Below are 72,089 nucleotides of genomic sequence, written 5' to 3' on the forward strand. Positions count from 1 at the left end.
AGTCTTCAATATTATAGGAATATTAAAGATATTTTCTATTATTTCATATAATCACTCTGTATGATGTAAAAAAGAAATTTCTACACCACAATTGAGGGTGAGATCCACCCCCTGGATTTTCTCTCTCCTCTCAATTATGTATGTACGAATGACATTCGATTTATCTTATATTATATATATGTGTGTGAAAAATATCATGAGAATTCAATTCTTATGTTGTGACCTTTTGATTTGCATACAATTTTCTTTTTCTTTTTTTTAATAAATATGGGGCCTACCACTAACTGAGTCTCAACATGAGAATTCAATTCTCATGCAACATGAGAAAATCAAGGATTTGTGACCAAAATGCCACGTTTTATCAAATTTTTTATCCAAATATCACGTGAACAATATTTTTTACCAGACTGCCACGTGTCATAATTCGCTACCAGTGGTAGCGAATTTCGTGGCCAATGATTTCATGACACATGGTCATATTGTAGACCAAATTCGCTACTAGTGGTAACGAATTATGACATGTCAGCTTTTTCCTGCGAAAGTGTGTCACATGTCATAAAATTATTGGCGAACATAATATGCTACCAGTCATAGCGAATTATGCTTATGTGGCAGTCTGGTGAAAAGTATTGTTTGCGTGACATTTGAGTAAATTTTTTGCCAAAAGATAGCATTTTGATCACTGTTCCGAAAATCAAACCCCATATATATATGGACACAATTAATTTATGTCAGTGTATGAATTATAATTTATGTCAGTGTATGAATTATAAATCTTATATTTAAAATTGTAATTAATTAGATTATTCTCATTAACTAATTATTAATTTTTAATAAATTATAACTGTTAGATATTCAAAAATCAACGGTTAGAGCATCTTACCCATATGAATTGATTTAATAGAATGGCATTAATAACATATAATGTACCAATTCTATTATATTTCAAAGGACAAATATTTATGAAGGCACATGCTTTTATTCTTCTAATAAAATAAAGTTAAAAATGAGGTTGGGTTGGGGCAACTGCCACCGTTTGCCCTAAAAAAAAGGTCCGCTTATGCTTTGTTTAATAAAGAAATAAAGAAATAATATTCATCCATCATGTAATATTGAAGATCAACATAAAACCTTAATTCTAAATCTGACTCTAACAAAACTTGAATGTGTGAATATACGGGATTCGATTCGTCTCACAGAGATAATCAGAATTAATTATCAATTTTTTTTACTAAATAATTATTAAAAAAAAAAAAAACAGCTCTGGATCCCGACTAAATTTAATAATGGACCCGCCCCAACTGAATTACTTGGCAGTTCGGAGGATACGCGATTTATATATATAAAAAAAAAAACTAAATAACACCGGAACTTTCTAATAATCACGACGCGTAAGCCACAAGGCATAAAACGTGTTTTATAAATATTTTTAAAATAAAAATTAATATAATCGGAGAGAAAAGGGCTAACCTCATATATAGCTTCTCTCCCAATTCGCTTGGAAAACTCTACAGTTTGACGCCACACAGAAAGCAGCCGCCACCTCTCTTTCTCTCTCAGGTTATCAACCCTTCTATGGTTCCACAAAACTACTGAACGATGCAGGTACCTTTCTTGATTCATATTCATGTTCCAGCTACATTGGTTTCATGGGTCAATCATGAATTTACTGTGCAGTCAAAGTATCAGTCTCAATAGTTCGTACCATTACGGTATTCCCTCTCTTGTTTGGTGGCCTAGAGAAGATAATTATGTCCATCAAAGTTATTAATAGATTAAAGGGTTTTGGAAATTTATTTACTTTTGACGTATATTCCTATTCCCAGTTTCTTTGTTATTTGGAGAATTGCTGATTGTTTTTGCTAGCAATGCAATAATATTCGGTTTGCTGAGTGTTTTTTTTTTTTTCAATTTTGAATCATTTGAGTTGGTCTTATTGCCTTCTTTTTTTTTTTTCAATTATTTTGGTTGTCCTGTTCCTAATATTGCGGCTCTTTTTGGAGTTGTATAGGACAGGAAGAGAAGTGCTACCGGTTATGGTCTTTTCGGGATGAAATGGGATTGCAGCAACATTTTCTTCTTTTTTGTTGAAATTTTCTATATCCAAAGGTAGCTAGCTCATTTGATATAAGGCTTTGTTGATGAGTATAATGTACGCGTTCTTAGAATTTTGTCTTTGCTCTTCTGCCAGGTCAGTAGTGTTGGTGCTTTGGTTCTTGGCACTGCTCTTTTATCCAAATTCGACTTTGTAGCATATGATATAATGTCATAAAAATATTAGCTTCGAGATTTTTAGTTGGGCTGGTTCTTGCAATTTCATATAGCTGTGGTTGGTATGTTGTTTTGTTTGCAGACATGATGATCTTGTCATGCACAGAAAGTTCATGGAAAATTTGCCTCTTTCATTTTTCGGGTTAGAGTTTCTTGATTATGAGCTATTCAACTTTATTTGCAGAATATGTTACGAGCAAAGCAGATCGGTACCCTTTCAAGCAGTGCTAGGAGTTTTTTTCTTAGTGGTTCAAGATGTAATGCGGCAGATGGCAACTCATGCACTTGCACTGAGGATGAAACGTGTCTGTCAAAAAGACAGCAGAAAAGAAATGAAGTTTTACTTGTGCAGAAGCCATCCTCCTTAGTATCCAAAACTACATCTCGAGTAGAAGGAACCTTGGTTGCAGGAAACTCAGCAAATGGGCCGGTTTCCCACAAGGCTGAGGGTGCTAATCAATCTGGTCATGTACAAGAAGTTAGGTCTACTTCATTTCCATCAAGTAAACCAGACTCTGTAACATATGCCTGTGTTGTTGATGGTGCTCAGAACCATGTTTCACACTCATCTCCTATTAATGCTGACCAGTTTTATAGGGCCGGTTTTGCAGCTGTCAATTTTCTTTCTGATTTAGTTAATTATAAGCTTCCTGTATCAGATGGGATGGGAATACTGAGCTACTCTAATAATTGCATGGTTGATCCCGCCAGAACCCTACCCAATATCAGATCTTCCAATGTGAAACAAATTAAAAAGGAGGACTTTACCAGTATTCATCCCAAACCAGCTGTTTCTACTCATCCAGGGCCGTCGAACCATTCAAGTAATTATCATGGTGCAAAGGGAAAAGGTGATAAATCAAATATAGGTAAAGGCTTTAAGCATGTTGCTTCTTCAGGGACAGAGAAGTCAGGGGTGGCTCCTAATATTCCTTTAAATAATCATGACCGCAAAGCCTTGCCACCAAGAACAAAAACTCATTCAAACGGCTATGTGACAAATTTTGGTTCCAACACACAAACTTCAAATCCACAGATGTTGGGGTCATTCAAGGAAAGTTTCAATAAACAGCCCAGGGATCTGAAATTGCCAGCTGGAATTGCTCCAACAAACAGGCACTATGCAAACAATGGGCGTGTTGTGGAAGTGGTTAAAGATATTCTGCAACAGTTAAAGTGGGGTCCTGCCACGGAGAAGGCTCTTTATAACCTGAACTTTTCAATAGATGCATATCAAGCAAACCAAATCATAAAGCAACTTCAAGACCATTCAGTTGCACTAAGTTTCTTTTACTGGTTAAAGCAACAACGGGGTTTCCGGCATGATGAACATACTTACACAACCATGGTTGGTATACTGGGCCGGGCGAGAAAGTTTAGTGCAATAAATGAATTGTTAGAGCAGATGGTTAAGGATGGATGTCAGCCTAATGTTGTAACTTACAATCGTCTAATTCACAGCTATGGCCGTGCAAACTACCTAAAGGAAGCGCTGAATGTGTTCAATCAAATGCAGAAGGTGGGATGCGAACCTGATCGTGTCACTTACTGCACGCTGATTGATATCCATGCAAAATCTGGATTTCTTGATGTGGCAATGTCTATGTATGAAAGAATGCAAAAAGTTGGCCTTTCTCCTGACACCTTTACTTACAGTGTTATAATCAACTGCCTTGGAAAATCTGGTAATTTAGCTGCTGCCCATAGGCTATTTTGTGAGATGGTTGATCAGGGTTGTGTTCCTAATATTGTCACCTACAATATCATGATTGCTTTGCAAGCTAAAGCAAGAAACTATCAGACAGCATTGAATCTATATCGTGACATGCAGAATGCAGGATTTAAACCTGACAAAGTTACTTATAGCATTGTAATGGAGGTGCTTGGCCACTGTGGGTATCTTGAGGAAGCAGAAGCAGTTTTTGTTGAGATGAAACGGAAAAATTGGGTTCCGGATGAACCTGTTTATGGTCTTCTGGTAGACCTGTGGGGAAAGGCTGGTAATGTTGAGAAGGCTTGGGGATGGTATCAGGCGATGCTTAGTGCAGGTTTGCTTCCAAATGTACCAACATGCAATTCCCTTCTCAGCGCATTCCTCAGGATGTATAGGTTACCAGATGCATATAATCTTCTCCATAGCATGGTGGCTCTTGGCCTAAGTCCTTCTTTGCAGACCTATACTTTGCTTCTCAGTTGTTGTACAGAGGCACAATCACCATATGATATGGGTTTTTGTTGTGAGCTTATGGCAGTTACTGGCCATCCTGCGCATGCATTTTTACTGTCCATGCCAGCAGCCGGACCCGATGGTCAAAATGTGCGGGATCATGTAAGCAAATTCTTGGATCTGATGCATTCCGAGGATAGAGAGGGGAAACGAGGTCTTGTAGATGCAGTTGTGGATTTTCTTCACAAATCTGGGCTCAAGGAGGAGGCTGGTTCAGTTTGGGAGGTGGCTGCACAAAGGAATGTGTATCCAGATGCTGTCAAGGAGAAAAGCTCTTGTTATTGGCTTATAAATCTTCATGTCATGTCTGATGGAACTGCTGTAACAGCATTGTCACGAACACTTGCTTGGTTTCGCAGACAGATGCTGATATCTGGGGTTGGCCCTAGCCGGATAGATATTGTCACTGGATGGGGTCGTAGGAGCAGGGTGACAGGTTCTTCCCTTGTGAGACAGGCAGTGCATGAACTGCTGCATATATTCAGTTTCCCATTTTTCACTGAAAATGGCAATTCCGGGTGTTTTGTCGGATGTGGGGAGCCTCTTAATCAATGGTTGCTCCACTCTTATGTGGAACGAATGCATTTACTCTAGTTTGTTATTGTAGAACCATTTCCCCTTCAGCTTTGACACAATTTTGCTGCGGGAAATGAGCTTGGAATGTAATGTTTTATGCACTATTCTAACACTAGTGTGCATTTATCAAAGTTTATTTATTTCGGAATGCTTGATGGTAGTCTTTGATCCCCATATTATTCAATTTGTTTTCTTGCAAAATATTGGAGAACATTATCTTTGGTCATGTCATCTCATTTTTTTATGGTTAAAACATCAGGTCAAAACTGTTACAGATTATGCATGAAACTTCATCTTACTGAGAACTGAGGACAATACCATCCTACCTATTGAACTTTGATCCTTATCGACTACTGAATAAGAAGGCATGCCTAATTCCATGGGGTACGTCTACTTGTTAAAAAAAGACATGCCTCATTTCTCTGGGCACTTGTACTGGTTAATTATATTGTTTCAATAGATAATTCATTTATAACTTCATTAATATTCGAGCTCATTAATTTATCCCATTTATTTGAATAATTGGTCTCAAGGTTCTATGTTTATTCGGATAAAATGTCTAATTCCATGAGGTTCGATGCTTCATCCTTTGAAAAAAAATCTTATCCTCAAAGTTGATGACCTAAAAAGTAAATTAACAAATTTTGCGAAGTAACAATAAAAAGCTGAGAATAAAATTTGCAACCAAAAGTTCAGGAGTCCACGTGACTTGAGGAGCCATTTTTGTCTACGGTGGATCACGTTAGAAAAGGTGCACCATTGGACCGTGGCTGTTTAGCCGTTCGATTTTATAAAAATGATGTCAATGGTAGAGATTGTTTACTAATAACCTCTTGAATAAGTAAGAATTGATAATTGCAAAATGGTTCCTGAAAAATAATTGATATTTATCATCATAGGATTAATATTTCAATAATTTTATTTGTTACACGTACATAAAAATATATGAATTTATAAATCTTTGAATAAAAACTTGGTTTCAGCTAACAATGACCCAATTGTATTTACTATTTAGTTTTGGTCTAAATTTCTATTGGGCTGTTGATGCTTACAAGTGTTTGTTTTATTATTCTAAAGACCCATGGTAGCAGACTAGCAGCTGCATTGGAGGGCAGAATTGGAAGACAAAAGGTAAAGTGAGGACAAAAGAGTAAAGCAACTCGAAGAATAAAAAATGAAGACCATCGAATGCACCAAACCAAAGCTCACCGGTGTCTTTACTCTTCACAGACAAGATCCAATTCATCTTTGCCTTTGCCAACATTCATCATCTGACAGTATGCATTCTTCACAAGAGATGAACCACGACTTCTATTCTTCCAATTTAGCCCGTCATCAGGTTTGCTGGAATTAGAAGGAGGAAATCTTTTAATCTTATTTAAAATAGATGGCTCAAGAAAATTCGTCAGATAGCTTCAATTCCACTCCCCTGTACTCAAATCAACAAGATCATATACTTTAAGATCTAGATCAGAGTTGGGAGGTTTGGGTGAGGCCATCTCAAAAAGATTATTTTGCCCAACTCGCCAAGCATCTGTCCAGAAAAAAATATCCTTACCGTTGCCAATCTCCCACTCTAGATGATGAGCAATCTTCTCTCTGGCAGTGCAAATATTCTTCCAAAGAGTAGAGTCACTTATTCTAGCAATCAGATTACGTTTATAATTCTGCTTTCTACCATACTTGCCAAACAACACCTGGCCCATAGACTATCTTGATCCTTGACTAACTGTCAAGCTAATTTCTGCATGAAAGCTTCATTCTGAATCCTCAAGTTAATAATTCCAAGGCCTCCACACTCCTTTGGACAGCATAACTGATCACAGGCTACATAATGAGCTCTCCTTTTAGACTCTAAATCTCCCCAAATAAAATTTCGTTGCAACTTTTCAATATCCTAACAAACATGCACTGGCAGGATGTTATTCTACATCTGAAAACAAGGAATGACAGAGATTACACTTTTAGCTAAAGTGATTATGCCTGCCAAATATAGGGACTTAGACTTCCAGTCTTGAAGTCTATTTTGAACTCTATTATTCACCTCAGAATAGTGATCCTTTCCTATTCTTCCATGTCTCATCAGAACTCTCAGGTACCGACCGAAGTTATTCACCTTTTTAAAACCACTAGCCTTAGAAATTTCATCCGCAGCTTCCTGAGTAGTATTTTTAGAGAGGAAAATGCAAGATTTCTCTATACTCACACACTGCCCTGATATGCTAGAAAACATCTTCAAGCAATTGATGATGCTATTCAGTTGACTAAGGGAAGCTTCAGCAAAGAGGATGATATCATCTGCAAACAAAAGGTGAGATATAGTAGGACCAGTTTTGCCAGCTTTGATTGGGTTCCAATTCTTCTTTTCCACTTCATCCATGATTAAATGGGTGAGTTTCTCCATGCATAAAATAAAAAGATAAGGGGATAGGGGATCCCCTTGTCTTATTCCCCTCTGAGGCTGAAAACCGTGAGTTCTAGCTCCATTCCACAAAACCTCAAGGTAAGGGCTGGTAACACAACCCATGATAGCACCAATTAAGTCTTCTGGAAAATTCAGATATTCTAGGACTGCTCTTATGAACTTCCAGTTGAGCTTGTCATAAGCTTTCTCCAAATCTATTTTGATAGAGAAATAACTTTTCCTGCCTTTCATCCTGTGCGTAGAATGGATAAGTTCCTGAGCAATTATGATGTTGTCCTGTATGTGTCTCTTTGGAACAAAACTAGTTTGATTTGGGGATATAATGCTCCCCAGAAGTGGTTTGATTTTGTTGACCAGTGTAAAACCCCGTGTATACCCGGAATATTAATATTACATCGTATTAAGTGGTGCTTAATTAAAAATGCGAAATATTCTTTTTCTTTTCAATTATGACGTCATTATCAATTACCAACTTGATTACTTAATCAATTTCATAAAATATCACCTGTATGTAAAATTGCAATAAGACATCTACTGAAATACCTCAATATATAGATAAAGTGTGTATCTAAATCACGGCATTACATCAAGTAATCCGGACAATATCCTGATACATTATTACAATTCCAAAAGACTCAAGACATAACCAAGACATAATAATACTATGTGTCATGGACAATCCCCATGCTCACCAAATAAACATAGTAATCAACAAGTCTCAACATAAAACACCAAAACATAAACTGGAGCTATAAGCATAAAAGCAGCATGCAAATCCAGCATCCAATCAAGGCAGCATAATATAACAGCAATCTAACTCAGCTCCGGCCTCCTGCCGCCTGAGGTCTCAACATTACCTGACCCTGAAATAAGCATTCCCCAGACGTGGGGTGAGATCTCTAAACTAGAAATCTCAGTAAGACAAGGGGTCCTCAAGGATCTTCCACCCCAAGCTCACTTACATGTGCAATATAAGTTCAAAAAGCATTTATATCATTATCAGTTCCAAAACTATATAGTGCAACAGATATCTATGGCATGTGTGTAATCACTATCTACTGGCCAGAGAAATGTAGGAATACGTCTATTCCCTACATGTAGTACAAGGAACACCGCTTGCACCTCACCCTATTGTATGTTCTACATACTCAGGCTTACCGTATAGGTGGAACACCTCCATGCATATCAACAGGGCACTAACATACAATAGCTCAACAACATTTCCAAAACATCAAAAGCATGTAACACAACATGCATATACCATATCCCCATGGGACATGGTGGAACCACAACATGGCTAAACCGAGGACACGAAAGCTTACCTCTAAGCTAGCTATCCAATGCCACAAGCTCAAAGTCCAATCACAGCGGATCACAATCTGATATGGACCAAATATAAATCAATAAACATATACCACATGCATACAATTAAAGACAACGTCTTCTCATTACGTTTTCAAGTCTTAAAGCTTCTAACAAAGCCACAAGCCTTTAATCCCATGATTCTGGCTTAATCCATTAAAAACAGAAGTTCAACTTCATCAATCTAGGGTCTATAAACCCCCAATAGCCTACTGTATGCACAACACAGCTACTGTTCTGCGAAATCCAGAATATTCGGATACTCCTCGGGACCATATCCGGATATGCAATATCCGGATATCTCACTGTCCATATCTGGATATGCAATATCCAGATATCCCAAAACCCCATATCCGAATACACATATCCGGATGTCATATCCGGATATCCAATATCCGGATATTCCACGGGCAGATATCCAGATATTTCACGACAGAATGCAGTTTCTGCATTTTTGTGAAGATATCCCAAAAAGGTTCCTTTTTACCGATTTTAAGCACCTAATCATGCATTTCTAGGCATGTTCAACATTACCCAACAACAAGTTATCATCTTTTATTCATAACATGCATCAAGCTTCCATTTTTAAGCCTTAAAACTCAAGTTAAAGGTTGATACACATACCCTAGCTCAAAACAGAAGGAAAGGTTGCCCTTTGGAGCTCACAATCAGTCTCAAGCTACTGTCACAAGAGGATGCACGAAAATGGTAAGAAAGGTTGACCCTTTAGCACCAAAGATCAACACTTGGACCACCAAAAACCCAAGACAATGCTTCTTTCAACCCAACCACCAAGGTAAGCCCCCAAACAAACAAGAACAGTGGCTGATCACTCAGAAAAATGGTGTCTTCCAACCTCCCAAGGCTCACTCAAATAAGAACAAGTGTTTAGGAAGAAGGTTTTAAGGAGAAACAAGTATAAAATGATCACAAAGTCTCAAAATGGAGCAAATGGCAATGGAACAGTATAGGAGGTCAGCCACCAAGGAGAACTCACGCTGGTTTTCTGGTATCTAGGGCAATGTGCCCTTAGTAAGTGTATTTATAGCTAAAACTCACTTAAGCACACAATATTAACTTTAATTGCTACGCTTAGCATTTTAATCCCAAACTTTGGATTATGAAAGTACATAATTTTCTAAGAATTAACATATTTTTCTTATATTTTTCTGAGCAACTTTCCGGTACGCGCTTTTCAAAGCCAGTACCGGTTTCCAGCACCAGTTCTCATTATTTGGACTTGAAACTCATTTTGCAAGTCCTACATATTATTCTAGTAATTATCATGCACTTACTTTAATTTTCCGGGATACTTTTTCGGCACGCATTTATACCGACTAGCAGAACCGGTATCTGCACTTTTCTTCCGAGAAGCGACTTTCAGCATTCTTAATCACTTATTATGATTATTAAGCCTCATAAATAATTATTAGGGTCAATTATGGAATCATTTCCTATTTTTGCATAATTAATTAATTAAATACCTTAATTAACGCTGCAGGTTCTACAACCAGGATCTTACTGAGACCCTTGTAAACAGAATTGCATAAGGCAATAGGCCTGAACTGCCTCAACAAACAAGGCCTGTCAACTTTAGGAATGAGGGCAATGAGTGTATGGTTTACCTCTCTAATCTGATCTGGATGATGGAGATAATCTGTTAAAAATTTGAGTTTTAAACAAATCCCAATTCCTTTGATAGAACATGGCTGGAAGTCCATCTGGTCCGGGAGCTTTAAGAGGAGGCATTTGAAAAAAATGTCTTTTTGACATCCTCAAAAGAAATATTCAGAGATAGCTTAGCAAGTTGATCCTCTCTTATTTCTGGCCAGCTGCTTTTAATTGTCACCCAAACTGGAACATCATTATTGTCCTTGAACAAATCAAGGAAAAAACCTCTGGCTAAGGTAATTAGATCCTCTTCTGCAGTCACCCAGCTCACCGGTGTCTTTACTCTTTAGGAACCCTAGCCCTTTTTTTCCCTCTTAATCATTGAGACATCCATACGTCACGTGACCATATTTCTCTTCGATTTCACTGAACCCACAAGCCACAAGACCATCCTCCATTTTGTTCTAGCCCAAGTAGTTTGCCCAATCCGCCACTTGAACCAAACCACTCTCACAAAAATGACAAAATGCAAAGAAGGATCGATTGAATAGTGAGATCGAGCACACATGGATGCTGATGGATTAACTATCGAGGCTCGTACACGCGGAGGGAGCGATATAAAAGAAGCGAGTGACGAAACGTAACGTATGAGTGGGAAGATTTGGCATAAGCCTATCATTGGGATGTTACACTTGTAGATGGAAAAACAACTCAATCTTGATGTGCATTGGGCTCATCGATGAGGAATCAAGGAATTCACTTCATATATGAAAAAGTTCTCCATGCAATAAGGAATTTGAACTTAAGACTCCTTATCCCATTTGTGTAGATGTATATGCATGGTTGAATCTTGGAGAAAAAACTTTTTAAGGATTGTGTTCTGTTAACTGAAAAATAATTGATGAAGCAAATTGATAACCCATTTATTCAAGTGTTATGGGAAAGACAACCAAAATTCCAACCTATTTTTCATAAAATTTTCACCAACACATTTTTACTTCTTTGATTTTAACATTGGGTCAATTTTCTACTTTACATTTTATAAAAAAAAATAAAAAATCTTGCACCAGAAAAGAAATATACAATTCCAAGTTAAGTCATTCAATTGAATTACTAATCGACTGCTGATTCAATTATAAAAATCTTTCAAAAACAATGATATTTAATTATTTTTATATAGTTTAGTGAAACATTTTGTTGTTTTGATTTTTATTCTTTTTAGTTGAAATTCTGGACAGCGATTGCTAATTTAATGGGAGTCAAAACGCCAAAATTTCTGTGGCACAAAATTAGGGTCTTAAATATCCCATTGTTACTTGTTGTGTAGACTCGCACGCCACACACACTTACATAACTGTTAGCAAGGCAATATGTTATTAGAAGAGAAAATACAAAAAAAAATATAAATTTTATGTACTTTTATATGTATATAAAAAATAAAAATTTTAAAATAATTCCACTATTATATTGCCCAATTGTTGAAACGGTGGGCAACAGATAAAACGGTGCCCAACGAGTTTAATAAAAATTTAAAAATCAGAGAAGTTTGGGAAAAAAAACAGAACCGACAAAAAATGCTTTGAAGATGGGAAACGGCCGAGTGAACATGGTTCAGGTTTGGCTTTTTTAAACCAAACTGAACCAGTTAGCTGATCTAATTCCATTTTCAGCCTTCGACTCGGGCTGAATTAAACCGGTTTAGGATCAATGTGGACCCCACTTTAAAGTCTTCGATCTAGAGGTGTTATTGGCCCAGCCGGGTCAGGCTTTTGTTTTAAAAAATTAAGCTTGTATTTAAATATATTAGTCTGACCAATCTTGTTACTTATTATGAATATAAGTATTAGCATGAAACTTAATTTATTTATAAAAAATAAAAATCTGATTTAATCTGTTAGTCTGTTCAAAAAAATAAGACAACAAAAATTTATCCAAACAAAATATATGATCAACAGTACTAATAATTACACAAAGATTCATAAATTCAATGTATATTCAAACAGTATAATATAGAACAAAATTATTCAAAAAATTTGTTTAACCAATAAAATGGAATGAAATGGGTTGAGGAGGAAGAAAGGGCTATTATAAGTAGTATAGAAAATATAAAATAAAAATAAAAGTTAGTATACCAAGCCAACCTGGTGAGAGGCTTCCACGTAGGGATGTAAATGGGCTAGGTCGGCTTACAGGGGCCTACGGCCTAGCTATATTAGGCCAGACTTGGCCTATTATAAATAGTAAAATAGAATAGGCCTAAGCTTTTATAAATACCTATTTAGAAAATAGGCCATAGATTTTTTTGTACATGTCTAGCCTATAAGCCTACAGACCGGCCTATATCACATTATTTATTTAAAATATAATAAATAAAATTATTATTTTAATAATTTTGAATAATAAAATAATATTATTTTAGTTATTCTTTTAATTTTGAATGTTTAATAGGCTTAAACAGGCTAACAGACCTAGGCCAAGGCATTTTTTTTTTTAAATATAGGTCAGACCAGACTTGTAATTTGGGGCCTACACAGGTTAATAGGCCAGGTCATACTAGGGGTGTTCGCGGTCTGGATTGGATCGGTTTTGGAAGCAAATATTATCTGATCCAATCCCTTCGGTTTGATTATATCATCATCCATTCGGTTTGGATTTTTTTTCAAATCCGATCCGATCCAATCCAATTTTTTTCAATTTGGATTGGATCGATTTTCGGTTTTTTAAAAATTCTAAAATTTATTTCATGATTATTTTGCAAATAGCATCTTTTGTATATATTGGCTTTGTAATTTTTATTTTTTTTGAAATACAAAAGCATTAGTAAACTATAATATAATTTTTTTTTGGTAATGAGATATGAAGCTCTACAAAGATAAAAAAAAATTGATGAGACGTGACTAGATTTTTTCTTGAGTTTAGTTGATGGGTTAATGAGTCTTAGGTTTAGAAATTTTTGGACTATAATTGGGAAAAAAACCCAAGTAGGTAGAAGGGAATTAATATATTAGATCGGTTTGGATTAGATCGGTTTTCATCAACCCATCCAAAAACCGATCCAATCCAATTAAAATTTGCGGTTTTTTTTCGGTTTTCAATTTTTCGATTTTCGGTTTATTCGGTTATCGGTTTTTCAGTTCGATTATTGCGGTTTGAATCGGTTTGGATCGGTTGATGAACACCCCTAGGTCATACCCAATGTTTTTTATACAGGTATGACCTATTTAAGCCACAGCCTAGCCTAGCCCAGCCCATTTACACCCTTACTTCCAGGCCAGATTTTTGTATTGGAGTCTGAGGCATTTTTCTTAAACGAGCTTTTATACAAGTCTAAGTTTGATTTCAACAACCAATTTTTGACATATAAGTTCAGACCTTCACAAGCCAGGCCAAAGGCCTCTGAAAGACCCCTTGGTTCATTTAGCACCCGCGAAGAGGACTAAAGGCCTGTTTGGATAAGTATTTTTCTCTCCAAAAACTGTTTTTTTAAAAAAATAAAAGCATTTTTCACTTTAAGTTCATTTATATGTCTATTTTTAAAAAAAGTATAAGTCACAAAAAAGTCAAAAATCTATTTTTTTGGAAGTTAAAAATTTTAACTTCTAAAAAAAACAAAAGTTAAAAGCCAATTTTTTTTAAAAAAAAAACTCAATATTTTAAAAAATAATTAAATAACTTTAATTTTTATAAAAAATACTTTTAAAATAAACAAGGCATAAATACTATTTTTTTTTAAAGGTTAAACAAACAGGCTCAATTGAGGGTTATTACATACTATGATAGTTTTTTTTTTTTTTTTTTTTTGAAATAACTTACTGAATAGTTAGCCCCGGTTATATGAAAAAAGAAAGATAAGAGAGAATGAATAGATTTAAATATTTATAAATAGAGCTTAATGTTTCTGTTTTTAGTGGAAAAAAAAATTATGCCATATTTACATAAAAGTGAGTGGATTTTATTGATATTTTCTCTCTCTTCTTTTTATAATAAGACTTACTCAATTTTATGCTATATTGCACTAACACACGACACGGGATATGACACGATACGACACGTTGACATATTAATTTTAAAAAATATCATATTTTGACACGTTAAAACACGTTTTGATATTAAATAATATTTTTAATATATAATATAATTTATATTTAATACATATAACAACCTATAATAAGTCATATAACCAATCAAATATTCAAATTTCATAATATAAATATAAAGCAAAAATAATTTTTTGTGCCTTGTTAATTTTTCATGTCAAATTTTATAAAAGAAAAAATAATTATTTATAATTTTTTTTATGTTTAGTTAATAAAATAAAATTTAGACCTAAAAAAAGTGTTAGATATATATCAGAGCGTTGACCATATGTCCTAAAATAATATTGTCCACGTGTCGGAAGTGTCAGTGTCCGACACGCATTTTTTAAAATAAATTATGTGTCGTGCTTTGCAGCTTTTGTGTGAGTGTAATTGAGAAAAAATTTATGCAACAGGAAATATTTTTCCGTTGTAAATATTATTCTCCTCCTTTATCGATGGATGATGCATGTCATATTTTATTTTTATTTTTTTATAAATTTTAAATTCAAATTCTTTAGAACTAATCCTGTATATTTTTTTATAATTTTAATATATAGCTTTTATATTTTGTTTGAATTTATACTTTTTAAATTTTGCTTAAATTTAAAATATTTATACAATACACGAAATACTTATTAATTTCCTAGTATGCAAAAAATTCAGTTGGTGTTATTATAGTAGTAAGAATACTGTGCTCTATATTATTATATGTGTGTCAGTGTCATGCATTAAAAATATAATTAAAATAAAAGATAATAATAACCGATAAAAACTGGTATGAGATATATTGTAATATTTTTATTTCGCTTGACAAAAATTTAAGAATTTCACTAGTTATACTTGATTGAAAGAGGTGAAAAATAAATTAGGTTATATATATAGAGGAAGGATATTCTGATTACCAACATTTTCTACTACTAACTTACTACTAATCTAATAATTATCATTGGATCAAAGAGAGAGAATGCTAAAAAGTTTATGAAGAGGGAGAAAATATTGATCCAATGGTGATTAGATAGGTAGTAAGTTGATAGTGAAAAATTTTGATAGTAAGAATATCCCTCCTCGTATATATATATATATATATATATATATGTCAACTACTTATATGTCTTTGACAGGCTGCACTCTGATAAAATTTTCATGCGTCTATTGGTTGACCTAATATCAGTGATCTTATGGACAAGATGATATTTGTGGAACCTCAATAATATATTATTGTTATATTAGGCTGATCTTATTTCTGTAGGAGAAGAGCGAGTCATTAGTATTTATTGATTAGTTTTTATTTATGTTTTTCTTTCTTTTTGTTTGGGTTCCTGGCCCTTTTATTTACCCAAAAAAAATAAAAAAATTCATGCGTCTATTGGTGAAGAGTAGACACGCTGAATTAAAATATAAATATATAAAAAATAAGAGTAAATTGGCTATAATTAAAAAATAAAATTCTATAAACATACTAAACTATACGTTAGTGTGGTTTCAACAGTGAGTCGTTACTTCAACGATGATACGATGTTTAATTTTTAATGGCAAGTAAGGAGAACCATGTTGGCTAAAACCATAACGAAAAAGAAAAGTTATAAAAGTAACGAAATCTTATAATATAATGACAAGAGGGAGCAGGGCTGCCTGCAGACCGAGGATGGTCCACCTAAATTTTAATTTTTTATTTTATTTTATATATGTAATAATATTTTTTAATTATAATAAATTATTTGTATTGATAAATAGTCTCTCCCTTAAAAATATTTATAATAGTTCATATCTCATATTAGTCTTAATAATATTTATAACTTTAAATTTATTTTTTTTGCCTTTTATTATAATTTTTTTTGGGTTCGGCAGCTGCCTACATGTCTCATTTGGCTAGATTGAATGTAGATATTGGAATGATGATCATGAGAAAGAGAAAGATAGACACAATTAATAAATGTGAATTATAAATTAATTAATCTCGCATAGAAATTTAGTCCATTTGCTAAATTTTTTGTTCTGATGATATAAGATACATAAATTTCATGTTATGAAAGTCATGCTCAATATGAAATAGGTTAGAGCACGCGGGCAATGAAATATGCTGTGTTTTATTACAATATTTTATGGGTAAAGTGTGTGTCATTTTAAAATATGTAAAGTTGTATTATTTTAAGAGAGAGAAAGAGATAGATAAAGGAAGAGAGAAAGTTGACAAAAAAATAAAAATGTGAGTCCCACCTCTTTGTGAGAGTGAAAAAATATAAGTTGTGTCATTTAAAAAGATAAACATTTTTCCCATATTTTATAGCAATTTATGATACTAATGCGTGTTTGAGTATTCAAATAATGGTGGTTGGTTATAAAAAAATAAAATAAAATAATGGTGGTTGGAAGTGAAATTAAATGGATATCACACACAAATATATAAGACAAAGTGTAGAATTGTCAAATCTGATGAGAAAATAAAGAGAGTGCAGGCGACAAGAATTTATTTTATTTAAAAGAATTTTATTTAAATGTAAAGTGTATAATTTTAATCAACTTGAGTTTTATTTAATGAAAAGTTTAGAAACTTTCACGTAGTTTAATCTTTTATTATTTACTCCCCGTGCATTGTATTTAATCACTTGTTTCGCGTTTTATTTTATTTTATTCACAGGTGCAATTGACATATTAACCTAATTTTTGATGGCATCAAATGTGAATTTTGATGGAAAAAATTATTAGAAAGCAAAAGATTAAAAACAAAACACAAAGGATAGATGATAAAAGTTAAACCACTTTGAGATTTTTTAATTTATTCCTTAATTAAACCAAAATATAAAAAGTCTAATTCTGAATTATTTGTTAAGAGACTTGCTAAAAAGTACCTTTCTAAGTTAATTAAGAAGAAAATAATAAAAAGTATTAAATAAAACTAGAATATTTATTATATTGAAATCACAAAAGCATTAAATATTTTTTACATTAATTGGAAGCATTTAATTAATTAATTAATTAATTAATTATTCCAAATCTCAATTCTTTATACTCTAACATTAATTATTTTCAATTTTTTATGTTAATTTTTTTCCACAAATCTCGTCTACTCATCATACTCTCAAATTTATTCCTTTCAAATTTATTTTTTAATTAAAATTGCTCTTTATGTTCAAATCTCAACTATTGCACTCTTTTATATATTCTTTTATTCTCCTTACTATGAGAGGGAAATACACGTTATTATTTACTTCTCTTTTTTCTAAATTCAAATTCAAATTCCTTAGAACTATTCTCGTATATCTTAGATATAATTTTAATATATAGTTTTACATTCACCAAAAATAATAATATACAGTTTTAGATTTTATTTTAATTAATTATGTATACACCTCTCATAATTTTAGTTTTTTTAATTTATACTTTTAAAATTTTACTTGAACTTATAACATTTATGCAATACACGAAATTCTCACTAATTTGCTAATTATACAAGAAATTCAGTTAATGTTATCATAGTAATAAAATTATCGGCTCGATATTATTATTATTATTTTTTTGAGTATAATCTGGAGGTATCTTTATTCAACATCCTCCTGTCATCTTGCCCCTCCTCTGGTTATCTTGCCCTTGGGTACTTCATTCGAAGAGAGAGGCACATCCTCTGACCCCCAATTTTTTTTAAAGAATTTGTTTAAAGCAGGGTTTGAACCCCCTAACTCAAGAGAATCCCAGACTCAAGCAAATCCTTGGGAGCTCAGTTGCCAACTGAGCTACCCGATTTTGGCTCGATATTATTAAATGGCGTGTTATGCATTACAATTATAATTAAAATAAAAGATATTACTAACCTATAAAACTCGTACGAGACATATTGTAAGATATTTGTTTTGTCTGAGAACAAAGAATTTCTCTAATTATACTTGGTTAAAGGAGGAAAAAAATAAATTCGGTTTGTTAAATGTGTTTTCACTCTAATAATTTTTTTCATGTTTCCATGAGTGGACATGCAGAATTAGAATATAAGTATATAAAAAATAAGAGTAAATTAGCTATAATTAAAAAATAAAGATCATATAAATAAAAGGTTCGTTTTTTTTTGCAGGAAGCCCAATATGACGTTGTTTTGAGACAGAAATCATAGTGTTTTTGTAATTTTAATTTATTTTAGGGTTATAATAATTTTTATATTTATAATTTTTTAAGATTTCAATACCAAATTGATGTCGTTTTAGAAATAAATACATATAACTTATTTGCAGTAATTGCAGAGACATTTTTCCCATAAATATAATAAACGTATGTTAGTGTGGTTTCAACAGTGAGTCATTACTTTAACGTTGATGTGTATGATGTATAACTTTAACTAGACCCATATATATCGGACGAACAAAAAAAAAATCGAATTATTTATCTCATAAAAATTAATGTAAATTAAAAAATATTTCGCTGCATTTTATTTAAATAAATTCTATGAGGCAATGTTATAAAACTCGGACCGATTATTGATCCGGTCGGGTCACTGAGTTACTAGTTCAACCATTGGATTATTAGTTCAACCGCTTAAACCGGATATATATATATATATATATATATATATATATATATATATATATAGGGAAAAATGTTTGTCATTTTAGATGACATAAAGTTATGTCATTTTAAGAGAGAGGCAGACACATAAATTTTTTTTATTTAAATTTTAAATTAAAAAAAGCCACTCACTTTCTCTCTCCCATGATTTTTATTTTCTGTGTCTATCTCTCTCCTAAAATGACATAACTTATGTCATTTCAAATGACAAACACCAAACCCATATATATATATATATTTAAATTAAAAAAATAATATAACCTAATAACTTATTTTTGAAATATATTTTAATCTTCTTTATTAATAATATGAATATTAAGAAAACATATTATTGTCAGTAAAATAATTAATGAAAATGAAGTTGAAACATATATATTGATAGAAGAATAAAATAGTAGATTAAGAAAATATAAAAATATAATACAATTCTGAAATTAATAATTTTTTAAAAGAAAAAACTTTTCAATTTCTATTTTGTTTCAAAGTAAGAAATTTTTAAATTTCCAATGCAACACATGCACTCTATTAATAAATTACTTTTCCAAAACCAAGAAAATGAAGGGTCTGTTTGATTTCTATTCTCAAAAACAGTTTTTAAGTTTTTAAAACAAAAAAGTAAAAAAATCTGTTTGGAAGTGATTGTTTTGTAAATTGCTTCCCATAACAATGATTGTTTTTTAGTTTTAAAAATCAAAAAACCAAAACAACCTCACATGTTCTCCATAGGTGCTTTATGTTTTTTTTTTTGCGGTGGCAAATTCGTAAATAATAGGATTCATTAGTGACAATTTTATAAATATGAGAACTCAATGATATAACTTTACGATGGCATTTTGGTAATTCTAAAACTTCATTAATGGCATTTTTGTAAATAACTACAACTTCTTTATAACTTTAATTTAACTACACTTAAACAAGTTTTTTTTGTTTTTTTACTCTCAAAATCAATTTTTAAAATTCATATTCAAAACAGCTTTTGAAAACAAAAAAACTAAAACACTTTCAAACACACCCAAAAACTCTTCAACTTGTTTTGGAGAATGGGTAGTTGGTTTGGAGTAATTTTTATCTTTAATGTGTACTTTTCCCAAACAAAAAGCAAATTCCAAGAACCACTTGGAACCCTTCTTCTTTCATTATCGTATTTGGGATGAAGACTTGGGTGAGTCAACTGAAGTACGATGCGTGGCATATCCTATTGTTTCAATCCCTAAAATCAAACCCGGATGTTTCTCATTTCCAGTAACCCAATTTGTCTACAAACAAAATCCAATATTCTCATCTCCGCTAACCTCATTTTTTCAGTACTATTGTTTCAATCTATAATCTTTTTTCTTCTTCATCTATGAGGGTGGTGGTTACCATGAATGAAAAAAAAACCCACAATGAAACTCAAAGAGAAAGTCTTGGAGAGAGATAAAATACCATGGTGAAGAAGGCTATGCTAGTGGATGTCAAGATCTTGAAGGGAAACGATGAAATATCGGAAAGATTCTTTTTTTTCCATCTCCGTCAAGATCTGTAATCTTTCTTCTTCTTCATTTTCGACCGGATTTTTTTGAATCGGCGGGTCACCGGTTTTTAAATACTCGGCCGGTTTCCACCGGTTCTTACCGGGTGGTTGACATCGATCCAATAGGTTGCCCAGACCGGTCACACGGCCGGTTTTCGGTTCGAATCGGCCGGTCCGGTCCGGTTTTTATAACATTGCTATGAGGTATCTAACTCCAACTTTTTGTACATGTAGTATATGATAATGGCCAATCAAATTCAGATAATCACGCAATACATAAAGAAGAAAAATTTTAAAGTTGTGCTTGACATCAAGGTAATAATGAAGATGGCCCCAACTTGCACTTGCAAAAGTGATAAAACTCATTTCGCGATGCACTTTTGATCCTTGCTCCTGCTGAAAATAAATGATAAACAATCTATAAATAAAAGTGTCAAATAAATAAGCATGTATAAATCATGCATAAATATACACTCATGTCGTATAACTACAAACTACTATCAACAGTGTGCTATTTGTAAATCTACGCAGTACACATAAATGCATAGCAACTGCATATTGATTTTACATGAATGACTATCAAAGGGAGGACAGTACCTTTAGCGTGTATAAATTTGTTATCTCGCCATATTTCTCAAAATGACTGTGCGGGGAACAAATAAATTGTGTTTAGATGCTTGTTTCTGAAATATTTACAGCAGTAAATCTAATGATCTTAGCCACATAAAGACGAGTTTCTTAGGCAGTAAATATATATATAAAAAAAACGTGTTGGCGGGCGGGGAAGGTCAGCCTGCCGAAATGAGCCCATTTTGTCACCTCTAACTGTCAGCATTTAATATCAGCATGTAATAGGTTTTTATATTTATCCACACAAAAAATAGTTAGTATCTAGATTACTATCTATTTATGTTTTCTATTTTTTTGGAGATATTATAATCTATCTATATTTTCTATAGTTGCCTCTAAATCGATTCTGAGGTGTGTGTATTTGTGACATATATAGTAGATAAAGAGTTGACAAATATATGAGTTAGTACGTTCAATATTCTAACAAACACTTTATAGTTAAAGTTGAATGTGGTAATATAAAAACCATTCATTAGCTTAATTGCAAAAATATAAATAATTATTCACAAAATTAACATATACATATAAGCATATATTTAATTTATCGTATTTAATCTCAATAATCCTTCAACTTTACCAACAATAATTTGGTGAAAAATATGAAAAGCCAACTACTCACGGGTTGAAAACAACTAATTATAAATAGCATTAAAATAATGATATAATGCAAAACATTGAATGATCATTCATTTTAATTGAGTAATTATTAAGAATACTTTTTTTTAATTCAAACAAAACTCGACTCCGTGTATGAAGTTTTGTACTTGTGGGCTTAGTGATTACCTGACTATCCACCAAACTCTGCAAAGGCATTTTGTTTGATCCTTTGATATAAAATGCAAATGCCATTGTATTAGCTTGTCCTGTAGTTATTCAAAGTTTACGTAGTTTAACTTGGCTTCTTTTAGTATTTCTCAGCAATGAACTTTTGTTTATCACAATCTGATTGTTCAATTTTTTTATATACTTGTTTCTGAAATATTTACAACAGTAAATTCAATGATCTTAGCCACACAAAGACGAATTTATAAGACAGTAAATATAAGAAAAAGCCCATTTGGCATGCAGGTGAGGGCGAGCCCATTGTGCTACATCTAACTGTCAATATTTTATAGGGAAAAGTTCACTAATGTCCCTGTGGTTTACTTCAGAATCACTTATGCCCCTGTGGTTTTTTTCCTATCACATATGCCCCTGTGGTTTGTAAAAGGGTATGTTTTTTTATCACATATACCGCTGTGGTTTCTTATTTTTTACAAAGCACAAGGGCATACGTGATAGGAAAAAAATCACAGGGGCATAAATGATTCTGAAGCAAACCACAGGGGCATTGGTGAACTTTTCCCTATTTTATATCAACATATAATAGGTTTTTATATCTATCCACAAAAAATATTCTTATAGTTGCATCTAGATTACTATCTATCTATGTTTTCTAAAGTTAGATAATAATCATAAGAAGAAAAATGTGTTGGCGGGCTAACCCGTCCGTTTGGCGGGCGGGGGGCCGAGCCCATTTTGTCCCATCTAGCTATCAGTATTTTATGTAAGCATATAATAGATTTTTACATCTATGCACAAAAAAAGGTTCTTATAGTTGCGTCTAAGTTATTATCTATATATGTTTTCTACAGTTAGACACTAAACATAAGAAAAAGAAAAAGAAAACGTGTTGGTGGGTAGGATGGGTCGGCCCTCCGAGTCGAGCCCATTTTACCTCCTCTTGTCGGCATTTTGTATAAGCATGTAGTAACATTAATATTACTCCTTTTTTCAAACGATTGGAAGTTAAAAATTTAGAAGTTATTTTTTAAACTTTTAAAAAAATATTAAAGCTACTTTTTTAGGTCTTAGTTTTTATGAAAAATTATTTAATTATTATAAGCTCCTAAACATATTTTTTTAATTAAAAAACACCTATATAAAACTAACTACTCAGTAGTTTGGAAACATGTAATCATAAATAGCATTAAAATAATATTTCGGTAAAAACTGATTTTTCAAGCTTCTAACAAAATAATGTTTAGTTTGGTTAATTTTTTGTAGCAGCAAAATTAATTCATCCTAATATGTAAAATAATTAAGCCAGATGGACAAAATATTAACAAATATTATTAATATTATCTAACCTTGTTTTCAAATTATTATTTTTATATCAACTATACATATATATTTAAAATTTTAAATATTTTTTTCGTTCAATCTATAATTTTATATTAAAATTAAATTTATTATATATATATATATATCTTTTTTCCAGTTTCATAATTAATCCTAATAGGTATTATAGTTAAACCCAACAGACATAATAAAAAATATTATTAATATGCTTAAAAGTTTTCCATCCAGAAAGTAGTGAGAAACATTAAATACTGAACTCTTTTTTCACCTATCAAGTTAAAATTCAAATTTAAAAAGCTTAAATTTTAAATATTAAATTTTTTCCCATTTTGCCACCTCTTGTCAGCATTTTGTATAAGCATGTAGTAGTATTAAATATATTACTCCTTTTTTCAAATGATTAGAAGTTATTTTTTAAACTTTTTAGAAAATATTAAAGCTACTTTTGTTTAGGTTTTAGTTTTTATGAAAAATTATTTAATTATTATAAACTGCTAAACATATTTTTTTATAAAAAAAAACCTTTATAAAGCCAACTAATCAATAGGTTGGAAACATGTAAGCATAAATAGCATTAAAATATTCTTTCGATAAAATTTATTTTTTAAAGCTTCTAACAAAAAAATGTTTGGTTTGTTTAATTTTTTGCAGCAACAAAATTAATTAATCCTAATAGGTATATTAATTAAGCCCAATAGACATAATATTAAAATTATTTTTTTCATCAACTATACATATATTTCTATAATTTTAATTTTTTTGTTAATCTATAATTTTAAATTAAAATTAATTTTATTATATATATTTTTTCCAATTTTATAATTGATCCTAATTGGTATTATAATCACACCCAACAGACATAATAATAAATATTATTAATATGCTTAACAATTTTTCATGCAGAAAGTAGAGAGAAATATTAAATGCTAAACTTTTTTTTCACCTATCAAGTTCAAAATCTAAATTTAAAAAGTTTAAATTTTAAATATTAAATATTTTCCCACCCAATATACATAATAATAAATATTACTAATTGGCTTAACAATTTTTCATATAGAAAATAGTGCGAAACATAAATAGAAGGCTGCACACATTCTCCAACTACTAGCTTCTAGTTATTTATTCACGATATAGAAAATTGTGTTATTACACTCTTAAATTAAAAGAATGAAAGTTTAATTTATTTCTTATATATTAAATTAAAATTTGTATTTTTATCGTGAGTAAATTTTTATAATTTGTTTTTTAGTGAATGATAAATGTCAATTTTAATTTTTTTATTTAAATTTAAAATTTAAAAGTTAAATTCTTTTATATTAATTATAAATATTTTAATAAAAATAATTTTTTCTCTTTGAATTTATAATTTATATATATATATATATTAAATTGGTTATACATATATATTTAAAACGTTTATGTTAATTTTTTTAAATAACTGTATGGAATTTTTTTCTCTTTTTGTATTTTTTTAAGTTAATTTTTTAATTTATTTTCTTTTAAATTATAAATATGTCATTTGTTTTTCTTTCAATTAAACTTCAAATTTAAATTATTTTTTATCAATTATACATATATTTTTATAATTTTAAATATTTTTTTGTTTAGTCTATAACTTCATATTAAATTTAAATTTATTATATATATATATATATATATATATATATATATATCTTTTTTCCAGTTTTACAATTAATCCTAATAGGTATAATAATTAAGCCCAATAGATATAATAATAGATATTATTAATAAGCTTAACAATTTTCGATGCAGAAAGTAGTGGTATTATTAATATACTTAACCATTAATTACTTCGATGCAGAAAGTAGTGGTATTATTAATATACTTAACCATTAATTACTCATGCAGAAAATAGTGTAATATTAAATATTAATACAACTGTTTGCCACTAAATAATGTTGAAGTCTTTTCCCATGGATTCTTCGATATGGTAAGTCAGTGGGGGTAAATGTGGGGGTTTCGATATTATAGATCGTTTAATGATGCTTGGACCTTGCTTTCTCCCAAAAATACAATTTACAGCTACATAACCAATTGATACCATGCTTGCGATGTTATAAGAGCAGCCTGGGAACTCGATCTACCTTTAACTGTTGTTTCTTTAATTTGTGAGCAACTCTTTTGCTTTTTTCTTTCAAAAACCAAGGTTCAAAGAAAACAAACACAGTGACATTAATTGCTTAAAATTCAGTTTCTTTGGCATATTTAATGGTATTTAACAAATTTGAAATAAAATTTTTAGCATTTGATTTACGTTTTCATTTAAGGGTATATACTATTATTATTTTTTATTAACTTATTATTATTATTATTATTGTTATTTACCAGTTAAGTGTGAACAGAAATCTGGTTTACGAGGTTTAAAACAGACAAGTGACATTTTTGTCCTTTAGTGGCTTCTTTCTTCTAGCAATAATATTTTTCTCTATAAATTTTACTTATTGAAACATTAGATTATATGGGTTTAGACTGCACATGAATAACAATTTGTAAAGACCAAAATTATATATATATATATATATATATATATATATATATATATATATATATAATGGGTTGCATATCTGATCCGAATTGATTCGCATTTTCAATTGCCACGACAAATACCAAATAAATTCATTTAACCCTAAAATAAACACACTATAACATGTCCTACATGTACTAATGCATGTTTTTTTTTTCCTTATCTTCAAAATTAATAGTATTCGCTAATTGATGTACACAGAACAGGAGAAAAATATTTGCAAAAAAAGAAATAGATCTTGCATGATGCGCCTATGATTACTACTTTACAAAACCTCTAGTCGCCTGTTGCACATGGTGCAGTAGTATCTGCGCTTCATCTTATAGCACAATGGTAGAAAACAGAACCTCCAATGCCTCTCTACGTCAATGGCTTACACCATCCCTCCACAAGTAAGGACACGTGTCTGGTGCGAGTTGCCTCGCCAACACCCTTTCATCCTTGTCGCACACAAACACCAAACACATCTTCTATAAACACAATCAACTCATACTTACTTCTTCCCAGGACTTTTCTTAGCACAATATATTCATTAGTCACAAACTTCCTTTGTCTAGCAAGGTGTCTCCAACTTCAACTTCAAAACTAATTCAACAAAAAATTGCTCTTGTAAGTATGCTATATTAATATAGAATATAGAAATAATATAAACAATTCACTCAATAAAGTACAGAACAATGAACATGGAATATCAATAAACATGAAGTAGAAAACTATAAATGTACATATAATGGGTAAGATTATCCAGAAGAACAGCTTGAGAAGATAAAGAAGATAAACAGACAAAAATAAAAGAAATATGTGCACAGAAGCTGATTACCAATGGCAAATATGCACTAACACATATCCTATTTATACACAAACTATAATAAATATTATTAACATGTTAACAATAAACTATGCAGAAAGTGGTGGGATATTAATATAATTATTTGCCAGGAACTTCTTTCCAAATCTTTTCCCACCTATGTCGTTTAAAATTCGAATTTTAAAAGTTATTAAAAGAAGAAATATTTCAAATTGATTTCAAGTGTGAACACAAAGCTAAAATTGAAGGAGAAAATGACAAGTCAGCAAAGTTTGCATGAGTGAGATGAAGATTTTATATATTAAGGGTGTGCATGGCAACCATTATGTTTCTTGGCACTGTTTCTGAAAAGAAATAATTTTTTTATATTTCTGTGCCTTGGAACAATTTCTTAGAAAAAAAATGTGTTTGATAACATATTTTATTTTTATTCCGAGAATGAGAATTGTGTTTGATAACACAACAAATAATAGAATTAAAATCATTCCTATTAAGTATAAAAAAATTCAGATCATCACTTTCCTTTTCATATGGTGTGGTGGTGGTGGTGGCAGCGGCGACAACGATGGTTGTAATAGTGGCATTGTGGTGGTGGCGGCGGTGGCAGTAGCATCATGGTGGTGGTGGCGGCGGTAATGGTGGCATAGTGGTGGTAATGGTGCGGTGAAGGTGACGGTAGTAGCTGTGACGATGGTGGTGGTGATGGTGGCGGTGATGGTAGTGATAATGGTGACGGTGATGATGGTGGTGGTGACGTAAAGGTGGTGGTGGTGACAGTAGTAGCCGCAACGATGGAGGTGGTAGCAGTAGTGGTGGTGATGGTGACGACATGGTGGTGGTGGCGGTGGCAATTGCGTGATAATGGTAGTGGTTGCAGCGGCAGTGGTGGTAATGGTGGCATAGTGGCAACGGCGACGGTAGTGGTGGTTGCGATGGCAGTGGCATGATAATGGTAGTGGTAGTGGCAGCTGCAGTGGTGGAAATAGTGGCGGCGACAGCGATGATAGCAGTGTCTACGATGATGGTGATGGAGATGACATGATGGCGGTGGGGTAGTGGTGGCGGCAGTAGTTGTGGCGTGATGGTGGTGGTGCTGGCAGTGGCTACGGTGATGGTGGTGGTAGTGGTTGGTGACAATGGTAGTGATAATGGTGGTGAAAATAATGGTGGTGGTGGTACGATGATGATAACAGTGGTCGTGTCAGGATTGTGATGGCGGTGTGATGAAGAGTAATTGAGAGAGATAAATGTTTCTCATTTTGTGCCAAGAAAAAAAAACAGAAATTCTTTGATTCTTTTTTCTGTTCCCCAGCACAAAAAATAAATCGGTTCATCCCGAAAAATAACCAATTTTATTAAATAAGTATTCTATCGATTTATATTTCCAGGATAAAAATTAAAATGAAATTGATTCCGAAAAGATTGTCATGCATAAATTGCCAAGTCAAAGTAAAGAGTACAATGTTGGCTAAAATCATAACGACAAATAAAGAAAAATAAACGTTATAAATCATTAATCTTTTTTTAAATAGTAATAAGCAGTGTTTAAAAACCCGGCCCGACCATCGACCCGGCCGAGGTCAGGGGTCATGGGGTCACGGGTTCAACCGGGGGGTCACTACGCTGACCCGGTTTTATATATATATATATATATATATATATATATATATATATATATATATATATTAAAAAACAAACCACCAATCATCAAAGATTTAAAATATACTTAACATAATTCACCAATTACAACCACAAGTCAATATTATACAACCTAATTAAAGTATCAAGATACCAAAGTACAAAACTCATATTCTAATGGGGTCACTATGGTGACCTAGTTCTGCCTCTTTTGATAAGGTCTCTGACAAAGGAAGGAAAATTTAAAAGAAGTAAGAATGAGTTTTTGTTTTCCATCAACAGCTGTAAGGATTTCATTTGAATGGGAAAAATTCTTTCCTTTTCTAGAAGATTCACGGCAGCAAGGTGAAGATTGAAGACGTAGGTCACTGGGAGAGAAGATAACGATTAGATTTAGGTTTGTAAGCATTTTTATTTTATTTTTTTTAATAAAATGACATTGTTTCAGGAAATTTAAAAAAAAAACATGTAGTGATCCCCTTTGACTTCTCTGACCCGGGAGTCACTAAAACCCGGCCGAGTTTTGGGGGTCGGAGGGGTCGATGTGCATATAGAGTCCAACTTGTGACCCCAACCCTCATAGGAGAGGGGTCAGGGTAGACCCGGGTACCCGGGAGATGGGATGAAGTTTTAAAACACTGGTAATAAGTACGGATTAAAAAAAATATTGAAAAGATAACCCAAAATAACATAGGTGCTTGTTCTGTTACATGATTTCAATTATTAGCATTTATCAGGGGCGATATCAGAATCAGAGCAGATAGAAGAAACAAAAATGCAAACTTCCATTCAAATTTAAATTTAAATTTAAAATTAAGATATACTTGAAATGTTTGGGATGGGAATAATTCGGATATTGTTTATAAAAAAAATCATAATTTCACAGTCACATTCGTTTCATCAAACCGCACCCTTCTAGTATTTGTTGTTGGTGTGTGCGTGGGGTTAGGTACCTGTTCACAGGTTACCCCCAACTACGCAGTTTCCACTACCTTCTTAGATTTCGCCGCCGATCGTTCTCCGTCGTAGTCACCGTCGTCGGCGGCACCACTCCCCTCTCTCTCTCATTCTCTTCCCCTTCTCTCTCTACAATTTCGAGTTACCCTCTCTTTCTCTCTCTCTCTCTCTTCCCCAATCTCATTTATTCCTCACACCTTTTATTTCTCTCTCTATAAATATACTCGCATGCACACTGGTAGATTCAAAAACACACATATATATGCACGTGATTCTGATTCGTGCGAACTCAATTGAATTCGATGGGGCATAAAAAGCGAAACCCTGCCACACGCTCGAAACAATCTGCTGCGACGGCGGCGGCGGGTTCTCCGGTGTCACCACCGACTAACGGAAAAGCGTCCAACGGCACAATCATTTCGGCGGAACCGGAGTCATGCGCGGTTTCCGATCACGGTGTCGATAAGATCGAATTCACGACCTCTCAATCTGATGCTTCGGCTAACTCCGCAATCAAGCAGGAATGCGAGCGAGCCCTAACGGCGCTCCGGCGCGGAAACCACTCTAGGGCGCTGAAGCTGTTGAAGGATTGCTGCTCCAGGCACGAGAGTTCTCCTCAGTTGGGCTTCGCTCACCGAGTTCAGGGCACAGTGTGCGTCAGACTGGCGGCGATTATCGACGACCCGAGCTCGAAGCAGAGGCATATGAGGAACGCCGTTGAGTGTGCAAGGAAAGCGACGGAACTGTCCCCGAATTCGATCGAGTTTTCGCAATTCTACGCGAATTTGCTGTTCGACACTGCAAGCGAAGGGAAGGAATTTGAGGAGGTTGTGCAGGAGTGCGAGAGGGCGTTGGCGGTTGAGAATCCTAATGATCCTGCTAAGGAGAGCTTGCAGGATGAGAGCCAGCAGAAGATATCAACGGCGGAAGCACGTGTGGTGCACGTGCAGAACGAGCTTCGGCAGCTGATTCAGAAGGCCAACATTGCTTCGTTGTCGAGTTGGATGAAGAACTTGGGAAATGGGGAGGAGAGGTTTCGGTTGATTCCGATAAGGAGGTCCACTGAGGACCCTATGGAAGTGAGGTTGGTTCAGAGCAGAAGGCCCAATGAGATCAAGAAGGTCACCAAGACCCCCGAAGAGAGGAGGAAAGAAATTGAAGTTCGAGTTGCTGCTGCGAGGTTGTTGCAGCACAAGTCAGAGTCACCACAAGTTCAGAGTGAAGGAGATAGGGATGAAAGGACATTGGATTCGTCTTCTTCAGGAGCTGGTCATAGGAGGAAGTATGGACATATGAGAAAGAATGGGTCTTCAGCTGAAAGGAAGGATTGGGTACGCTCATATTGGAATGTGATGAGTATGGATATGAAGAAGGGCTTGCTTAGTATTAGAGTTTGTGATCTCAAGTCCTACTTTGGGTCTTTGAAGGATACTTTGCCTAACGAGGTTTTATCAGAGGCTTTGTCATATGCCGAGGCCAATAAAACATGGAACTTCTGGCTTTGCTGCCGATGTGATGAGAAATTTTCGAATTCGGAATCTCACGGGCAGCATGTTGTGCAGGAACACCTGGGGAATCTCTTGCCCAAAATGCAGGGGCTTTTGCCCCAGAATGTTGACAATGAATGGACTGAGATGATTCTTAATTGTTCTTGGAAGCCACTGGATGTCTCGTCAGCTGTTAAAATGCTTGAAAACAGAGCAAAATCCAGAGATCCTTCATTCTCTGAGGATTCCTACTTGGGTCATCATGGAGAGGAGTACATTAATTGTTTTAAAGACCCAAGTGATTCTTACCATGATAATGGAATTACAAGGTATAATCTTCATAATTGTACAACAAAAAGCAGTAACTATTGTAAAATTGCAGAAAGTGATATTGGAGGTGGTGTTGAAGTCCAAGGATCTGTAGCATATCCCCTTGCTGTTAGTTGGCCAATATCTGATGACTCTGAGCGTGCAAAACTTCTTGGGAAAATTCGTGCAGTATTTGAGATGCTTATTAAACACAAATATCTTGCTGCTAATCATCTTAACAAGGTCATCCAATTTACTATGGATGAGATACAGGGCCTTGCTGGTGGTTCTCAACTCCTTAACCATGGTTTGGACCAAACACCAATGTGCATATGCTTTCTGGATGCAGCCCAGCTTAAGAAAATTATCCAATTTTTACAGGAATTATCTCATGCCTGTGGTTTGGGTAGATATACTGACAGAAGCAGTAGTCCCATGTATGATTTGAACAATACTAATCAAGGTCCTGAGATCAAAGAGAAGATTGTTCTCAATGGCGATGCATCCTGCCTCCTCCTGGATGAGTGTTTACTGCCAACACATGACACGTCTGGTACAGCTCAGGGAGGTGTCTTGGATAATGCAACTGCCTCAGCTTCTCCTGACAGGGTTTCACACAACACCGATGCTTTGCTATCCTGGATATTTTCAGTTTCACCTAGCGGGGATCAATTGACATCATGGATGCGTGCAAGAGAAGATAGAAGACATCAAGGAATGGAAATTGTCCAGTTGCTCGAGAAGGAGTTTTATCACCTACAGAGCCTCTGTGAGAAGAAATATGATCGTGTAAGTTATGAAGAAGCTCTGCAGGCAGTAGAGGATCTTTGTCTTGAGGAAGGTAAGAAGAGGGAAAACATTGGCGAATTTGTCCAGCGAAGCTATGAGTCTGTCTTAAGAAAACGGAGAGATGAGCTCATTGAGAGTCAGAATGATGTGACCTATGTTAGCAATAGGTTTGAGTTGGATGCTGTATCAAATGTTTTGCAAGAAGCTGAAGCAATGAATGTTAATCAATTTGGTTATGAAGAAACTTATGCTGGTGTGACTTCTCAGCTATGTGATTTGGAATCTGGTGAAGATGAATGGAGAATGAAGGAATATTTGCATCAAATGGATGGCTGTATAGAACTTGCTATTCAGAAACTGAAGGAGCACTTATCTGTAGAGGTCACTTTTTTATTTGAATCTTGTCACATCTCTACTATATGACAAGTGCAAGGTTGACCTAGTTCCTTTTTGTTCTAACCTACTTCATTTACTATGCAGCTGAGCAAAATTGATGCACGAATCATGAGAAATGTTACAGAGATGCAGCAATTGGAACTCAAACTTGGGCCTATTTCTGCTTATGATTATCGAGCAATATTATTGCCTCTTGTGAAGTTATATCTTAGGGTTTGTATTAAAACTTCTGAAACATGTGCTGTTGCCTCACCTTTCTTTTAACTATATAAGCCTTTCTTTTGCTTGTTTAGGCTCTTTTGGAAGATTTGGCTGAGAAAGATGCGACAGAGAAGTCTGATGCTGCAAGAGAAGCATTTTTGGCTGAACTTGCTCTTGATTCTAAGAAGATTGCTCAAGGGACAAGCGAGAACACACGACATACGGAGAAGACAAAAGATAAGAAGAAGAATAAAGATCATAGAAAAACAAGAGATTTAAAGGTGATCATCATGCATACTTTATTTGTTTATATTGGTCCATATTCCATGATGCCTGGCTAATATTTCTCTTTCTTGCAGGTTACAAGTGGTCATGAGCAGCTCTTGCTTCAAGCTACAATTCCTGAGTCAGTATATGTTTCTGTTTTTAAGCTTTGGCATTTTTTTTTGTTTTATTATTATTATTATTATTTAGTCTTTGAGACATGGTGACTTCTTATTAATGCTTTTAATGTGTATCTGCTGCAGTTCTTATCCAGTTTCACCTGATAGCAACTATCAAGGTTCTGAGGTTGTTGTTTCTATGGATGGTGATGACTTGGATCAGCAGGAAGAGGAATTTAGATGTAAAATTGAGCTAGAAGAGGAGGAAAAAAAGCTTGAAGAAACTTTGGAATTTCAACGAAGGATAGAAAATGAAGCTAAACAGAAGCACCTTGCTGAGCGACAAAAGAAATCATCTGGGACATATTTAGAGAAAGCAGCAGACAACCGTCAGGATGCTCAGTTGAAGGTGGTTGCTGATGGCCCAGATTTACATGAACATATAAGACCACCTGTGCAGGTATGAATCTCTCGTTTGATTTTGTCTTATTTAATGCAAGGGGATATGATTTCTGGGTACTTGTCATAATTTGATATTTCATGGAAAAGTGAACCTTTAAAGGCTATTTTTCAAAAGGGAGATACTTTACAGATATGAATTAGGTATTGCTGGAAATACACCTCTGAACTTGCTCATTTTTTCAGGAGGAGTTGGCAAAGGAGAATGTGCACCCAAGCAATGTGGATGGTGTGCTTATTACCACAACAAATGGTTTCATGGCGCCAATTAAATCTTCAGCTGATTTAGCTGCCCACAAGATTCATTATACGCATCATTCGAAAGCTAAACAAGGTTGGTAATCATTTTCAAAGGTATCTTAAATTGCATTTTTTTATGTATTTAGCTATTCTTTTGCTTGATGCTCTCATCACTCTCTTTATTCTCTAGGAGATATGGCTAATGGTGTAGTTACGGAGAATGGTGTTCAGTTGTCTGATCGGCGTGCAGGAAAAAAACATAAACGGCATAAGAATCCTTCCACGTTGGTTGATGGGAAGTTGGAATCTGTTGCATTGGAAAAAGAGAATATTGAGGTTACACATACTGATAATCACTTAAGAGAGCAGGCTAAAGTCTATAACAACCAAGATGCTAACAATGGTTAGTTCTAACCTTTCCATAAGATTCTTTTCCCGTGATGCTGGTGCATATCAATTTTACCTTATTAGGATTTTTATAGCAGATGTTACTCGTAATTCTTTAAAAAGAAAATCTTTGTCTCATAATTATCTTTTGGCTGCTAGTTTATGGCACTATGTTATGCACCGAGATCTTCTCGTGGTATCAATTATCATTTTCTTGCTTCCATCAATTAAAGATTTGATTGGTATCAATTAGTCACGATTTGTATTAATTAGCATTTGTTAACTTCTATTAATAAAATATTGATATCAATTAGTCCATATTTATATCAATTACCTTTTTAGTATTTCAAATCCTTGTTATCTTCTGTTATAAAAGTCACAAAATGGCTATATGGAATTGGAAGCAATTCCTTTCTTCCAATCACTCTTATTCACTTCTCTTTCTCTCCCCTCTTCCCTCTGGAATTCTGCCGTTTTACGATTACGCTTAACACACTATATAGGTTTGACCAACAAATAGTATTCATTAATTCAATAATTTTTAAGATGCCCTGAGGAAGACTTTCTCTTGTTAAGATCATTACTATACTGCATCTTACGTTATCATTTGAGCTTCAGTTGCTCACTATCATTCATTTTGCCTGTAGAACTGGGGGTTCAATATCTTCATTTAAGCCTCATGTTTTGCACTTTGGCTCCTCCAGTGGATGTTTTTCAAACTTTTATGTATAGCATGCAAAATCAAATGCAGATTAATATTTCAATGTTTTGATAAAAGGCACCTATGAAGCTATTTTCTCCAAATATGAAAACTAATATATTGCTACTTTGATGTGCGACAAGTGTGGGGAGACAATGGATTAAAGACGGTGAAAGAGTTGCAAGTTGAAGATGAGGAGGAGGAAAGATTCCAAGCTGATCTTAAAAAAGCTGTAAGCCAAAGTCTAGGTATACTGTTTTTAACTCCCTTGTTATATAGACTGGTTTCAATTATCTTATGCATCTAATATTTATTTTATTATACTTACTACCATATCTGTACTTTCTTGGAAATTGGACTCACTGCAAATGACTTACTTAAGGAAATAGGGTTGTTTGAATGCAGATTGGAAATAGGGTTGTTTGAATGCAGATTTCTGTGATGATCTTCCTTTCTCCTTTTCTATTTTTGTTGAATCCAACTATGGCTTGTTGCCATCTTTCGTAAATCCAAAGCAATGAAATCAAACCATATTGCAGATATTTGTTAATATCTGAACTAGATTCAAGTAATAGCCTATGACCACCATTTTGTAGGATACGAGTCTTATTGATTGCATAGTTCATTTACAACATGATGGATAAGAATTCAGATTACTATAATTATTGAATAAAATAAACCAACGAAGGGAGTAAGCATCCATAACAAGTATGGAATCTGATTTACAATTTGTACTTGTAATTTCAATAGCTTGAGTAGGGAGCATACCTTTGGTACTGCAAGAGTATGTACTCCTTTACTAAAAATAGGAAAAGGTGTGGACGTAGAGGAAAATAACCATAAAAGGATGGGTAAAATGGGAAAGTTAAATATATTACTCTTTTCATATTTAGTAAAGGATGCACTGGGTCTGGGTCTTCAGTACTCCCGTATTATTGAAGATATTTTCCTTGAGTAAGAGTGCTACAAATCTTCAGCCTGATCTGAGTCGTTGAGGCAATTCAATTGTATGTTTGAATATGTTTTGTTCTATGCCTAAGAATAGGCTTGCTTGTGTAAAGGTATAATGCTGCGAACTTCCATTCAAATTCCACTGCCAACTTTCTCAATGATTTGACTAATTATATTTTATATCTTCTGCTTGTTAATAAACTTAGCTGCATTATCACATGAAGTAATACTATTTGTTCTCACTGATGGTGCATCAGAGAGCTATTGTTTGTGTTTGGGCTAAATGTTGAAAGGTTGCATTTGTCATTTATTCACTATAACACTATCAAGCTTCGTCAACTATATGCCTATATACATACCCGACACACCTGGGTACTCATTTTTAAAAAAATGGGTTTGGCTTGGTTACCAGCCGGTTCGGTTAGGGATAGAGCTGGCATGACTTGGGCTACAATTTGATTAAAAAATCGGAAAATCCTAACAAGATCAGTTTCAATTTCTATTTGAAGATAGAGTTTCCTAATCTTTATTTGAATATGGATGATTTGAAGCAAAATAAAATAAAAAAAAACTTATCGACTGTGCATCATTGGTTCCTCACTGCTTCTCACTCTTAACCCAAACGGCCATTCCCTATGTCAGTGCCTTTAGCTTTCTGACAATGGCACTGTTCTATTACTCTTACTCTCAGTTTAAGATAGAAAGTTCTCCATCAAGGCGAGTAACTTAGAATGGTGTGCGAGTCATTTGTTCAATAATTTAATTTCTTATTGAAAACTTAGAATGTTAGTTTTAAAGTTTTTTGGAATTTTAGAGTTAGAATATATACATATACACACGTTCCCGTAACATGCTTAAGAAAGGAATTCTGGATTCACAACCTCTTTTCAGAATTATGGAAACATTGATGACTCTAACCTTGGAAGAGATGCTACTTTGCAGATACATATCAAGCACATAGGAAAGTGCCTTCAGTTTCCAATTTGAGAACGTCTCAGAGAACTTCACAAGTAGATAGTGTGGGTTGTCCATTGGAGGAAGAAACAACTGAGAATGTGAATGGAATAACTTCTATTGGTGCTGGGCTGAAGAATGAAGTGGGTGAATATAATTGTTTTCTCAATGTTATTATACAGGTAGGTCTTTTTCAAGTCAGTTTTCGGATTTGTTATAATAGCTGCTGCTGCACTTTTTTTCAATTGATGTATCACTTTCCATAGTGGAATAACATCTTGTCTCTGTACAAGTACAGTCGTTGTGGCATTTAAAACGCTTTCGGGAGGAATTTCTTGGCAGACCTAGATCGGAGCATGATCATGTGGGTAATCCTTGTGTTGTCTGTGCATTGTATGACATCTTTACTGCCATGGATGTTGTTGTATCAAAACACTTTAGGAGAGAAGCAGTTGCACCTACTTCCCTCAGGATCGCTCTCAGCAATCTATATCCAGATAGTAACTTCTTCCAGGAGGTAACTTCACTCAGATATGTTTGTTCCACCCATACAATAAATTCTTTGTAACTTGACTTTTGTCAACTCATTCATTCATCATGGGAAAGAGATAAAATTTGGTTCTTTTATGGACAATGTGATTAATATGTTGGCATTTGACAGGCTCAGATGAATGATGCTTCTGAAGTACTGGCAGTGATATTTGACTGCCTCCATCGATCATTTACTCGGAGTTCAAGTGTTTCTGATACAGAATCAGTGGAAAGCAACTGCATGGGATCTTGGGATTGTGCTAACAGTACTTGTATAGTACATTCACTCTTTGGAATGGACATTTTTGAACGAATGAACTGCTACCACTGTGGTCTTGAGTCCAGGCACTTGAAGTATACTTCCTTCTTTCACAATATAAATGCCAATGCCCTTCGGACAATGAAGGTATCTTTAGGAAGGATATATTATTTTAACATTTAATAATTTACAAATTTTCTGATTTTTAGCTTCTGAAAACCTTGTTAAGTACCTTAGCTCGATCCCTTCTTCACTTTCTAGGTAATGTGTGCTGAAAGCTCCTTTGATGAGCTTTTGAATCTTGTGGAAATGAACCATCAGTTGGCTTGTGATCCAGAAGTTGGTGGTTGTGGCAAGCTGAACTACATCCATCACTTTCTTTCAACTCCACCGCATGTTTTTATGACAGGTGACTCTGTCGTTACACATGAATTGTTGTTTTTTGTTTTGTATGTATGTTTGTATTTATGTACGTATGTATATGTATTATCTTTTGCACATTTTGAGGTTTCTTTCTCTTTATCTCCTACATGTTTGGAATTTGCAGTTCTAGGTTGGCAAAATACATGTGAGAGTGCTGATGACATATCAGCAACTGTTGCAGCCCTCAGCACTGAGATGGATATCAGTGTCCTTTATCGTGGTTTAGATCCTAAAAGCACTCATAGCTTGATTTCGATGGTATGTATTTGAGTGATAATATGTATGGAGTGTTTATATTTTATATTGATTGCATGATGCTGTAATGGTGAGATATACCTTTATGATACAAGGGACATATTCAATTTAAAACTTCATAATTAAAAAAATTGTTTTGAATATTAGATTTCATGCACAACTTAGCAGTTTTAGCCGTTCAAACTTCATATTTCTCCTTCCTGTTTGTTTCTCTGCTCATCCCCCCCTGCCCCATCCTAAATTCGTTTTTTACTTAATTTGCTTCATAAATCACTCATAAAAAGTATTATTAAATTTAAAGTGAATTCCTTATAGGAATGCACCAAACAGTGAAAATTTCATTTATGCAGTACATAAAACAACCACGATACTGATTTGTAATTTATTTCATAAAGGAAGATGGGAAGAATGAATGAAGACTTGTGGATAAATAAATTTTTATCCTTTTCACTCCATTCTTCCAATTTTCATCAGATGATTGATTGACATTTTGTTGTTTTGCATGGAAAAGTAGCCATATTTTGTACTACCTAAGTACCTATTGTGAGTGTAAAGAATCAATTCAATCCAAAACTTAAATTATTAGGTGAAGCTACATTAATGGTTTATATAACTTTAACACCCCCATTCACATGAGAGCCCACTGGACTTGAAAGGTGAATAACGCACAGGCCACCTACCTGTGATAAGAAACTCCACAAGACTTAATTAATTATTTACTAAATGAGGGGCAGTGAGGATCGAACCCGTGACATCGAGGCTCTGATACCATATAAAGAACCAATTCAACTCAAAAGCTTAAGCTGTTAGGTGAAGCTACATTAATGGTTTTATATAACTCTAACAATGAGTTCTACATTAAATTACTAAATGAATACCTGGTTCAATGGTGCTCTGCAGTTCCAATTTTCCGCACTACTTATGTCATTATGTGCCTAATATATGTTAGTGAAACTTGTAGGTTTGCTATTATGGGCAGCATTATCATTGCTTTGCTTATAGTTATGAGCACGAACAATGGATTATGTATGATGACAAGACAGTCAAGGTGAGTTGAATCTTTGAACAGATATGAATATATTATGTTTCTCCCTTGTTGTTTTCAATTTTTTTTCTTCAATATCCAGATAATTGGTGGATGGACTGATGTTCTTGCAATGTGTAAAAGAGGGCATCTGCAACCCCAGGTTCTTTTCTTTGAAGCTGTAAATTAGATATCTATCGGAACTGAATATCATTTGCTGGACTGAAGAACTTTGGGTTTGACTGAGTTTGACATCCAACTGGTTTATGGTGAGGCCCTGTTTATCCAGATGCATTTCGCACGCACTTGGCTTAGGAAATAAACTTGCAAGTTTCAATGATGTCAACAAGTTTTGGGATACATGCATAAGTTGAGATATAGCATTTAACATTATGTGAAACAATTCACTGTTTTAATAGTAACAACTAGTTCTCGGGGGAGAATCATGTCCAAAGCAATTTTTTGATACCGGACGTAATTGGACTTCAAAGAGCCTAGAGAGTGGTGTTTGGTACGGAGCACGGCTCATCAAAATTGGTCTACTGTGAAAATATCACATTCATTTCTTGTATCCAACCAAAGGTTTTGGTAATGGAAAGAAGCACCACAATTTGCTGAGATTTGCCAGCTTTGTGTGAGAAGGGGCTGTTCTATGATGGACATAATTGCCCATTGTTGGCGGGAACATATACCATATTTTGGAGGGTTGTTAACAAAGTTTTTTCCTTCATCCCTCCTCTTCCCTACCCCCTCTCCCCCCTCAGAAAAAAAAAAAAAAAAGACTTCAGAGAGATTTTGTATAGCTTACATACGATTAGATTATATTTGTTATCTTGTTACCACTGCGGCTGAAAAGAGTTTTGTTTGCTGATCTTTTTATCTACTTGATAAAAGTTTTCTCTCCTCCGTGATACCTGAGTTATGATGGAACGTGCTGCATGCCGGAATTTGTGCAGTGATAAAATTGAGGAGCTTCCCTCCATTATATCCATATCACTGTACTTTCTTCTTTTTAAATTTCTTGTCTTTATGGGATTGGAGGAGGAGTGCTTCAGTTTTCTAGAATCAGCATAAGTGAAGGTAATGATTTCAAATATTTATAGTTGCAGATGTAACTGTAGCTTTTAGTGAGTAAAGAACAAAGTTTTTGTTACAATTTTGTCCAAATTTTTTGCGATTGGTGTCAATTAAGATGGATTATCATATTTCATTGTTCTACATATTGTTGTGAAGGTGTGTAATTGGGCATCTAGAGACTCTGATTTCGCTGTAGTTTCAGTTTCGTTTGGATTGCTTAAAATTTCCTTTTGAATTTGTTTTGCCCTTTTGGGTTTAATAGCTTCGTCATTAGTTGTTTGTTAAGAACGTTTACTTCCGTTATGTTGTATAATGTATCAAACAGACTGTTCAGTCTTTGCAAATCCTTCTATGATGATATTATTTTACTTTCATTATTATTAATTTTTTCATCAATTTAATGCTAATAAGATCTACCAGCTGTTGTATATTATATTTATAAAAAAGAAAATGGATTGTGTCAATTTAGCCGACAAAATTCATATTAAGGTCACGCAACCAATAGCTCGTTTTTTTTTTTTTTTTTCATTTTTTTTAAATCATGGACACTTGATTTTTTTGGATGCGTTGTTCTTTGGAAGTTTCTTTTTTTTGAGTAACCTCATAGTGTTTTCATCTCAGGATGAGATTGATTCTTTTGTGGCTTTGAGCGAGAAGGTTTTACCATTGACCTTAAAGTGCTTCTCATAGGAATTGAATTCATGATTTCATCAGTTGTCATAGCCTGACTTTTAAGCTGCAGTTCGCTTACCAATTGAGTTATATCTTGGGGTTGGAAGGTTTTTGTTTGAGAATTGATTTTAGGAGAGAAAGGAAGGGAATGGTTTTATTAATCCCTTCTTTGTTTGTGAGTTTAAAAAAGTGAAAGGAAAGATTTTGGGATTTTCACAAAATCTTCTGAAACTCTTTGTTCTTAAAATTAAAGTTCCAAACAAAGCCTTAATTGAGAATAGGAAAGTATTATCAAAAAACCAATTAGTATATTAAGGGGGTGTTTGGTTCAAGTTTTTGAAGATGATTACCGGTAATCCTTCTTTGGTAAATGTAATTACCACGTTTGGTAGAAGGAATAAATTACGATTCCCGGCTATCCAAGGATTACCGGTAATTTGATTTATAAAGAAAAGTCACTATTCAGATTACCAAAAATAATATGGTAATTCGGAATACCAATCAGAATACCAAGTAAAGGGAAAGTACAACAATAAATTTTGAGACAAAAATACCCCAATACACATAAAAATCTAGACCCAATCTATCAATTACAAAAGTAAAAATAGTTTGGGGTTATTTTTGTAAAATAACCTCATATTCCAAGTCATATTTCGTTCTAAACCAAATATGGAATCAGTAATTTTTACCCAATATTCTCAGTAATATTTTGGCGAACCAAACACCTCTTTCGTAAGATTCCAAGTAAACTCAATTTCTACTGAATTCCCATTAATCATGATTCCTGGTCACCAAAAAATTTCTCTTGTACCAAACACACCCTAAGGGTAATTTCTTGTCAGGCCCGGCTCTCGCTTCTAACTTTTGTCTTTTTTTTGTTTTTTCGTTTTTCGTGCAACACCTAACATAACTGAACAGACGAGAAAATCCAGACTTATTACACACGATTGAATCAGGGTCTAGCACGAGCTTCAAACTGGTCCAAGTTGATTTTCAGAAAACAGGTGGGGTGGTTGCTCAAGTCAGTAGCGTTTTAAGTTGTTAAGTGTGGTAGGGATGCCTGATTAGTATACCTTTGGGTAGTTTAAGGTTGCTTCATTAAGGGATAAGGACTTTGCATATGATGGACTTTCATGGGCTTGGATCCTCCATATCTTTGGGCTTTTGTACATGGTCCCAAACAAGAACAGTACCAATACTTCTTTCACAATACCTGTTGTCTCCAATGAAATGTGAATGTGTCTCATATTTAAACAGTATTAAAAAATATTTAAACCTCGTAAGTAAATTGTCTATATGCATTAAGAAATGATTCTTATACGTTGTTTTGTTTACGACATTCCCATCATCCTGTTTGGAAGAAGAAAAACAAAATGTGTTAGAACGTGCATTTTTATTAATTTATCCTTTAAAAAGGAAGTAATGTAAGAGTAGTCTATTGAAAATAATTGTTAATATGTGTTGCCAAGGTGACACAGCCCTAATGTAGGGCAATACTACTTAACCGTGTCACATGAAAACGAGCAACAGGAAAATAGCTATGACCACAAAATGGAAACCCCAAAACTTAGGACTCTTCCACATTGTCATGTACACTTGTCACTAATGGTCTCACTATTGCAAGAACAAACTCCATATATTTCGCTTCTCTCTTTAATATGTGATTTTACTGAGTCTTTCCACACCCACCACATTCGCATATTAACAGAGGAAAATAGCTATGACCAACTAAAGGTGATTTCTCTATATCTCTCTCCTTCTAAGTTCTTCCATAGCTTTCTCCTACAAAAAGTTTCTTCAGTGCATTTATCATCGTGGCTTTGATTACCTTTTTTCTAAAAGGGGTTCCATCATTTGACAAGGTGGTGGAAATATGACCCATAAGGGTGGAATAAACCTTGCATGTGCTTCATGCAAATACCAGAGAAGAAAGTGCACTCCTGAGTGCCCTCTTGCTCCATACTTCCCTGCAGACCAACCAAGGGTGTTTCTTAATGTCCATAAGCTATTTGGAGTAAGCAACATTAATAAGATGTTGAAGAAGTTGGAGCCTAGTCAAAAAAGAATAGCTATGGAGACTCTCATTACTCAAGCAAATTATAGAGAAATGTATCCAGTTCATGGTTGTTGGGAAGAAGTTTGTAGGCTACGTTACCAAATATGGCAAATGGAAGAAGAGCTTCATGTTTTTCATCAACAACTTGAGATGTATAGGCAACATCACCAACATCAAGGACAATCCATGCATGATGATCATGTCACTTCACAATTAGAGTTGGGAATGGCACCAAGTACTAATGCTCTTCCTCTCTTCAATGCTCCACAGTCACAGATTTATAACAACACAATGGCTACTTTGCCTGTGTCACAGCAACATTCTTACTCCAACAACAGCATGGCCTATAACTCCCTTTACATGGATTCAAAGGATTATCTCACAAACCAATTGTGGGTTCAGCATCCCTACACAAATCACAATAATAGCAATTCCATGACAGTGCAATCTCAATTGGTTACCACACAGCCACTGCCTGTTCAACAGGAAGTTGTTGAAGATTATGATGAGATACATCCATTTTTTGATCATACAATTGATGACAGACAATCATATATTTATTCCGAGGAGGCTTATGAGCCAAGGTAGATTGATCGTTTTTTGAATAATCATTAATTAATCAGAAAAAGTAAACCAAAAAAAAAAAAAAAACTGGATTTAATACTTGTTATTGTCAAATAAGGTTGAGAGTTTAACACACAAATTATATATAAAAAGAAACATAGAAAGGGTTAATGTAAACAAATAGTTATGATGATTGAAATCCAATAAAAAGAAAATGGTGATATTTGGCCAATGAGGGTTGGCTCAAATTTAAGAATCAAACTGTGTCATCATTAGTATGTCATCTGGAATGCTAACCTTGAAAAAGATCCCTCTAAACTTTTGTAGAAATTTATTTTAACAAAAATATGTATATTTGATACTGTACATATCTGCCTGCAGTTCCGAAGAATCACTGAGGGATACAAGAAAGTGCATTGAGACTGTTGCTGAGAATGAATTGAAGAGTGCTGCTGCATGCTTCAGCCTTACTAGTGTCAGCTAGCTGTCCCTCCTCCCCATGAACAAAAAGAGGTGTTTTGAGCTTCCTTTCTCCTTTCCTTATTGGATCCTTATTTTCTTGGTAAGATTTTAATTATTGAGTTTTTAATCCTTCACTTGTGAACGTTTTGAATAGATGTACATACTTTCTATTGTTTATCAGATTGCATGAATTGCTATATGTGCAGGCAAAGAATAATGCAAGATTGGCTATTTTTGTCAATCAATATCTTTTGACTGTTCTCGGCTGTTAGCTCTTTCTGTACCAATACACCACAACAATTTGATGCATAACACTCAAAGAAACGAGTTAAGGGATAATTAACTAATCAACTAATGAAGCCAATAAATTTTTTTAGCCATTTTATAGCTTTTCTTCTGATTTTGGAAGCAGCCTCATGGAAAAGAATGACAACAATTATGCATTCACCCTTATATATATAAAAAAAAGATTAGAAAGTTTGAATTGGAAAAAAGAAAAAAAGAAAAAAAAAGGGGGAAGCCTAATATGTTTATCAAGCACCAACATGCTAATTTGATTCACAAAAACATCTTACAACATGACAATTTGATGTATAGTTCGATTGACAAAGACATCTTGCTTAGATTTTCTTTCTACAGTTCAGTGCAGCATCCAATTTCCCTTTCCCTACTCAATTTTGAGGTCATCCATGATCAAACAGTCTAGCTCATTCTAATATTTAAACAGTGATTATGTATTTATGAACTTCAAGCTCGTTCATATTCCTCTAGTTTTCCAGTATCTCAGCTAACTTCTCAGCCGTCTTCATGTCATCAATTAGAAGATATATAGAAAAAGATCAATTTGTAAGGGTTCAGAACACTGATGAGCAGAAGGCAAAGTTATGGAGTTATCCATATTCCAAATTCAATGAGTCAGCAAAGCACTTGAATGAAGCAGATAACTAATATCTACTAGACTACTAGTAGTAAGTTTCCATGCTAGCATTCATTGGTTTAGAATAAAGATGTATTAATGATGATTTATAATATCTCATATGAATCAAGAAATTATTCTTACACTATAGATTAATTATTTTGGCACAAGCCGTAGAGACAAAGATTAAAGAAAAATGTTAAGCGTAAATTATAACACCCCGTTCTAGAACCGGTTTGTTAACATCGCATTATGATATTAAGCGCAGTTACAATCACATTGGCTCAATTAAAAATCCGGATGAATTTTTCTTTTTAAAACGATGCCGAATTTAAAATATCCAATTGCGTGATCATAACCATATTACCTTGCGGAATCAGATAAACCAAGCTTAACATCATGTTCTCATTCCATTTTTAAACCATTAATTTACTTCTTATTTATTTCACAACTTCTACTATATTGTAGATCTCTTCGTTAGCTACGCGTGGGTTCAAACCGCGCTCAAATCGGAGCACTGTAGCCCAAGTTATGGGTTTTCTACGAAACGAGCGCGTGAATCCTGCTGATCCCGGCGCGACCGGCGCCAGCTGTGGCGCGGCGGGCGCCAAAGAAACAGAAGCTCCCGATCGAAATGGCGCTGGAGGCGCCAAGGTTGGCGCCAGGTGCGCTAGCTGGTGATCCCGGCGCGATTTGCGCTACGAAACAGAAGCTTCCAAGCATTATGGCGCGCGGTGCGCCAAGTTTGGCGCCAGGTACGCCAAAGCTTTGAAGGTTTCACCAATTCTTAGTATTTTACCTCTAACTAGAGTTGTACTTGTCCAATTCACACAATATTGGTCTCTATGGAAAGCTAAGAAAAATATCTACAACTTCCATACATACACCACGGTCCAAATCTGTCATATAAATTCCTCTCCATAATTGATTTAACGAAAATTGGGCAGCATAACCTTTGTTTTCTCAACGTTTCCCAATCTAACAGCTTAGCTCCTAATAGACAATTCAGCTCAACATTTCCAATATTCATCATGCGTTCATAACCTTGAAGTAAATAACATTACACAAGTTTAATTACATAACGAGGAACTTAGCTACAACAGGCTATGACCATCCCTTGGCTCTCATCAACAAAAGAGATATCCAAAGGCATGATCATAGGCTAAGTCCATCAAATATAACGAGATATACATACGTCAATGCTATCAATAATCAATCCTATACATGTAAATCTACAAAATAACATGTATGATCTCAAAACACCATTTTCTTCATGCATGATCTACTGCAAATAAGGCCACTTGCCATCAGAGGCTCCTGCAGCTTCCTTACCTGAAAGGGGGTCCTCATAACACGGGGTGAGATATACGAATATATCACAGTAAACCAGAGGTCCTTGGAGATCACTCCACCCTAAGGTTCACTTTCGATGTACACATAATCATAATAGCTTAACACATTCTTATCAGCAAGCATCACATGGACTTCCAAGAGAGATCCACTAAGAGCTGTTTCTCTTAGGCTCTTACCACATGGAGATCCACATAGGGCTGTTTCCAAGGGAAGTCATTTCCTCAATCTAGGAACCTCCAAGAGGGATCCACATAGGGCTGTTCCTCTTAGGCTCTAACCACATGGAGATCCACATAGGGCTGTTTCCAAGGGAAGTTCCTACCAATCATCCTCATCATAATACTATCACTCATAACCTCAATCACAATCCTCAACCATTACCTCATTCATTATTGCTACTTCTATAACCATTCCTCAATTACTCTTAAACAATCAAAAATCAACCAATAATCATCAATCAATCATAACATGTATCAATGCATGAATCAATGCATGAGCATGCAATTACAATCATAATTACATATCACATCTCATAAACCATTTCTCCTCCATGGAGTATGGTGGAACACTCAATGGGATCAACCACAAGGTCCAAAGGTTTACCTTGCTCTTGAGCTTTCCTCAATTGCACACAACCACAAAGGTTGGTCACTCTACTTGGTCTTCTTGCCTCAATCCTATCAACACAAGGAATACAATCAATTGATGCTAATAATATCTTAACATTTAAGAGCATCCTTAATCTCAAGCATAATTTACTCAAATGACAATCTAAACTCATTTTCACCGTTTATTTATCATCACTAACAACATTTTCAAAGACACCAAGCCTCCATCACACTCAAAATCATAAAACCCCAAAATACACTATTCATCATGATCAACCTCAAGAAACTTCCAAGAATACAAGGTTGGAGAAGTGGAAACTTACCACAATAGGTCACACAACCATGCAATAGAAGCCTCCCAAGCTCCCATGGAGGTAGGAGCCATCAATCTCCTCAATTTCACCTAGGGTTCGAATTTTTGAAGGAGAATATCTCTCTCCACAATAACCCCCACTCAAAACTAAACTAGGATTATGGAAGAGGGGAAGATTTTGAGTGGTCTAGGCTTTGGAATCACTCCGATCGGTGGAGAATCGTCCTCTCACCCTCTTCCTCCCTTCTCCTTCCCTCCTTCCTCCTTCTCTCTTTTTTTTTTCTTTTCTTCTTCCCTGGTGCAGGGTGTCGTGGGGAATGAATGGGGTAGGGGTTCTTTTGGCTTTTAAGTCACTTAACTTAGTTAAGTGGCTTATGTGGGTATTGGTTCATCTATCTATTCAACTCTATTAATTACCAAACTTTACCCAAAAGTATGGGATATTATTCTAGGAATATTAATATTTATATTTTATATTTTGGACACTTTTTCCAGTACCCATTTATACCCCTTAACTTTCACTGAGTACACTTTTTACCTCCAAAGTGACTCCAATTCGTTTAATTAAGTGTTATACTTAATTTTACTCACTAATACAGGCTTAATTACTTAATTAAAATTAATTAATTAAATACTTAAGTTTGGGGTATTATATAAATCTTAAGGCAGAAGCATTGGTTATTTGACCATTGTGACATTTTTTCATTTAAAAAGTATCATTTTGCCTCGTTTTAAAACTATACATTAATATACCCTTGTTTGACCAATATACTCGAGTATAAAATCATATACTCGAGTATATCAAATCTCATGAACATGTTAGATTATATAACCCAGATATTCAAGTATTTGCTGTTTTTGGACATGTACTCGAGTATAAGGGCTTGTACTCGAGTATATGTTCAAAAACATTTCTACCAATCTTTTCTAATGCGTAGCTCTCGAAAAGTTATGTGAAATTAAAAAAAAACTTAATTCTGACACCTGAGTCAAAAGTTATAGCCTTCTGAAATTTTATTAAAAAAATTTCAAAAAATTTTATAATGCCAATAGGTTTTGTGATATCCACAAAGCTCTTCCTCATATTACTTGAAGGAGCTTTGTGGGTATCACCACAAAACCTATTGGCATTATAAAATTTTGATTTTTTTTAATAAAACTTCATAAGGCCATAATTTTTGATTAGGGTGTCCGTATCAGGTATTTTTTTTTATTCCACATAACTTTTCGAGAGCTACGTGTTAAAAAAGTTTTGTAATTTTTTTTTTGAACATATACTCGAATACATGCCCATAAACAGCAAATACTTGAGTATCTGGATCATATACTCGAGTATATGTTCATAAGACTTGATATCCTCGAGTATATGGTCATATACTCGAGCATATTGGTCGTTTAACGGTCCAACATAGACAAATTGATGTATAATTTTATGACGGAATAAAGTGATAATTTTTAAATTAAAAAGGGGTAAAATAGTTAAATAGCCCAGAAGCATTCAATAATACAAACATCATACTCTAGTTTAAACCAAACCATTTTCGAACTGAATTGTTTAAACCAATTCGGTTTGGTTTTAAAAAAAAATCAATTTAATTCGACCCATGCACACTCTAATTCCAAACGCAAACATTACAGTGTTCGCCCGGATCTAGTAAAAACTAGCACAAAGTTAGCTTGCATGGACAAGATTGCGAAGCGTGGTAAAATATTATGATCCCATTTACAAGGTATGAGACTTGCTCCACATTAATTGTATGAACAACTATATGTCACGTAATTATCAAATTCGACGGGGGATATTAACTTAATAAGCTCCCCCGTAAAAAAAGGTAATTTAAATCTGATTAGGAGGATATTAGTAGTTATCATCTTTCCATAATCTTAGGCTACTAACGAAGAAGTTACCAAACAGAATTTGATGAAACTACAAGATACGTATGATGCGCTAACTATTCTGCTCCGATCTCATCCTTATTACACCATAATGCTTTTTTATTTAACTATATTAATTATCGATTTGGGACGAGATAGTTCCCTGGTTATCCTCATGACTAGCTAGGATGAGGAAAAGAGGCCCACAAAAACTTATCCGAATCGGGTGACAATTATTCAGCTCTGGTCTCAATTCTATATCATTTTTCTAACCGATTTAGAATTGATTTTTGGTTCAAAACCAATTTAATTTTAAAACCATATCAAAATTGGTTTTGATTCGCTTTAGATCAATTCTGAAAATTGAACCAATATTTAATGAAATTGCGTCCGAGTTCCAATAACTTCTCTGAAACCATTTTATTTCCAAATTGCAATGTTTGAGTCATAGCTCTATGGACTAAACATCTTAACCGAAAAATTGGATACGAAAATCAACATCTTTTCAATACCAAATTACTAATTCTATATTGTTACAAATAATATTATTATGGGATGTCGATAACTCCCAAAGAAATAATATGTAACTTTTGTAACTCGGTTATTAATATGTAATTAGGAGGATTCTTTATATATATATATATATATAGAGGCAGGATATTCTTACACCAGTGTAAGAGTTAGAAGTCTTACACTCAATCTTGACCATTGATCCACTTGTATCCAATGGCTCACATTACTAAAAAATTAGAGCCCTTAGATATAAGTGGGATCAACGGACAAGATTGAGAGTGTAACTTACACTGGTGTAAAATGATCCTGACCCATATATATATATATATATATATGAAATTAGGAGGATTCAATTTTGTCAATTATTCTATTATAATTCATTATAATAGAAGGTCTATTTTTTTTTGGAAGAGTATAGTAGAATGTCTATGAATAGAGACCATGTGCAGATATTGAATACACACGACACAACACAATGAAAAATTATCCTTCTTTCATTTTGTCCAAATTTTCTCTCTCTTTTTCTTCTTTTACCTTTACTGTATTCTAATTACCATTTAGTTTCGTAACACGTTATCAGCACGATTCCGCTCATATAACGATTCCACTCGAATGATTCCTTTACCTTTTTCTCTTTTCTACGTTTTCTTCTATTTATTCTTTTCCTTATTACTTACTTTAACTTTGATTATTTTGTAGTTACCTTTCTATTCCACTAGCATAATGGAGTGGAGTTTTGGGTACAAAGAGTATAACCAAAAGGTGAAGAGATTGAGAATTTTTTTTTCTTTAAAGCAAGGTTAGATTTTGCAATAACTAGGGAGAAATGTCACTAACCCAATTCTTAGCATCACCTATGTAAAATCATGAATTCTCAAAACCAAATGATGGTAGCTTAGTTGGCACATGCGAGCTAAGCAGGTGAGGATGAGAACATGTGTTCGATCCTCCCCAGTATTATCTTTGGTAGGGGTTTAAAGTCTTAATCCTGGACCCGCCTCGAACATAATTGTCTTTCGTGAAAAATACATGTGGTTTATAAAAAAAAATCATGAATTGTCAAGATCCCCTTTATATTATTGTGTTCTTCTCTTTGAATACTGTAAAGAACCTTGAGATACACCACTCCAAAAGCTAGCTCAAAGGGTGAGAGTGCCCAAAGCCTTATAAAGGCCACATTAGTTGCTCATACAACCAATGTGGGACTATACGACTATATATCTCAACTCACCCCCTCACATGAGAGGGGGCTTGAAGAGTGGATGATGCAACAGGCCCAGTCTACCTGTGCTAAAAAATTCCACAAGAGAAAGTGAGAGGCAGCGAGGTTTGAACCCGGGACACCGAGGCTCTGATACCATGTAAAGAACCTTGGGATACACCACCCCAAAAGCTAGCTCAAAGGGTGGGAGTGCCCAAGGCCTTATAAACTCCACATTAGTTGCTCATACAATCAATGTGGGACTATATATCTCAACAAATACAAATATGAATCATTAGTTTCATTGTTTAAATGGTTTGTGAAATTTAGTTCCCGATATTTAGAATTTTTTTTTTAAATTGTGCTTAGAAAATGATATTTGAGCTTGGTATAAGTTAGAAAATATAAGCGCAATGGATATAGTTTCATTATTTTATTTTTTAGCTTGGGTTGTTCATTATATTTGTTACTTTGTTTATTGATCGATGAGATTTTATGTGTAGTGAATATATATATATATATATATATATATATATATATATATATATATATATATATATATATATATATATATATAGGAAGCATAATGTAAGAACATAAGTTGTATCCTATGTAGGGTATAAATGGGCTAGGCCGGCCTATAAGGGCCTACGAGTTAACTTATATTAGGTCAAACTTGACCTATTACAAATAGTAAAATAGAATATATCTAAACTTTTTTAAAAACCTATTTAAAAAACATGCCATAAACTTTTTTTATACATGTCGGGCCTATAATTAAGTTGAGTTTGTTATACACGAGTATTTTTTGTTTTTTCCTATGGAGTTAATTATATACCTTTTGCGTCTGTTATTTTTATTTTGAATGAAAATTTTGCCATTTCTATATTAGTGGGAATTTTTTTTTCATTCTCACATTTTTTTTTGGTAGGACTGAAAGCAACAATGAATTAAAATAAGTTGTGCAGCGATAATATTGATGTTGTCCGGGATTTAAAGCCATTTAATTTATATAAGGGAAAATATTTGTCCTTTTAAATGATATAATGTGTGTCATTTTATTCTCACAAAGAGGTGAGACCAACACCTTTATTTTTTTGTTAATTTTTTTTCTTCCATGATTTATCTCTTTCTCTTACTTAAAATGACATAACTTTACATCTTTTAAAATGACACACTTTTTCCTTTATATAATCAACTGACTGTGGCGAACACACTTTTTAGAATTCTCTTTTTCCAATTCTTTTTCTTTTCCTTTTTCTCGAATTTTTTCTTTGGCTTCCAGTAATTTTTTTAACAAAGCCAAATCTCGGTTTTGCTGGGCAATTATTTTATTTTGCTGAGTAATGAGTGTCAACAAATGTTGAGTGGTAGGTAAATTTTCATTGTGTAGTGAGATGGGTGCGACTGAGGAAGCTGACTTTTCTTGTGAAGCGGGTGTTCTTTTTTGCTTTCCCTTGGAGCTGTTATGGGATTTTATCGTGAATATGCGCCTGCAATTTGCAAACAATTGGGGAAAAGTGAAGACGCACTCCTATCGTAAAAAAGAAGTAAGCATACATCACTAGGAAATACTTTGAGGAATTGGCAGCGCACGATGAGTACACCCGCTCGTTCAGGGGAACTACCGATAACTCCCAGTTATCATCTTGCGCTTTGTTTGGATTTAGGTGGATTACGACCTTCAACTATTCCAATTTCCTTGGAGAATTATACACAGAGACAGTATCCAACACGATGTCTGATACCCAATCCAATGTCTCCTCGTCACGAATGCCACGAGTTCTCGCTCCAGCTGCCTCGGGATCTTGCTTTTGTTTTTTCTTCTTCTCAGTTGCGTTACATTTAGCCATGATCTCCTTGATTTTGGGTGAAATAAAATCTGATTCATAAGAGGAGGCATTAGTAGAGCTTGAAGAAGCAAAATAAGAACTAACAAAGGAAGACTTAAAGTTGTCAAAATTGCGTTTCTTATATTGATACCCGGCAGGATAAATAACATTTAATTGAAGTGGACTAGGACTTTTTTCTTGGTTTGGCTCATTACGCGCAATAGGAGAAGGAGAATTGCGCGCTGACATTTGGCAAAGAAGACTCAGAACCTAAGGCATTTACAGAGTCACAACCATTTCTCAAATTAGAACTGGAGTCACTTGATATACATATAGGATGAGCTATCTTGCTCGTAATTGACACTTTGGGAAAAGGGGACGAGCTTTGTTGCGACAAAGTTCTGGATATCCCGCGGTTAGGTTTTCGAGATGAGAAGCCTATCTCAAACCCTCAGAGTGTGGATGGGAAACTTTGATCAAGTTTCACTTTCTCCCAGGGTGCAGAACTTTGCCTGTTAGCCACCATTCCCCAGTCCCTAAAGACCTGGACCTAGGGAAGGACCTTGATGGAGGACTGGTGGAGTCAGACCTCTCGGCCATTCTGATAAAATTCACGAATTTGCGATTATCAGGCATACCCTAACATGATGAAAAGAAGAAACAACAATGGAAAAGAACACAGTAGAATAAAATACAGAAACAAAGGCAGAAGCATACCTGGGTTTTATACTTCGGAAGAGGAATAGAAAGCAGGACGTGTCAACGCCAAGAACTAATCGGAGTAGGAATATTGAAGAAGAGGTCCTTGCAACAGGAATTGATGCTTAGAGTGATTTTCCCTCCAAACTAAGCAGCTCAGTACAAATATGAAAAGTCATCGAAAAGAATCTAAAAAGGTTAAAACGTGTTGGATGAAACAGATAAAAGGGGGCACGTGGGGAGAAGGTAAACATATTAAAACTTAAAACACCCACATTAGCTCTTAAGACACCCACGTAATTACGGTAACATTTAATGCTTCTGACAGTTAAACATCTAATCAACCATTTTAAACGATGAGGTAATGATGGTATTTTCATCATGAAAAGCGCAATACAATTGAACGCGCCAAAACCTCGCAAAAGCACACCGCGCGAAAGTATGAATATATCTCACAACTTTTTAATACAAAAGTTGTAAGCTAGGGGCAACTGACCTGGATAAAATACAATAAGTCCACAAAGGGTTAAAACCCAAAGATAAAGGCCCATGCGATGCGCGATATATCTATCACGCATAAAGAAACAGGGACACGATAGCCTCATCGCGCCTAAGCCACCTAAGGTATGACTTCAGAGCTAAGTAAGAAACCCATGAAGGAACCACCGCGCCAAAAGCCAATACGCAAAAGACAGCTCCAGCTTGCCACCACTCTACAATGGCAGCTTGACATATAGAGGTATAGCCAAAAAGGCACCAGCTGAGAGCAGATAAGCTTGCAGCCCATAAAGAGCCAATCAGAGGACACACCGCCTACCAAAGGCGTCATTCGATTTACTATATAAACAAATGATACACACCCAGGTATAATATTCTAATTGAGTAAGAATATAACATAAGCCTAGCTTTGATACTGACTTGAGCGTCAGAGTGTCATTGTAGGTACCCTCAGCCAGAGTCATCGCGCCAAAGAGGAACAACACCAACCTTCCACATAATAGCCATCATCAGCCCAAGAAGTAGATCATCCAACTGAAAGCCTTCACTCTTTAACCGTGTGTGATTAAGCCCAATACTTATTGGCCTGCCCATATTGTACTGGACCGATCATTGGCGCCGTCTGTTGTTCATGTTGTCTTTCCCGTGTTGGTATTCCTTCTTGTCTATCGGCACGGTCATACCGCGTATTCCTATCATTGTTATTTCTGACATAATTGTAACCTCCTCTGGGATATGTCCTTTGTCTATCAGGGTTCCGATCAGATTCGTTTACAATTTTTTTATACAAATTATATTAAGTCTGACCAATCATATGCTTTTAATTAAAATATAACCAATCAGACATAATATAATTTATAAATAAAAATTCATAAATATAACTTTATTCTCGAGAAAAAACATAAACCCTTAAAGAATCCTTACCTTAGTCGCATTAGAGAGGGGACCACGGTAAATTGTATAATAATTTAACAGTATGAATTTAAACACTTGATTAATTATTTATTTAATGTGTCAGAGGGTCGTGGACGAATAAAAAGATCCTTCAGAATTATTGTACTTACAAATCAGATTTGACACGTAATCATAACGAAGAGTGATAATCTTTGAGGGTGTAACTGTCAACTGTGAAGTTTATTTTTCTTTTTTATACGAAAAAAATATTTGTGCTTTGTGTAAAAAAAAAATTCGTAGGTATTGGAACCCATTCATTTATTTTTATGATAAGATAGTTATGAAAAAAAAAATAGATATAATAAACTATTCTATTTTAAAATAAAAATTTTATAAGAGTTATATAATTATGTTGTAAGAAAAGTAATTGTGTAAAGTTATAGATATTCATTTTGCATGATATAATTTTTTATTTTTTTCTTCAAAAAACATGAACCCACAAAATATTACGCGTTACATCGTGTTAAATCAGAAATGCAAATCCCTTTTAATAATACATGTTCATGAATAATTACAAAATGTCGCTTTTCTTTCCAGTTCATTCATGTCAACAAAATTAAAAAATCCTGTCCGAAATAATTGAAGCTCATCGGAAGCGGAGGGGATGATGATGAAGATGGAGTGGGTTGCGAATCGTTGGACATGTGTGGCGGCAGCAATATGGATCCAGTGGAGCTGCGGTGCATCATACACCTTCAGCATCTACTCCCCTGTTCTCAAGTCCACGCAAGGCTACGACCAATCAACCCTCGACACCGTTTCCGTCTTCAAAGACATTGGCGCCAATTTCGGCATCCTCTCCGGCCTCCTCTACTCCGCCGTCGCTCCGTACACCGACAGCCGCAGCGGCTCGCCGTCCAAGTCTAAATGGACGTCCCTCGGAGGACCATGGGTGGTGATCGCGGCGGGCGCCGTTCAGTGCTTCGTCGGGTTCATGTTCATTTGGGCTTCCGTCGTTGGTTTGATCGACCCGCCGCCGGTGCCGGTTATGTGCTTTTTCGCGTGGCTTGGTTCTAACGGTCAAACCTTCTTGAACACCACCAACGTTGTTACTGGCTTACGCAATTTCCCTGATTATAGCGGCACCATCATCGGCATCATGAAGGTGTTTTTAATTCTTCAAAAAATAAATTAGAAATTGTAATTTTGTGTTTCTGTTGATTTAATTGGATTTTTTTTTTGTTTTTTTGTTTTAATCAGGGATTTGTTGGACTCAGTGGAGCAATCCTGATTCAACTGTATCATACATTTTGTGATGGTGACCCAACCACTTACCTTTTGATGCTTGCTTGCTTGCCTGCATTTATCTGCATATTGCTTATGTTTTTGTCGAGGATCTATGAAGTGGACGATGGTGATTACAAGAAGCATTTGAATAGTTTCTCTGTGGTTACTGTGATTATTGTTGCCTATCTCATGTTCATAATACTTTTGCAAAATTTCGTTAGCTTACCATATTGGGGACGGTTGTTCATATTTGTAATCCTTATGGTTCTACTAGCATTGCCTTTTGGTATTGCTATCAAAGCACAGTTGGAGGAGTCACAGAAATTTTCACAAACCTACTCTATTCAGAGGGTCTCTGCTACAAACGATGGCAAGTTAATTACATCCTCCAGTCATGCTCCATCAGGGGATCAAATGGAATACCAAGAGCTTCCAAGTGATGAGGGGCAGGTACAGGTGGCTTCAGCAGATGATGGCATGTTGCCACATGAAGTAGAAATGAACCTCTTGCAAGCTATGTGTACGGTTGATTTTTGGATGTTGTTTGTAACCATGATATCAGGGTTGGGCTCTGGGTTGGCAACAATAAATAATATGAGCCAAATTGGGCAATCTCTTGGCTATAGTACTATTGAGATTAATAACTTGGTGTCACTATGGAGTATGTGGAATTTTCTTGGCCGTTTTGGAGGTGGGCATGTATCTGATTATATCATGCACAAAAAAGGTTGGCCGAGGCCATTGTTGATGACCGCAACTCTGGGGATAATGATTATTGGCCATGTAATTATAGCCACTGGTTTCCGTGGAAATCTGTATTTGGGTCCTGTCCTGGTGGGAATCTGCTATGGTGCTAATTGGTCCTTAATGCCTACGATCACTTCTGAGATATTTGGTGTAAAGCATATGGGTACCATTTTCAACACTATTGCTGCATCGAGTCCACTTGGATCTTATATACTTTCTGTGAGAGTTGTTGGATATATTTATGACAAGGAAGCTAGTGAAGAAGATAACTCATGCATTGGCGTCCACTGTTTCATGTCATCGTTTCTGATCCTGGCAGGTGTGGCTTTTCTTGCATTTTTGTTTGGTCTGGCATTATTCTTCCGGACCCAAAGGTTCTATAAGCAAGTTGTGATTAGAAGATTAAAACATTATGCACGATGATGAAGAATGTATTTGCCAGCATTTCAGCACAAGGTAATGAATGTCTAAGGAAACCAGTCTTGTTTTTTTTTCTTTCTGTTCTGTTAGGCATAAATATAGAGGTTATCCAAAAGGCTGATTGAAGTTATGCATTTTACTTGTTCTGTTCTGTGTGCACAGAATAAGAAAAGATATGTAGTCCACTGTTCTTTCAGTTATCATCTGTCACCATTGTATTTGATTATGAGCATATATTCTCACTTCTCCCTTGGCTACATTTTTTTTTTCTCTTTCTTTACTTCCCCATTCATGGGTGATGGGTCTTTGACGTGTGTATAAGAGAAGAAAAAAGGAGAGTGGACTGGAGAGTGTTGGGCAAGGGGAAATTATACGTGTTCATGAGAGGAGAATTAGGAAAACTGCTTGAAGTAAGGAGGAAACAATAGTGGCAGAGTGTAACACAATGTACACATGGCAGCAAGGTATTGGAGAGGAGAATTGTGCAATGATGGGACAGGAAGGGAAACATGAATAAGGAGGGGGTGGGAAATTGTGAAGGAGCATAACAGAATTTTGGGGTGAATTGGTGGCTTAGGTCAGGTGCTAATGCTAATGGTATTGCATCAGAGGGGTCAGTCATGGAGTATCGCAAGCAATTCAAGCTCTCCTTTCAGCTCAGCTCCATAATGCTGATGAGGATTTCATATGTGGTGCGTTAATAGATGGACTGAAGGATGAGGTGAAAAGCTTAGTTGGGGATGATCAGTTCAGGGGACATTTATTTGTTATAGGCAATGGTTCAGAAATTGGAGGAGGGTCGATCGTATGGTTATTCAACCCGAGTAACTGGGTTCACATACAGCAGGCCTGTTGGAAAGGAGGACGATGTGTTTGCAACACTGGTGGAATGGTGGGGGCAATTGTGGAGGAAAAGATTGAGATGGGTGATGAAAATGGCAGTGGAGGTGGAGAACTGTTGGAGCAGATCAAACCACCCAGACAACAGGTCATGCATCAAGGTTGGAAATGGTCTGTTTGAGATTCCCAAATATCAATATTCAGTTACAAGTAGTTACAGTTGGGTATCAATAGTTAGTTAAAGATGTTGGAAGGACAATGTTTTAGCTTAAATAGGAAGAGGGGTAGAAGGAAGTGAAGGAGAGTTGTTAGCATTGAGAAAACAAACTAGTGACTTAATTGTAAGGGGAGGGAGGAGATCTCTCTCTGATAAGAACCTTGGGATGCACCGCCCCAAAAGTTAGCTCAAAGAGTGGGAGTGCTCAAGGCCTTATAAACCCCACATTAGTTGCCTATACAACTAATGTGGGACTTCAAGTTCTATACCTTGGAAATGAGTCCTAACATTCCACTATGCACCGCAGCCTCGGTCCCCCCGCGTGCTGGCTCTGCGCTAGTCTTTTATTAGCCTCGGGCGAACATTGCAGTGCCGGCGTCACCACCTGCGCCATTCGATTTGTACCCCCAAGACTCTTTTACTAGCTCCGAGTGAACACTGCAATGCCGGCGTCACCACCCGCGCCGCTCGATTGCAACCGGGAGACATAGTGGAAGGCTCTAATACCATTTGATAAGAACCTTAGGATGCACCACCCCAAAAACTAGCTCAAAGGGTGGGAGTACCTAAGGCCTTATAAACCCTACATTAGTTGCCCATATAACCAATGTGAGACTTCAAGTCCCATACCTTGCAAATGGGTCATAACACTTGCCTTTCCCGATTATTATTCAATCATCAGTAAAGATTTATTCTTTTTCTTTCTTTTGTATGATTTCTCTGTTCCAATTTGTGGGTTCCTAACGTGGTCTCTGTCCCAAGGCGCTGCATCCATGCAGGGGAGGAGAAGATGTGCGAGTGTCCAGGTCTAGGTTGAAAGAAGAATTGAGCTCTGATTACTTGCTTAGACCAACAAACGTGAGACGAGATGGTGTTGGTTGGGATGAATCACTGGAAACTGGTGGTGGGTGGAGCAGAGGCATCAATGAATGTTGCAAGGGTGTTGGGCTTGGTGGCAAGAAGGCCAATGGCTTAGGAAGCAGGGCTGATGGGTGCTGCGAGGGAAGTGGTCAAAGAGTATGTTGGGTTCTAACTTCTAATTGGTCACATCAGTAGCCTTTGAAGCACAATAGAGAGGAAGGAACATCATAGGTCGATGGGGGATGAATCTCACCACCCAGATGCGCATTTCCCAAAGGGATGGTGAGTTAGTTAGGATGCTTCTGGGATATCGAAGGCAGACAGAGGAGGTGAACCTGCATCTGATTGAAGATCTTTTGCTCTCTTTGTCTAAATTCTTGTTGCACATATCACAATTTGAATGAGATTATGCTGTTTACTTATTTATTATTATTTGTTCTCATTCGCTTCTGGATGAGTTATTTGCTTGTTAGCATTTGAGATAACTTGCTTCCTTGATTATAGATAGGAGAAATTCTGCCACTTTACATTGTTAAAATATTCTCGCAGAAGCATCAGTCACTTATAAAGTTAAGAACTAGTACAATTAAAATCATTTGAAAAGGCTTTTTGTGGTTGCAGTATGCTGCTAGTCTGTGTGTGGTGAAGTTTTTGAGAAGTGGAGTGTAACAAGGAGGCACAATGTCATGATAAGCATTCCTTACAATTTATGGTTACTAAACTTTGGGAGGTTGTCAAAAGAGCAAATCTCAAGCTGCAAGCTTTACGTATTTGAGTATACCTTGAAATGTATATATTATTACAAAGAAATTGGTTTTGGATAGTTTCAGTTTGGGCTTGTATAGTAGAGTAAATTAGTTTGGAAGAATTTTTTTTAAATAAGCCATGCATAAAAAGAGTGTTGAGTTTAGAGCAGTGGTAAAGTGGATTCTTTGGGACTAAAAGGTCATGGTTTTAAATTCGAAAAACAATCTCTTTACAAATATACAAGGGTAAGGTTGTATACAAGAATTATTATCATTCCATAGGAGTTGAATGAAAAGTGATTTTAGTGATTTTTTTTAGTAATAAGCCATGCATCATTATGATGAATGTGCGCTGTATTTCATATATTCTTTTGCTGCAAGTGTAAGAGAAATATAGGTATCTCTGTTGAAGTTTACCTTCCCATTTGGTTGATGCCGTTGCCCTTGGAATGAGAGGTTCTACCTTAAAAAGCTGCTAGCTTCAACTATTGGTAACCCTTTCGGCCTGCTGTTCTGAAGTTTGTTAAGCCTTAATTTACGTGTTATGTTTGTTTTCAAAATGAATTTTACTTAGTAGCCTGTCAATGCAAGCGGAATGTTTTAGTTGATATTTTTTTTTTGGGTAAGCTAGTTGATATTTTTATTATGTGCAACGTGCTTCTAAATTTAAAATGAATTTTATGAGATTTATTTCAAAAAATCTAAAATTTAAACTAAAATACACATGTATTCATATTTGTTTTGTCAATTATCATTTTCTACACTCATTCTGAATGAATTACTTTAATTCAGGAATAATGCTACCTACATGTAAAACATTTTCACATAACTTGCTTAATCTCATGTCATTAACTATCTATTTACCTATGTCTTTCTCCTTTTTCCTTTGATTCTACATTTTCTTAAGCGAGATTATGTGTATAAAATTCATTTGCAACTAACATTTTCTTTAGTACATTATTAAGTGAAAATATGTCTTGGAAAATAATGGGAATATATTCTTTGAAGGATCTAAACCATTTAGATATAAATCAATTATTATTATTATTATTATCTTTTATCTTAATGCATTATTTCGTCACTGTTAATATTTGAATAATTGAGATCTTCTTACATGATTTCATATCACGTGAAAGCATTTATTTCCGAAAGTAATAGAGAAATAATTTACTTCCCTGTAATGTCGACAGCTGCACAAGTAACGCCAAATGTTTTTGCTAACACTAAATTCTGTGACATTTTGGTAACATTAAAAATACCAATTTTTTCTGTTAACACAAACGAAACTTAAAGTACATGAATAGGAAAAAGCTTCTAAAATGATTTTTTTTTTTTGGGTGGGTGGGAGGCTTTAAGGTCAAAAAAGTCTTTTTGAAAAATAAACAATTATTTTCTCAAAATAATTATTATTTTGAGAAAAACGCAAGAAGATCAAAGGTACAATAAGAGGAAATTCGTGTATTTCATTATAATTTTGTCCGCAAATAGGCAAACTTTAAGCCAATAACTATAATTTTTTTATTTTTAGTAGTTTTACTGATTCTAGATATGGCTATGGGGTCTTTGTTGATTATAGACATGGGGTAAGGTTATTGTTACATACCGCAACTTTGTGATAGGATTGGTTTAGTGGTGAAGAATTGAGGTAATTTGTATTAATTTATGTGTTAAATTCACATCATTCAATCTAAAAAAAATAGTCATAATTGAAAATGGGTACGTTGTGGATTTGTCGGGTTAAGGACTATTGCTGGGTTTTGGTTTCTTGTTTTGTTGTAGTTGTGTGGCTGAAAATGGTAAGTGGCCATGGTCCTCGACCATGTAGTCCCTTAATATTATAAGAGGGGTAAAATGGAAAATGAACTAAAAGTTAGGGGTAAAATGGAAATTGAGTGTGAGAGGGAGCACAAAACCATCCAATGGTCCAGGACCATAAAATTATTTTTCGTAAGTCGGCTTGTGGCTCTGATGTTCCGCTTTTGTGGATATATATATATATATATATATATATAGGGATAGGATCAACTTACACCGGTGTAAGAATAATACATCTTACACCAAATCTTAACCGTTGATTTCCGTGCATCCAATGGTTGAGATTTATTGGGAATTAAAAATTAATTAATGAGTGAGACCTAATAAATCTTAACCGTTAGATGTAGAAAATCAATGGTTAAGATTTGGTGTAAGATTTATTATTCTTACACCGGTGTAAGATGATCCTTCCCCATATATATATATATATATATATATATATAAATATATATAAAAGTAGGATCTTTTGATATTAGTGTCAAATTTGAAGTTTGACACCTCATCTGAGAGCCGTTAGATCAAAAAAGATCAACGACTTTGATTTGTAAACATGTGACACCATTGATCTTTTTTGATCTAATGGCTCTTAGACGAGGTATCAAGTTTCAAATTTGACACTAGTATCAAAGGATTCTACCTCATACATATATATATATATATATATATATATATATATATATATATATATATGAGGAAGGTTATATTTACAAACTTTTTATTTATAAACTCTTACAAACTACACTGAGTATGACCGGTTATACTTTAATCAAGAGTGTATGACCGGTCATGCTTAGTGTAATTTGTAAAAAAAAATTATAAACGGATCCTTCCCATATATATATATATATATATATATTATCAGATGAGGTGTCAAATTTTAAATTTGACACTGGTGTCAAAAGGATCATGCCATATATATATATAATATCAGATGATGTGTCAAATTTTAAATTTGACACCTCATCTGATAGCCGTTAGATAAAAAAAGATCAACGGCTCTGATTTGTAAGCATGTGACACCATTGATCTTTTTTTATCTAACGGCTCTCAGATGAGGTGTCAAATTTTAAATTTGACACCGGTATCAAAGGATCACATCCCTATATATATATGAAAAATTGTTTTCTTATATTACATAAGATAACAAAAGATTCCTACTCACACATGTAAAGGAGAGATGAGAGAGAATATAGGAGAGAAAAAATATATAAATGAGTCCCATTTCGTTATATGTGAGTGTAGAAAAATATTTTTATCTTATGTAGCATAAGAAAACAATTTCATATATATATATATATATATATATATATATATATATATATATATATATATATATATATATATATATATATATATGGATATGATCCTTTGACACCAGTGTCAATTCTAAAGTTTGACACCTCATCTGAGAGGCGTTAGATAAAAAAAGATCAATGGTGTCACATGCTTACAAATCAGAGTCGTTGATCTTTTTTGATCTAACGGCTCTCAGATGAGGTGTCAAACTTCAAATTTGACACCGGTGTCAAAGGATCCTGCCCCATATATATATATATATATATATATATATATATATATATATATATATATATGGATTTTATAAGAGTTATGTTGTAGGAAAAATGATTGTGTAATGTTATAGAGATTCGTTTTGCGTGCCTTAGCTTCTTTTTTTTTTGCTTCAAAAAGTGTGGGTCCCACAAAATGTTGTGTGTGTAGAAAAAATTTTTGTGTCATGTGACATGATAGATGCAAACTCATATATATATATATATATATATATATATATGTTTATTTATTTATATTGGTTAGCCTTGTATTGATTACCTCATACAAATATGATGTTGTGGAGGCATGTCTACGTAGTTTCAACTTCATCACGTGGGAGTCATTTAGATATGATACCCCAAGAATAAGCCATAGGTCCAGTCTATGATTATGATATTAGTTAAGCATTTTGTTGCATTTGGGAATACATTTTGGTGCATATTGGTGTTGTATATTTACTGCATTTTGGTGCATACTAGTACTACAATTTAGTGCTATAAATGTATTGCATATTAATGCTGCATTTAGGTGCATTTTGAGACTGTATTTTAGGGGGCGTTTGATTCAGGAATTTTTTTTGGAATAGTAGAGAAATGAGATAGATAGAGAAATGATTGAAAAGATAGATAAAGTGAGATATGTAGAAAAATGTAAAAAAAAGTTGTTTGGTGGGGAAAAACTTTACTGGGAAAATTAGGTAACTTTATGAAATCAACAGTGTATTAAAAGCCAGATAACCGGTTTTCCGAAAAATTCCACCTTCAAATTGGGTTTCTAAACAGTGCGGATATCTATGTTTCTCATAAATCCAGACAAATTGGATAGATGAATTTTTGGTAAGAAACGTTAAAACAAACATGGTATTTTTAAAAGCCATACTTGAGAAAGATAGATATCCGCTGAAAAACTCCCAACCAAACACAACCTTACTGTATATTACTGTGTATTTAGTAGATATTGTGTCACATTCAGTTGCAATTTATATGGATTTGGAATTCTCCTATGAGCTAGATTTTAGAGTGAAACTCTCCAATGATTCGTACCATATTCATTATGCATGTATTGGTATCTACACAATGTACTACCTTCAGCAATGTTGGTTTTTTCGGTATGTATTACAGGATTTATTTTAATGAATTCAGTGTTTTTTTTTCTAATGAATTCACAAATGACCTTGCCACAAAAGATATACCTTGCTATCACAAATGAATTCAGTGTTTTTATTTTAATTGTGGTTTATTAGTTTGTTTAGGGATTTATTTTATTAAAAACAAAAGATATACCTTGCTACATTTATTTCATCATTCTTTTATTTTTAATTTTAAATAAGTACGGAAAGTTTACTAGAATAAAGTTTATTTAAATAAAAATGTAAATCTGTGCTTGTATCGTGAGGAAATATTTAATGAAACTGGTGGAGTAACACTAGCAGGTACAGGTGGCTGATGAACAGTGTTCAAGGTCCACGTGTCATCACCATGGCGAGCGAACGTAAAACATCAGAAAAACAACATAGGCAGGTTCAAGTGTTCATCTGCTTTTGAAACTGAGAATTTGAGGTGGCTCAATGGATTATGTGGACTTGAATTTCTACCTTAACTCGAAGTGGGTATCGACGGTGGCTAGCATATGGATTCAGTGCACAAGTGGATCACTCTACACTTTCTCCATCTATTCTCAAACCCTCAAGTCAACTCAACACTATGATCAGTCAACGCTTGACATTGTCTCTGTCTCCAAGGACATCGGAGCCAACGTTGGTGTCCTCGCTGGTCTCTTATACGATTTCTTTGCCACCTCATCAACAACCGGGCCTTGGCTTGTCCACTTCTTGGGCTCGGCCCAATGCTTCTTGGGCTATTTCCTCATGTGGGCCGCCGTCGCCGGCGTCCTTCCTCCGGTTCCCGTGCCGGTCATGTGTCTGTTCATGTTCGTCGCAGCTCATGCTCAGAGTTATTTTAACACTTCCAATGTTGTCACTGGTGTACATAATTTCCCTAACTACAGCGGAACCATAGTTGGCATCATGAAGGTTCTTTTTTATTTATTTATATATTTATTTATTTATTTATTTTTGGTTGTGCAATTGCATGGAAACTTTAATTGCTTGTGTCTTCATAGGGGTTTCTTGGTCTCAGTGGAGCAATATTAATTCAAGTGTATCGGACAATATTCAACAACAAGCCTATGTCATATCTTCTGATGTTAGCACTTTTACCACCTGTAAATACTTTGCTGCTTATGTGGTTTGTGAGAATCCATAAAACTCATGAGGGAGAAGAAAGGAAGTATCTGAATTTGTTTTCTTTCATGGCTCTGGTTGTTGCTGCTTATCTTATGGTTGTTATAATCCTAGAGAACATCCTTAGTCTGCAATTATTGGTCCGCATTTTTGTACTCATTGTGCTTATTGGGTTGTTAGCCTCACTTCTTTGCATTGCATCTAAAGCACATGAAAGGGGCTCAAGTAGTGTTTCAGAAAATCTTCTTGATGAGGGGTCCCTACTAATTGTGGAACCAAGCCCCCTGGATACTGAGAAGGTAGATGCTAGGCATACTAGGACTAATACAAACAATCAAAGGACTTTGCAACTGGGAGAAAACCTGAATCTTTTCCAAGCAGTGCAAACTGTGAACTTTTGGATTTTGTTTGTTTCAATGGCGTGTGGTATGGGATCAGGACTTGCAACAGTTAATAATATTGGCCAAATAGGGGAATCTCTTGGTTATGCCAGCCATGAGACAAGTTCCTTGGTGTCTTTGTGGAGCATTTGGAATTTCCTTGGCCGGTTCGGAGCTGGTTATGTTTCAGACTATTTTTTGCACACAAGAGGTTGGGCAAGACCTTTATTTATGGTCATCACTTTAATTATCATGAGCATTGGTCATGTGGTCATTGCTTATGGACTGCCAGGTGCTCTATATGTTGGTTCAATATTGGTTGGTATTTGTTATGGCTCTCAGTGGTCCTTAATGCCTACAATCACTTCTGAAATATTTGGTGTGGGAAATTTGGGCAGCATATTCAACACCATTACCATTGCAGGTCCAGTGGGATCTTATATATTCTCTGTAAGAGTAGTTGGGTATATATATGACAAAGAAGCATCTGAAGGAAATACATGCATTGGAACTCATTGTTTTATGTTTCCTTTTCTCATAATGGCAGCTGCCGCAGTTCTGGGTTCTCTTGCAGCTTTGGTTTTGTTTTTGCGGACAAAAAACTTTTATAGTCAGGTTGTACTCAGTAGAATTCATATTTCATAATATTCTGTGATGGAGTGAAGAGATCAGGTTGTAGTATACTGTGAAGGAATAATGAACTTGTTGGGGTTCAGTGTCTTAAAGGTAATAATGTCTGTGCTTTTCTTTCGCTTTGTATGTGTGTATGTGCATGGCTGTAACTCACTCTCTTTGATTCTTGTGACACACTGCAATTTGTTGTGGATTATCCTCACTAAGATCATTTGCATGTAATTAATTTTTTGCAGTCACCGCGTGAGAAAAACTCTTTTGTGTTTATGCAGTAGTCTTACTGCATGATACATGATCCAGTTGATTTTATCCCATGCTTTCATAAGTTCATACTTCTAACTCCAGATTTGCAGTTAGAATATGGCTGTCTTACCGTAGCATGTGAGGTTTGTGTCCATGTTATAAATACTGTGATCCACAATGTGCAGTCACTGCAGTTTCCTGTTTAGATCACTACTTGGGGTGATGTATGTCCAAGCTCTGTGCCAGTGTATTGGCCAAGTGAAACGGTAGTACATTGGGTAAAGAAAACATTGGGATGAAAATCACGTTGTACTTTGTTGGTATCAAAGCAAAAATGTGGAATTGGCAGTGTAGAATACAACTCACTTTCACTATGGACCATCTTTTCAGTAGCAGGAATGCTAGTTTGAACTTTGTTTCCCATTTACGTTGGAGGAATCAACTAATCTTTGAAAAGAAAAAAAAATTCCTTTGGTTTTGGCCAAGTAGGATAGCAACCACCTAGATGTTGTTGGAAACTCTACTGATTTAGCTATTACCAACCCCTGATTCTTTGGGACAGGAGTGAATCAACTATTATTTCAAGAATTTGTCTCTTTCATATTCTACTTGGTCGATGCCAACTCGATTGTAACAAATGACCTTATCACAAATGTTTTTTCTTTTCTTTTCTTTTGGCCTTTGTGATGATGCAATGGGGACACATTTAGCCAAGTTTGCTATCCCTATAACTGATTTAAAAGTTATCATCTGCACTCCAGAAGACAACTGTTACTTAATTAATAATTTATATTTTACAGTAAAACAAATTATTTTGATGGATGAGATTGCGTTCTATTTTTTCAAAACTACAGACAATTCAAATCCGTAGCTGATTATGTAAAGATTCTTAGCTACTGTTATTTCTTTTGATATGTGCTGTTCAACATATATCACTTATGTTATTATTGTCCTTTACTTTAATTATATTTTCAATATTATAACTTAGATAATAGACCATCAAATGCTATAAAGCAAACTTATTTGTTGTTAAAAACTGCGAGAACTTAATGATTCAACATTGTTTTTATTGTAAAAATGTATGTACTATTTACCATTAAGTTTGACTTTGAGTTCGCTTAATAATCATTTACCAAATGAATATGAATAATATTGTCAATTGAAATGGTACGAAAAAAAAAAAGTTACTAAAAATTATCATTCTTTATAGAGTCAAAAAAATAAAAAATTAAATTACTAAAAATTCAATTACTAAAAATTCAATTGTAGATGTTCTTATAGCTAAAAAGATGTTTTTAAGGGATAAATTTTGAGTGCTAGTATATACTAATACTAGCACCCACTTTAAATAACAACACACGGAGTTAGGTTACATTAAAAATGAAGAAGTCGCAGCAAAGTTAATTGGATCCTCAAATATAAAATTCTTGTATGTGGAAGTTGTTTCTTTGCATGCTTTCTTCCATATGCTGTTTGAGAAGTTTGATGAAATAAATAACACTGTTAACGAGAATTCCAATAAAGACAACGTAGAGTAACAACTGAGTGGCAAGTAAAATATATGCTTGCTTCCTGTGTCTGTCTTCCATGCATCATCTTGTAAACATTAGTTCGTCTCATCTCACTTCATACTATTTTTTACACCTTCATTTTATAATTTCTTCTGAACATTGTTGGCTTAATTTGTTGCCATGAGTTGTAAAGGGATTCACATTCTCTTCCTCTTTTTCATATCACATCTTATCAACCTCTCTTCATCTTGTGCCATTTTTACCAACTCAAGTGGGTGTGGTTTGTTTCTTTCTCCCATCACTTCCTTGGCCTCTTTATGTGCATTGGTTAATTGATATTTGCCTCTTTGTTTCTAGCTATGTATTTAATTCACCAGCAGCACTTATTGATCACTTGTGAGTTGAGTTCTTGTTGATGGAGCAGGAATCTCTTCTAAACTTGAGGCTCCTCTGAAATTCCGTTCCTGCTATGGAAAGGCTTGTTGTGAAGTTAGTGAAGAAGCAAGGTTACAGAAACAATTCCAGGAGTTAAACATCACTCACCCAAAATGTGCTTCTCTCCTCAAGTCCATTTTATGCGCTGTAAGCATTCTGACTACAAGTGTGGTTTTTCATACTCACATGTAAAGAACCATTTAATTCAAAAACTTAAGTTATTAGGTGAGATTATATTAAAGATTTTTATATTATCATTCTCTAACACGCCCCCTCAGTGCTGAGAATCGAACTCATAACCACTTATTTACAGAGGCTCTAGTATTATATAAAGAATCAATTCAACCCAAAAGTTTAAGCTTTTAGATAAGTTCCATTAATGGTTTTTATATTATCATTCTCTGACATCACATGATGCCGTTTTGGGTGCTACTTGGTAGTGTGGTCAGTCACATATAGGAGGATGGTTATAATCTCCTGTTGTTTGTTACTTGTTGAGTTGATTGATAACATAGGACTATATTCATTTGTTTTCTCCTCACCTACGCGTGTGTCTTCGTTTGAAATTTTGCTGTATTAAGCCATTGTAAAGTTCTTAATTCCTTAATTTTGATGTTATCAATAATTTGCAGAAATGTGATGATCAGTTTTCTGCTAAATTGTTCCAAACTGCCTCAGGCGATAGAACTGTTCCCTTGTTGTGCAACACCACATCATTGGCGATGTCACAACAATCCAGTGGTGATGGTTCTCTTGATTTCTGCACAAGAGTATGGGAAACATGTGAAAGTGTTTCTGTAATTAATTCCCCGTTTGAACCTTTCTTGCAAGACAAAGCTGGAAAAAACCTTGTCTTCTTCACTTCCAAAGTGAGGGATGTTTGGAAGTCTAGGAAAAGCTTTTGTGAGACTTATGGTGGCTATTCAGAAGATGGAAAAGTATGCTTCCATGGTGAATCAATTTCATTGAACAATTTACAAACTCCCCTTCTTCCTAATGGTCTGTGTTTGGAGAAAATTGGGGATGGGTCTTACCTTGACATGGCTCCACATCCTGATGGTTCTGACCGTGCCTTCTTTGCTAATGTGCAAGGCAAGATCTGGTTGGCAAATATTCCTGTTGAGGGATCCAATGAGATTTTGGAAATTGATGAATCCAAAACCTTCCTAGACATTAGTGATGATATTCTCTTTGATTCTGGGCATGGTTTAATGGGAATTGCATTTCATCCAAACTTTTCACAAAATGGCCGCTTCTTTGTCTCTTATAATTGTGATGAGATGAAAAATCCTACATGTTCTGGTAGATGTGCATGTAACTCAGATGTGAATTGTGATCCTTCAAAACTTGGTCCTGATCATGGCATCCTCCCATGCCAGTATCACACTGTAGTAGCAGAATTTACTGTCAATGACACATCATCAATGCCTTCCATGGTATTTATTGACACCACTTTCTCAATTTGCTTAAAAACACTGTTTTTACTATATAATTTTCTCTGAGGTATATCTATATTCTGTTTATAGGCAAAAAGTGCCAATCCATCAGAAGTGAGAAGAATATTCACAATTGCCATTCCTTATAGTGGAGGTCATGCTGGTCAGATTCTCTTTGGACCTGAAGATGGATACTTGTACCTCATGTTGTCTGATGGATCTAGTCGTGATGATCCTTACAACCTTGCACAAAACAAGAGATCCTTACTGGGAAAAATTTTGAGAATTGATGTAGACAATTTACCTAGTAAGTCCCTCTAACTATATTCTTGACGGTTCTAATTTATAAACATTTCACTATATCACAACTACTTAGAGAGATATAATATAAAAACCAGAGTCTTCAGTTCTAAGTTTAAGATTTTAGGTGAAAAATTGCTTTACATGGTCAGTGACTACAGGTCACGAGTTCGATCTTCACCGCCCTTCACTTTCTAGTGGAATTAAGTCAATACAAGATAGAATAAAAATGATATTATGTAAAGTAACTATTTCATCTAAAAACTTAAGCTGAAAAGTAAAGACCCATCGGTGATTTTTACATATCTCTCTAAAACAATCCCACCCCAAGACCCTTCCTATTAAGACTACAAATGTGAGAACTTTCTGATACAAACATGGAATTAAATGCCCTCAGTTGACTTTTCTTACATTCCCTTCGGTGGATTATGTTCTCGGGAGACCATCTACTTTGAGGTTCTGTCACAATACCTTTTAATGTAGAAGTTACAATGATCACTTTATTTTGAAATTGTCAGCAGGTACCAAAGAAATAAATGACACGGGTTTGTGGGGAAATTATTCTATACCTAGAGATAATCCATATGTTAATGATAAGGAGCTTGAACCAGAGATATGGGCTATGGGTTTCAAGAATCCATGGAGATGTAGTTTTGACTCTCTGAGACCATCCTATTTTCTCTGTGGAGACGCTGGACAGGTTCAGTGATCCAACTTTATTTTTTTTAGGGGTCCATATTCAATGATCCAATTTAATATCTTGGGTTGGCATGCAATTATTTTATTTTATTTTAGTATGGTAAAGAATCAATTCAACCCAAAAGTTTAATTGTTGGGTGAAGTTACAATAATGATTTTATACTTCTCTTACACGCCCCCCTCACACAAGAGTTCACTGGACTTGAAGGGTGAATCATGCACATGTAAAGAACCCGTCACAGCAAAACTCTGATACTATATAAAGAACCAATTCAACCCAAAAGTTTAAACTGTTGGGTGACGTTACATTAATGGTTTTATTGACAAATATATTGTTCTTGCTTTGTTATTATCTTTATCAGCCTACTAAAGTATTCTTTATAGGATGAATACGAAGAGATTGATGTGGTTAAAAAGGGTAAAAACTATGGTTGGAGAGTCTATGAGGGTCCTTTTCTTTTTCATCCATCAGAGTCACCTAGAGGAAATACTTCAGCCAGTTCCATACACCCAATCTTCCCTATACTGGGTTACAGTCATTCTGAGATTGATAAGAAAACAGGTTCTGCATCCATAGTTGGTGGCTATTTTTACCGTTCCACGACTGATCCTTGCATATATGGAAGGTTTATTTGCCACTTTCCCTCTATATATATTAATGTGGCTTTATTTAGAAGTTGTCTCTAAACCTATTATTCAAATTTAAAATGACATATTAGTTGTTGATATTTCAGGTACTTGTACACAGATTTGTATGCAGGATATGTGCTTGTTGGTACAGAAAGTCCTGAAAACAGTGGAAACTTCACCAATGCTAAGATTTCTTCTAGGTGTGCTCATGACTCTCCAATGCCATGTTCTTTTGTGGAGGGAAGTGCTAGTCCTACAATGGGGTACGTTTACTCATTAGCAGAAGATAACAAGAAGGACATTTATTATTTGACTAGCACTGGTGTTTACAGAGTGGCACGACCAAGCCGTTGCAATTATTTGTGCACTAAGGAAAAAGTTGTTGGTCTACAAAATAATATGCCTCGTTCTTCTTTTCCCTTCCCCTTGCGTGAAGGTTTTGATTTTCTTCTTTTGTTCCTCTTTCTTACCTTCAATTTTATGGTGTGAACTAAAATCCCACTA

At 34.7% G+C, this 72,089-nt stretch overlaps 6 protein-coding genes and 1 pseudogene across 12 annotated transcripts; 6 read left to right on the forward strand and 1 right to left on the reverse strand.

The window, feature by feature from the left end:
• Nucleotides 1-1,477: 1,477 nt before the first annotated feature.
• LOC133315833 (pentatricopeptide repeat-containing protein At1g74750-like) lies at nt 1,478-5,242 on the forward strand. 5 transcript variants are annotated; one of them, XM_061517509.1, is made up of 3 exons: nt 1,478-1,605; nt 2,012-2,109; nt 2,456-5,242. In XM_061517509.1, the coding sequence occupies exon 3, from the start codon at nt 2,459-2,461 to the stop codon at nt 5,090-5,092; it is 2,634 nt and encodes an 877-aa protein (XP_061373493.1). In that variant the 5' UTR covers nt 1,478-1,605; nt 2,012-2,109; nt 2,456-2,458; the 3' UTR covers nt 5,093-5,242. The 5 variants fall into 5 exon arrangements, with proteins under 5 accessions (XP_061373493.1, XP_061373491.1, XP_061373494.1 ...); XM_061517507.1 differs by having other exon boundaries at nt 1,519-1,605; nt 2,017-2,109; nt 2,192-5,242; XM_061517510.1 differs by having other exon boundaries at nt 1,519-1,605; nt 2,017-2,109.
• A 20,934-nt stretch (nt 5,243-26,176) lies between these two features.
• LOC133315847 (uncharacterized) lies at nt 26,177-26,378 on the reverse strand (annotated as a pseudogene).
• Nucleotides 26,379-29,326: 2,948 nt separating this feature from the next.
• LOC133315821 (uncharacterized) lies at nt 29,327-40,347 on the forward strand. The gene is made up of 15 exons (XM_061517488.1): nt 29,327-32,280; nt 32,380-32,508; nt 32,589-32,777; nt 32,856-32,902; nt 33,024-33,339; nt 33,525-33,672; nt 33,769-33,981; nt 34,809-34,913; nt 36,559-36,752; nt 36,869-37,087; nt 37,232-37,507; nt 37,622-37,769; nt 37,908-38,041; nt 39,000-39,086; nt 39,166-40,347. Exons 1-15 carry the CDS (start codon nt 29,617-29,619, stop codon nt 39,250-39,252), a joined length of 4,956 nt encoding a protein of 1,651 aa, XP_061373472.1. The 5' UTR covers nt 29,327-29,616; the 3' UTR covers nt 39,253-40,347.
• A 2,337-nt stretch (nt 40,348-42,684) lies between these two features.
• On the forward strand, nt 42,685-43,915 carry LOC133315820 (LOB domain-containing protein 27-like). The gene is made up of 2 exons (XM_061517487.1): nt 42,685-43,451; nt 43,813-43,915. The coding sequence occupies exons 1-2, from the start codon at nt 42,685-42,687 to the stop codon at nt 43,913-43,915; spliced, it is 870 nt and encodes a 289-aa protein (XP_061373471.1).
• An 11,286-nt stretch (nt 43,916-55,201) lies between these two features.
• Nucleotides 55,202-59,992, forward strand: LOC133315834 (protein NUCLEAR FUSION DEFECTIVE 4-like). 2 transcript variants are annotated; one of them, XM_061517512.1, is made up of 3 exons: nt 55,202-55,760; nt 55,856-57,085; nt 59,589-59,992. In XM_061517512.1, exons 1-2 carry the CDS (start codon nt 55,260-55,262, stop codon nt 57,050-57,052), a joined length of 1,698 nt encoding a protein of 565 aa, XP_061373496.1. In that variant the 5' UTR covers nt 55,202-55,259; the 3' UTR covers nt 57,053-57,085; nt 59,589-59,992. The 2 variants fall into 2 exon arrangements, with proteins under 2 accessions (XP_061373496.1, XP_061373497.1); XM_061517513.1 differs by lacking the exon at nt 59,589-59,992 and adding an exon at nt 58,869-59,524.
• A 4,644-nt stretch (nt 59,993-64,636) lies between these two features.
• LOC133315837 (protein NUCLEAR FUSION DEFECTIVE 4-like) lies at nt 64,637-67,212 on the forward strand. Of its 2 annotated transcripts, XR_009752149.1 has the most exons (3): nt 64,637-65,108; nt 65,198-66,424; nt 66,568-67,212. XR_009752149.1 is itself a non-coding variant. In XM_061517516.1 (2 exons), exons 1-2 carry the CDS (start codon nt 64,644-64,646, stop codon nt 66,341-66,343), a joined length of 1,611 nt encoding a protein of 536 aa, XP_061373500.1. In that variant the 5' UTR covers nt 64,637-64,643; the 3' UTR covers nt 66,344-67,212. The 2 variants fall into 2 exon arrangements, 1 of the variants encoding a protein (XP_061373500.1); XM_061517516.1 differs by having other exon boundaries at nt 65,198-67,212.
• Nucleotides 67,213-68,265: 1,053 nt separating this feature from the next.
• LOC133315848 (HIPL1 protein-like) lies at nt 68,266-72,074 on the forward strand. The gene is made up of 7 exons (XM_061517526.1): nt 68,266-68,365; nt 68,510-68,667; nt 69,153-69,956; nt 70,047-70,263; nt 70,778-70,956; nt 71,340-71,581; nt 71,690-72,074. Exons 1-7 carry the CDS (start codon nt 68,266-68,268, stop codon nt 72,072-72,074), a joined length of 2,085 nt encoding a protein of 694 aa, XP_061373510.1.
• The last annotated feature ends 15 nt before the right edge of the window (nt 72,075-72,089 follow it).

The sequence above is a fragment of the Gastrolobium bilobum genome, unplaced genomic scaffold, assembly GCF_033153095.1.
Source record: "Gastrolobium bilobum isolate Gb01-03AN ecotype WA unplaced genomic scaffold, APGP_CSIRO_Gbil_v1 utg2673, whole genome shotgun sequence".
NCBI classification, from domain to species: Eukaryota; Viridiplantae; Streptophyta; class Magnoliopsida; order Fabales; family Fabaceae; genus Gastrolobium; species Gastrolobium bilobum.

Bases quoted from the DNA above. Each gene is read 5' to 3' on its own strand.
- LOC133315820 (XM_061517487.1), top strand. From the start codon at position 42,685: ATGACCCATAAGGGTGGAATAAACCTTGCATGTGCTTCATGCAAATAC. The intron at 43,452-43,812 runs GTAGATTGATCG...ATCTGCCTGCAG, and splicing joins GAGGAGGCTTATGAGCCAAG to TTCCGAAGAATCACTGAGGG.
- LOC133315837 (XM_061517516.1), top strand. From the start codon at position 64,644: ATGGATTATGTGGACTTGAATTTCTACCTTAACTCGAAGTGGGTATCG. The intron at 65,109-65,197 runs GTTCTTTTTTAT...GTGTCTTCATAG, and splicing joins CCATAGTTGGCATCATGAAG to GGGTTTCTTGGTCTCAGTGG.
- LOC133315834 (XM_061517512.1), top strand. From the start codon at position 55,260: ATGATGATGAAGATGGAGTGGGTTGCGAATCGTTGGACATGTGTGGCG. The intron at 55,761-55,855 runs GTGTTTTTAATT...TGTTTTAATCAG, and splicing joins CCATCATCGGCATCATGAAG to GGATTTGTTGGACTCAGTGG.
- LOC133315848 (XM_061517526.1), top strand. From the start codon at position 68,266: ATGAGTTGTAAAGGGATTCACATTCTCTTCCTCTTTTTCATATCACAT. The intron at 68,366-68,509 runs GTTTGTTTCTTT...TTGATGGAGCAG, and splicing joins TACCAACTCAAGTGGGTGTG to GAATCTCTTCTAAACTTGAG. The intron at 70,264-70,777 runs GTAAGTCCCTCT...AATTGTCAGCAG, and splicing joins TGATGTAGACAATTTACCTA to GTACCAAAGAAATAAATGAC.
- LOC133315821 (XM_061517488.1), top strand. From the start codon at position 29,617: ATGGGGCATAAAAAGCGAAACCCTGCCACACGCTCGAAACAATCTGCT. The intron at 32,903-33,023 runs GTCAGTATATGT...TATCTGCTGCAG, and splicing joins CTTCAAGCTACAATTCCTGA to TTCTTATCCAGTTTCACCTG. The intron at 37,508-37,621 runs GTATCTTTAGGA...TTCACTTTCTAG, and splicing joins ATGCCCTTCGGACAATGAAG to GTAATGTGTGCTGAAAGCTC.